At 37.9% G+C, this 71725-nt stretch overlaps 4 protein-coding genes, 1 long non-coding RNA gene, 1 other non-coding gene and 2 pseudogenes across 10 annotated transcripts; 5 read left to right on the forward strand and 3 right to left on the reverse strand.

Annotated features, from left to right (window-relative positions):
* Positions 1-2332: 2332 nt before the first annotated feature.
* LOC148293916 (protein FAR1-RELATED SEQUENCE 5-like) lies at positions 2333-4173 on the reverse strand (annotated as a pseudogene).
* A 3664-nt stretch (positions 4174-7837) lies between these two features.
* Positions 7838-15727, forward strand: LOC110762041 (uncharacterized protein At2g29880-like). 3 transcript variants are annotated; one of them, XM_088255754.1, is made up of 3 exons: positions 7838-8180; positions 14544-14913; positions 15016-15727. In XM_088255754.1, exons 2-3 carry the CDS (start codon positions 14554-14556, stop codon positions 15334-15336), a joined length of 681 nt encoding a protein of 226 aa, XP_088111880.1. In that variant the 5' UTR covers positions 7838-8180; positions 14544-14553; the 3' UTR covers positions 15337-15727. The 3 variants fall into 3 exon arrangements, 2 of the variants coding, with proteins under 2 accessions (XP_088111880.1, XP_088111881.1); XM_088255755.1 differs by having other exon boundaries at positions 14547-14913; XR_015836817.1 differs by lacking the exons at positions 14544-14913; positions 15016-15727 and adding exons at positions 8935-8998; positions 9936-10184 and having other exon boundaries at positions 7855-8180.
* A 288-nt stretch (positions 15728-16015) lies between these two features.
* On the forward strand, positions 16016-17694 carry LOC110762029 (uncharacterized; annotated as a pseudogene).
* A 17517-nt stretch (positions 17695-35211) lies between these two features.
* LOC148293917 (small nucleolar RNA R71) lies at positions 35212-35318 on the forward strand. Its single transcript, XR_015836858.1, has one exon. It is a non-coding gene; the product is annotated as a small nucleolar RNA R71 (small nucleolar RNA).
* A 2935-nt stretch (positions 35319-38253) lies between these two features.
* LOC110769160 (Polynucleotide adenylyltransferase family protein) lies at positions 38254-44714 on the forward strand. 3 transcript variants are annotated; one of them, XM_021973089.2, is made up of 16 exons: positions 38254-38478; positions 38738-39159; positions 39273-39403; positions 39477-39594; positions 40016-40071; positions 40194-40243; positions 40343-40441; positions 40576-40685; positions 40846-40973; positions 42091-42157; positions 42334-42417; positions 42560-42622; positions 42751-42895; positions 43021-43188; positions 44030-44127; positions 44209-44714. In XM_021973089.2, exons 2-16 carry the CDS (start codon positions 38863-38865, stop codon positions 44311-44313), a joined length of 1719 nt encoding a protein of 572 aa, XP_021828781.1. In that variant the 5' UTR covers positions 38254-38478; positions 38738-38862; the 3' UTR covers positions 44314-44714. The 3 variants fall into 3 exon arrangements, with proteins under 3 accessions (XP_021828781.1, XP_021828782.1, XP_021828783.1); XM_021973090.2 differs by having other exon boundaries at positions 38773-39159; XM_021973091.2 differs by having other exon boundaries at positions 38255-38478; positions 38920-39159.
* Positions 44715-44813: 99 nt separating this feature from the next.
* On the reverse strand, positions 44814-46166 carry LOC110769161 (uncharacterized). The gene is made up of 3 exons (XR_002528541.2): positions 45891-46166; positions 45761-45818; positions 44814-45222 (listed from the first exon to the last, which is right to left on the reverse strand). It is a non-coding gene; the product is annotated as an uncharacterized LOC110769161 (long non-coding RNA).
* A 3056-nt stretch (positions 46167-49222) lies between these two features.
* Positions 49223-50822, forward strand: LOC110769167 (uncharacterized). The gene has a single exon (XM_021973099.2). The coding sequence runs from the start codon at positions 50207-50209 to the stop codon at positions 50603-50605; it is 399 nt and encodes a 132-aa protein (XP_021828791.1). The 5' UTR covers positions 49223-50206; the 3' UTR covers positions 50606-50822.
* Positions 50823-54368: 3546 nt separating this feature from the next.
* Positions 54369-56716, reverse strand: LOC110753074 (uncharacterized). The gene is made up of 2 exons (XM_088254648.1): positions 54582-56716; positions 54369-54495 (listed from the first exon to the last, which is right to left on the reverse strand). The coding sequence occupies exons 1-2, from the start codon at positions 56714-56716 to the stop codon at positions 54369-54371; spliced, it is 2262 nt and encodes a 753-aa protein (XP_088110774.1).
* Positions 56717-71725: the final 15009 nt, after the last annotated feature.

Below are 71725 nucleotides of genomic sequence, written 5' to 3' on the forward strand. Positions count from 1 at the left end.
GTCAATCCCAAGATTATGTTGTTGAAAGTGTTTGGAATGGAAGTGATATTTATAGGGAGAAGGAAAGGGGAAATCTGAATTGAATATGACTTATGCCTACAGCACTTGTAATTGAAATTCAGTTTCTTGGCTGCTGCACTTCCCAACAGAAACAATAGCTCATGCATAGCTCATCATGACCAAGCATCAATTAGGTCATGCTTAGGTCAGAATGACGAACAACTTCTTGGGCTTACAAAATGGACTTCTCTTAACCAACTGATGACTTTGAGCCCACCATCTTCAAGTTCAGAATGTCTTCTTTCCAACCACATGTAATTTGGCCCAATCCAAGCTCGGATGAAGAAGATAGGTCCGAAATGAATTTCTAACTCAGTCTCCAGTTTTTGCACGTTTTTGCACCATTTTGCTTCAAATGCCTCAAATGGTACTTAGAGCTCAATGAACTGAATGACAAACACAGAATAGATTAAAAGCACAAGTTTTACTTAAAAACATAACCAAACAATAGGGTAGAGTGCTACAAAATGACATAAAATTATGCATTGATCACGAAGCTCAAATACCAGATTGTTACGTGTCATAGCTTGAGTAACTGAATGAAAAACCAATAAAGATTGATCTAGGGCTGGAGTCTTCTTCTTCTATCTTCCTACTTGAAACTAATAATTTATAGACAAACAAAGAACTAGATGAGCAATGATATTGGTTGCTTCGAAGGAACCTAATAACCTCCAAGTTAGACAACCTAATAGTATGGGATAATATCTAATATCTCATTAATGAAAAGCCACTGAAATTTATACAAACAAAGACTCTAACTGAAAGCATAGAAAAAGGGAAACTTTCCCACGACGCCACTACTATGGAAGTGGATTAACTTGACTCCTACAACTACTCAACAACTAAAGTCTAGGGACATGAAAACTCCAACAATTATACAGCAACTAATAAAAATGTATGTAACCACTTCCACTAACTCATGAACACACTTTGGAGAGAGCACGTGACACCATGTTTTTGTCTGTCCCGCCATGTTCATGCCTTGATTTTTTGACACTTGGCATCCCACTTAACTCTACTTTAATATAGTTATTCTTACTCTAACTCTGTTATCTGTTAATAAAAATAAAATAACTAAATATCTCAAATTCTTACCAGTAAAGACGTACATCTTCTTTGACAAAAGACTGTCTTTTGTATGGGAGAAGATGCCTCAAATCCAACTTGCTATTAAATAAAAATCCATCAACAAACAATTCTGATGGAGACTGTCTTGTTGCAATAGCCGACCCAAGGATGGAATAGGAGGTTTAAGTTCACTAGATCAGCGAACAAAATAGCAGACTCGCTTGTGGCAACAGTCGACGCAAGGATGGAACCGGAGCTTTGGGTTCATCGTCCTCCATCTTTCCTTACCCATGGGCTTAACAAGGATGGACTTTCATGTCCACCACACGAGATGTAATTGTTAGTTGGTTTAGAGCTTGATGTTGGAAAGTTGGTATCGCGTCTCTAATTATGTTTGTCTCTAAACCAAATTGGGCACTCTTTTCCTATGAGTGGTTGGAGTATGACACCTTTTATTTTCCAATTGTTATCTTTCCTTTTTGCTCTAGATTTAGACTTTTCATCATATGTATCTTTACTCTTGGCTTCCTGCCTTTAATGAAATCACATATATTATCGAAACTGTATGATGGTTGAAGTGTACATAAGAAGTTCGAAAAAATGTCAAGCTAGTTTTCAATTCACAAGAAGCACTATAGTATCACAAATCTTTTTGGCTCATTTAACACCAAAATTTCAAAACTAGGGATGGCAATTTCCCCCTTGGGTAAGGGTCTTCGGGGGTATTTGAACCTAATGGATTGGGTATGAACGATAGAAAATGGGTATGGAGAATTTTTCGGGTATGGTGTTCTAGGAGGGGCAGGAATGATATATTAATCTCCAACCCAAACCTGCCTCGTTTAGAATAAATATTATATTTTATGTAAATATGTTATTAAAGTGATTATGCCAACCAAGTTTTATATTTCCTATCACACGACTTATATTAACCTCCAACCAATATGGAAACATTCTTATATTGTCTTATAAGTTATAAGTATACATTTTTATTGGTTTTTTCTTTGATAATGGTGCGTGTCAGGGAACCCGTTCTTCAACGAAGGGGGGACGGGGAATCCTCAATATGAATATTGTGGGTATGAAGTTAGGGATAGAGGAAAAATGTTTAAAACCAATCCAGTACGATATCAACCAATGCACACTCTCATGTACTTTCCAATACCATATCAACCTCACAATTTCATATGATTTTTTTATATTATGTTGCCCTTGTTGCCAGTTGAGTATGCAAGCGACATAAGTCTCTATAGCACCTTCCTACTTCTGCCTTTGGGTCATTTTCACTTGTAATATTGAAAATAATTTTTGCAATCCTAGCCTTGACATTTTTGTCCATCTATTTAGGATGTATTGAGTCTGAATCCTTTGGATATTTTGTTGCAGAGAGAACCTTTAAAGCATGAGTACACAAGATTCTTGCAAACTCAAACTTCTTACAACTATACCAAAAAAATTAAATCATCAATAGAGTTGTATGTAACTGTGTGATGGAAATGCTTCCCACAAGCCATGAGTCCGTATTCGCTCACTATTCCAATCTCACCAAAGAAGTTCGAGGCACAATCATAAGCTTTACATAATTCATTTTGAACCAGAGTGAACCCTTTCGGGGTGTAAACACTTGATGCATGCTTCAAGATTTCCAGGGGAAATGACAATGCATGAGAACTTTGACTTACTTTAAAGTCAACCTTTAGCTCTTCATAACGACGATCCTCAACCAATCTTTGGAAATGTTGGAAAAAAATGCAACAAATCATGTTTTTAACTAACATACCTCTTTAGAGAACAATTTATGCTTTCGCTACGTTGTGTAGTGGTAATATATGCACACAATGTTTCTCACCCATAAACTAATGCCCATTTCTTCCTTATACAAAATAATCGACTTAATGAGTCATTTCTTTGGAGATTATATTTGTCAATCATGTTCTTCCATGCATTCAAAAAGTCCTCTTCATCCTCATAATCATAAACGCAGCTGCTAAAGTCTTTGGCAACTTCATTTCTCTTGTTCCATGCTTGGTTGCGTTTTGATAAATATGGCATATGCACATATGATGACATGATTCTGGCCGTTTTGTAGCTAATGCATTAGCCATTGCAATATCTTGGTAAGTAAGAATGGTACATAGCTTTGGCAAAAATGTCAAACAACCACGTGAAAGTGGACATTGTCTCATCATATAACAATGCAACACCAAATATAACCCTTTTCTTATGATTATTGACACCAAAAAACATAGCAAGGTCGTCCCTCTTTGTTTTTTCTATAGGCAGTATTAAAACATACCACATCACCAAAATAATCATATTCTACCATCATCCTTCCATCAGCCCAAAAAATATTAGTTATGAGATCATCTTCATCCACTTTCATAGTGTAAACAAATTGGGATCATTCCATTGAATTTTTTGTAAATACTCTAACACTCCACTACTATAACCCAACTTCATTTCTCTTGTTCACTTGGAACACAAATAATTTTTATAATCATGAGGAATAAACCCAAGATTTTGACGACCACCAAAGTGTTTACTAAAAAAATTCAACAGTTGCTTTTAGAGCAATTCCCAAACTATTAGCCATATTAGCTTCAGCTATTTGGGCAAGACTCATCTTTTTGTGGGATCTGTACAAGTGTGCCTTACGAGGAGTTGAAGTCTCATGTGTATGTTCAAGAAAAAATTCAATCACACGATACTTACCAAATAAACAACAATTAACCTTCATCCTTGCTTGACAACCAAATCTTGTCTCGTCATGATGACATTTCACATTAACATAACGTTTGTCATTCTCACGCTTGCCTTTAGATGAGCAAAAAAAAGCCTCTCTCTCACAGTGCCATCTTTGACTGTACGTGATTTACCTTTTCTAACTCTAAAACCAACATGATATGCATAATTTTTATAAAACTTATATGCTTCATCTTCATATTCGAACTCCATGCCAATAGTTTGAATTAATTCTTTTCAAATTCTAGAATGCTCCGAAAATACTTGTTCATTATCTTTTGTATCTTCAAGCTTCTTCATTACAATCCTCTTTCAGTTTCGAAATCTAGCATTTGACATTAGGGGCGGGCCTACATGGAGTGCAGGATGGGTTGTTGCCTAGCCCAAAGTTTTCCATAAATAAATAAATAAATTTTCCTGGCAACCTATATTATCCGCCCAACCCAAAAAGAGAAAAAGAAAACCCTTCCAGCCAGCCATGATGCGTCGCTTCAGATCTCCTTGTCCTTGCAATTTTGTCTTCTTCTTCTTTGTGTGCTCAACAATCATTGGTGAAGAGGAAAGTGGAAGCTGACTGGTGGGGAGCAACAAAGGTCAACTTTATCGCCATCTCCTATGTAATTTTTGTCTCCATCTTTGATTCAATGTTGTTTAGAATTTTGCTGTTGTTAATAACAAAAATTTTTAGGCTTAATTACACCAATGCCCCATGAAACTTTCCAAACTCAAAATGACAAACTTTCATTCCTTGATTAAGGTTTGATGACTCACTTTGCCCCTACCGTCAACTCCATCCAAAAGTCTATTAACTTTGATGATGTGACAAGGTTGTTTTTGTAATTTCATACGCATGGGTCATTATTCATCAATCTTGGTGATGTGGCAAGGTGGAACCCATCTCCACATAAATAAAAATATAATTAAATATTCTAAGATTAAGCCTTTTTTTATTACAAATATTTTTTTAATATTTTAATACAAATTTTGAAAAAACCCATGCAACCATCCCTCCCCTCCGTCTCCCCTACCACCCAGCTCCACCCCGACGTTCCCACCTCATATCCCTGACGCAGAGACATTGAAATAAACCCAGAAAAAGAAACCTGATACTTTGTCCAACATTCCCACCTCCTATGCCTTCACAATGTCATCATTACAGCCACTGTAGGCAAAGACAATTTGTAGACGCTTCGTGTCAACCAATCAATAATCAATCTTTAAAAAATCAAGAATTTAGGCTTCATGCAAGCAAACGACCTTCACCACCCACCACTCCCAGATCTCCCTATAGAACTAAAGATACAATCTTGAAATAGTAGATGAAAAATAACCAAAAAAATTGCTTGGTTAGATTATAAATGGAATTGGAAGAAGCAAGCAAATGACTAATGAAGAAGAAGACGAAGAAGAGTGTTTTTTTTTAAGACTTTGAGAGTTTGTTTATGTTGAATTCAATTGCTGCATTTTCACAAACAACACCAAGGCAACAACCAATAATCAACCCTACCCACAACAATGGATCCTTACTTCGAACAAAGACTCAGAGATGAAGTCATCTACCTCCACTCTTTCTCACACCAGACCGCACCCCCTTACCCCCCCCCCCCCCCCCCCCCCCAACCAACATCATCTAACTCTAACCCTAACCCTACAATCAACAACCAACAACCCCAACCCCAATTCATATCCCAATCCCAATTCTAGGCCCACCAAAGCCTCAAGTATGAAGAGAAACAAAAAGACAAGAAATGAAATAGAAAGGCCCAACAAGAAGAAGCCCTCGCAACTTGACTGGTGAGGCCGAGGAGGGCCAATGAGATCTGGCTGGGAGAATTGGGGCTACTAGGGGAGTGGTTGGGGGCTAGGTAGGGTTTTTTTTATTTTCAATTTATTTTACTTTATTTATTATGTCATATAATTGATATTTCAAATGCTTTAAATTATTTAAAGGCAGATATTTTTTTATTATTTTTTTGTCCATGCTAGAGGTGGGTTTCACCTTGCCACATCATCAAGATTGTTGGGTAATGGCTCATGTGTACGAAATTACAAAAACACCCATGCCACGTCATCAAAGTTAACGGACTTTTGAATGAAATTAACAGTAGGGGCAAAGTGGGTCACCAAACCTCAATCAAGGGATGAAAATGGGCCATTTTGAGTTTGGGGGGTTGGGAGTGGGATTTGACCAAAGTTTCAGGTGCCATTTGTGTAATTAAGCCAATTTTTTATTTGTTTAAACTTTGAAGTTCTCACACTCAAGATTGCTACATACAAGAGAAAACCAGAGGGAGCATTTACACAAGTCAGAACTTTTTCTTTGTCTCTTATTTTTTTTATACTTCAGTTTTCACATATTTGCTATATGAGATGTTTGATTTTTTTGTTAGTATGTTTAACTAAAGGTCCTTCTATATATTGTTTATAGATTATCTTTTATTATTTTGGATCACAATCGGAACCTTAAGAGACCAAAGAATTTGTTGTCTTTTCTTTTAAGAAAAAGAATGATGGGTCATCATCTAGTTCAATGCCTTTTAGTGCTTTTTTATCTACTCCAATTTGTGATGAGCAAAATCTTCTTGAGTCTCCCATTGTCAAGCCTCCCATTGTTGAGCCTCAAGTTGAAATAGTTAATTATCAAAGAGTCTATGATGATCACGATTTTAATATCAATTATCTTGAGCGTGATCCAAGATTAAGCCGTCTATTATGCAAGTATCCAGTGAATGAACAAGATAATGTGCGAAGAGCCTATCCATTTAGGACCATGTCAACTAGAGTTAGAAGATTATCCAAGCCATTTAGAAGGGCGTGCCTTACATTTATTTAATAAAAAGTGGTTTGGCCAATTCACTTGGCTTGAGTATTCAGTTGCTAAGATTATGGTGGCATTTTGTTTTCCTTGCTTCCTTTTTTATATGAATTAGTCACATCCAATATTTATTGTTCACGGTTTTCAAAGTTGGAAGAGAATTGGCGGGAATAAAAGTTCATTTCAACATCATGTCAGCAAGCTAAATTCACCACATCATCTTGCTATGCAAAAGTGGAGTACTTTGAAAAACCCATCTCTTCATATTGGAATAGTGGTAGACAAGCAATCAAAGCAACAAGTGATGGGCAATCGATTGCGACTTACAACCATAATAGAGGGCATTTGGATCTAGCAAATCAAGCGTTGGCTTTTCGAGGCCACGATGAATCAGTTGACTCATCTAACCCGCACAATGTCATTGAAAGCATAAAATCTTTTACAAGAATGAATATAGAAGTTGAGAAAGTTATCCTAAGTAAAGCTCCTCAAAATGCTCAGTATTGCCCATGACATACAAAAACAAATCTTGCATATTTTTGCTATCAAAGTGAGGAAGACAATTTGTAGGGAACTTGAGAAGAGGAAATTTTGTATTATTGTTGATGAATCACTTGATTAATCCAGTAAGGAACAAATGGCTATTATTCTAATATTTGTTGATTGTGATGGATTTATTCGTGAGCGCTTTTTCAATATTGTAAGTGTTGTAGACACTAATGCCTTGACTCTTAAAAAAGAGATATGCAAAGTGCTTGATAATAATGATATTCTAGTGGAAAACATGCATGGTCAAGGGTATGATGGTGCGAGCAATATGCGTGGTTCATGGAATGGATTACAAACATTGTTTCTTCAAGATTGTCCATATGCATATTATGTGCATTACTTTGCTCATCGCTTGCAATTAGCATTAAATGGTACAGCTTGTAACATCCCGACCCAAAATATTATTACGATTGGTTTTAATTTAATTAAAATTTGGAATTTCCAATTTTGCCCTTGAAGTGGGGGCAAAAAGGGTCATTTTTATCCGGAGAGAGTTTGGAGCATTGGGTGGTGTTTTTAGAAAGGTTGTACTGAGCCGAGTCCGTAGACACGCGGTAGGCTCGATTCGGACTTGAAACGAAGAAGTTACGATCGAAAAATCATTGAGGATTTAATTGATAATTTTCAGAAATTAATTTGGAATAAAAATCAGTTTTCCAGAATTAATCTCTCATTTCTCTCTCTCTCTCCTCGCGACAGACTCCCCCTCCCCTTCGTTTTTCTTCAGCCGCATCTCTCTCACTCTTCGAATCTCCGGCCACCGGCCACGGCAGCGCACGAGACCGGACTCGATCGAACCGCCACCTCCTCCTCTCTCTTCCCCGGCCAGCACCGCACCTGGAGTCGTCGACAGCCGCCGGAAATCGCAGAAAACAGGCCGGAAAATCGTGGAACTTCAACACCTTCGTTCTCCTTCGTTTCTCAACCAAATTGGACGAGTGAGGTATGAAAATTCATCTATTTTTCGTGCTCTAGCTGCCTGTTGGTTAGGTTTCCAGAAATTTTGAGAGTTTATAACTCAAATTTCGAATTGAAGAAAACTGGCAGTTTCGGCAACCATTTTGGGCCACTTCCGGCCATTTTCTGGCCTTCACCTAAGAAGAAAAGTGGTTTCAAATTAGGTGTATTACCTAGGTTAGGAGTTTAGAGCCAAAATACTAAGTTTTTCCGGTCACCGGAATTGTGATCAAGCCACCCACGCGCGGCAGCGCGTGGGGCGGCGCGTGGGCAGTCCGGCAGAGGTCATACTTCATCCTAGAATGATCCTTGTGTTGTCACGAGCGCGTAGGAGTTTACGGATCTCAATTTGGATATCGTTTGGGCCTCGAACGAATTTTACCTAATCTGTGATTTTTGGGTTCGATGTGTTTGGCCCGTTGGATCAAACCCAATTTAACGTATGTTGTTCCAGGTATTCCTAGGATCGCATAGGAATTCACGGATTGTGAATCGGAGCCCCGGATATTCCGGTTCAATAATTTAAAGTTTATGATTTACGATAACCGTTCGATCGTGAGTTTTGACCGTCCGGTTGACCGAGTGTCTTCCGAGACTTTTTCAGCGTTTGAAACTCTTAGGTGGACCCTAGGAGTGTCTCGTTCCTCGTGCGTACTAGAAACCCGGGAAAATTAGGATTTTATTTTAAAGTCTTATTTTGAAGAGTTGGATTTTTATATCGTGTTCCTATTCTGAAATAGGTAATCCGACTCCGCCATCACAGCAGGCAGGACCCTCTCAGGGTCACGCAGCGTGGGACTACTTGTGAGTGGACTTTGTTTTCAAATAAATAGTATGGATTTATCTTGGAAATTGCATGTATAAGAATTTAAGGATTTACTGACAGTTAATTTGTGCTTTAAAGTGAAACTAATATGTTCGTAAGTATTTGGTATATTTTCTGGGTTTTGATATTCTAAGTATCTTGAGTATATATAAATTGATATATGTGATTTGTTATCTATCTTTGAGGGCTATGTGTGGGAAGTACGGGGTTGTTTTATGAGTTGTGGAAAGATGTGGTATAGATTGTCAGTTTGAAGTGCTATAAGCACTACCCCGTGTACCTCCCCCTTGGATTTGTGAATGGATTATGGAAATGTGATACTTGGAAATATCGGAACCCGGGGCATACCTTAACGGGGTGTCGCTGTAGACCCTTAATTGGGTAGTCTGCGCGCGTAGGACTGTTTACAGGCGTACGGGTCTTGATTCTTCGTCCGTACGTGCTGGCTGAGAGTTAGTCCCCCAGTTGGACGGCTTGTCCTTAGCCACATAGTCCGTTTGAGGGCTGATAATTGTGAGCTAGTCAACAATCCCCTGCTGGATTGTTTCCCCGGTACAATTAGGTGTGTCTTATATATATATATATATATATATATAGTGTATCTCTCATATTCTAGTATTATGCAATTGTTCTTATTTTTGAGCGAGGATACTTCCCCGCTCGTCGTGCCGGTGGGCACGGGTTTCGAGAGTTTGATTTGAGTTTTGTAAGGAAAGGTTTGGGTGGGTTGATTTGCAAGTTTCACTGAATTTCGGATTTAGCTCGGGTTGAGCAAACTATATATGTATGAATATGATGGTTTTTAATGTATTGATTTCATGCATGGTTTTCTAACAGTGGGGTTATACTACTTTGGTTTAAATTGAACTAAACGTTGTTTTGTCCACTCACAATTTTCTGTTTTGCGCCCCACAGCCAGTAGTTGACTGGAACGAGCCGCAGTGCCGTGTCTTGTGCTCCTGTTTTCACGAGCTTCAGCACTTGAGCCTTCTCAGGGCCTCTGTGCTATGTAAAATCGTTAAACTTCCTTCCCACTTTTATTTTCTTTGAATTCTGTTAGATGCTCTGTTATTGCCCAGTTAGAATTTTGGTATTTTGAGGCCGGAGGCCACAGTTTGTAAACGCTATGTATTGTGTAATGCATGCTGGCTGTTGGGTTATAAATATCTGTGTTTTTGACAGGTTGAAATTTTTGGGTTATGTCCTGTTTACAGGGGAGACTCTGCCAAAATTTTGGTAGAAAGTCTCGGGTTTTAGTACATGGGCCCGGCATCTGCGGAATGCCGGATATTTAGGCGGGATCCGACCCGGGTTCCGAGGAAACCCGGGGCGGGTCCTGTCACAGCTAAAGAGTGAAAGTTGTATGGAATTGTTTTTTTTTATTGTTGAATAACATTGTGAATTTTGTTAATGCTTCTGTTAAGCGTCGTAACGAGTTAAACTTAATTTGAAAAGCTGAACTCAAAAAGTTGTTGGATTCTAGGGACCTTGAGACAGGTAGAGAACTTAATCAAGCTTATACTTTGAAACGAGCTGGAGCCACTATTACAAGTTTGATGAGTTTATTTAAAGAGACTAAAGTACTTCTTCAGGAAATAAGTGATCATAGGCCTAACCAACAATTTCGTGGTGATGTAGAAAGTAACTATATTGCTATGATATCTTTTGAGTTTGTGTTTTCATTGGTTTTGATGGATAAGATTACGGGATTGACCAATTTTCTTTGTCAAGCATTTTAGACTAAAACTCATGACATTGTAAGTGCTTTAAATTTGGTTGTAAACATAAAAACGCAACTTCAAGATATGAGGGTACATGGCTGGGATTATTTATTGAGGAGTGTGGTATCATTTTGTGAACTATATGGTGTTGATATTCCTGATATGGGTGCTCGTTATATGATGGGTTCACGTAGTTCTTGTCAACAAAAAGATTTTATTACAGTTGAGCATTACTATTGCACTTATGTATTTAATGATGTTATAGATTGCATGTTGAGTGAGTTAAATTACAGATTTCCAAAGCAAACAATTGAACTTCATATTCTTAGCTCAACATTGGATCCTCTTAGAGCATGTCCTACCCAAAGGGCTAAGGCAAGGGCTAAGGCAAGGCAAGGGCTGTTACTATTCACATGAATAGTGGCAGCCTTACCTTTTTTGGTTCCACCCCAAAAGGCTAGGGCAAGGGTAAATAGTATTCATTGTACTTTATTTCCCTTTTTTTTTTTTATACTTTAAACCATTAATTTTGGTTGCCACGTGTCCATCATTTTTCAGAAAAGATTTTCGGATGAGATTTTCGGTTGACACGTGTCTTATTTCAGATAAAATTTTCGGATATTTATTTTTAAAAAAATTATAATCTCAGATTTCAGATAAAATTTGCACCCTCTAAAATTGTGCCACGTGTCCCATGTCAAATAAGATTTTATTTTGTGTGTGGTGTGTTTGGAATTATGCTTTGTTTTGTGTGTTGTTTGGAATAAAATAAGGTTTATTTTTAATTAAACTTTGTTTGCATTTGCAAAAGGCTAGGGCAAGGGCAAGAAAAAAAAAAGAATATGCAACAAAATATAAACAATTTAGAAATGCATGAAATGAAATGATTATGCAAGAAAAAAATAAATATGGAAGAAAATATAAACAACTTACAAATGTAAGAAAAAAAAAATGATTGCATTTTACAAATATTGGAAGGAGAAGAGTTTGTATGAGGATTTGGTGTGGAAAGTGAATAAAATTGTTGTGTATTTATAGGGAAAATATCCATAATTTTTTAGAATTTTTTTCGATTTTTTTGAATTTTTTTTTGCTCACTGACATCAGCGCCTTCAGGCTGAAGCCCAGGCAAGATCTGCCCTTGGGCTTGCCCGGGCTGGTGGGACCCCGGGCTTGCCCGGGCTGATTTTCTTGCGCTGGAGGTCCATTTTGAGCTGGGGGGCCCTGTTGCCCTGGCAAAATGGGCTGCGGTAGACATGCTCTTAAGTCCTTCAAGTCATTCAATATTGAGCATATATGTAAACTTGTTGAGAAATTCTATCATATTGATTTCCTTCCAAATGAGTTGAAATCTTTAGAAATAGAGTTGAAGTATTTTCAAAATTTTATAGATTGTTTTCCTTACTTTAAGGAAATGACCACTCTTCCTCAGTTATGTCAAAATTGGTGGAAACAACTTTGGCAGAAAACTATTGTTTGATTAATAGGTTGATTCAGTTGGTGTTGACTCTTCATGTTTCTACAACAACAACGGAACGAGCTTTTTCATATATGAGAATTATCAAGAATCGACTTCGAAACACAATAGCTAATGAATTATTAAGAATCGACTTCAATAATGTATCGACAATTGAGGAATTTAAGATTTCTCCTCGTAGGGTAAACTTTTAGACTTAACTAGTGTAGTTTTATTTTGAGAGTAAGACTCATTATGTCTCCCCTCACTAGGTGTATCTTTTATGTTTATTAATGAAATTTACTCGTACCGTTGAGTTTTTAATGTACGTTTTGCCCGGTCGACTTTCGAATCCTAGATCCACCACTGTTTGACATGATTGTATTCCCAATTCCGCAAAAATTGAAATATGATATATCAAATTTAGTGAGTATGCAGGGATTTGATAGTGACGTATTCAAAAAGCGAAGATAGGAAAAGACTTAAAAAAGATGCAGCAAAGTTTGTTTCATTGTTCGGAGAATATCATTTCATGGAGACTCCATGTTCTTCTTTTTGGTCAAAGACGCAGTATGTTTTCGGAAATATGAAAAGACTCTGCACTTATAAGAATTTGACATATTTTATTATTTTATTTTTATTAAGAGATAATAGAGTTAGAGTAGGAATAACTCTGTTAAAGTATAGTTAAGTGGGATGCTAGGTATCAAAAAATAATAATAAAGTAATATATTTATATTATAATGAAAAAAAAAACAGGAAACAACTCTTCTCTCTCGCGCTTCCCGACCCACCCCAACCATCATCAGCTCATTGTCTCCAACCCACCTACCCCCCACCACCGTAACTCTCTCTCCTTCAGAACAAGAATGTATTGATTTATGGGTCGCTACTTTTTGTTTTTAGTTTAGCAATCTTTAACCTATCAACAAGTCAAATTCGAGCCATTAATATTAATTCAACCCATCAATATTCAAGACCCAAATGCAATTGCAACAACCTAAGCTTCAAGACCCAAATATGATATGAACCCCATTAATGTAAAAATGGAATTCAACCATAACTTCCGTATTCCATACCTCCAGACCAAGTGAATAGAAATCTTGTAAAATCAAAATGTCACAAAATCCTTTGAGTTTTGTAAGTATGCACTCAACTCAGATCTGGGTATTAGAAGTCCACAGGGAGAGCGGAAGAGCAATAAGTAATCCAGAGTGGCCTATGAAAGAGGAGCAGAGGAGGTTATCGTCAAGGGTGAATTTGACACCAAAGATGGTGCGGATGGTTTCACAGAGAGAGAGAGAGAGAGAGAGAGAGATGGAGGGGGCAAGGTCAAAAGTTGTTTGACCAAAAAAATGTTGGTTTTGCAAAGCATTGCAAACATGATTGAATTGAAATTAGTTCCACATTAAAAAACTAGAGTTCCTTGGAGGTCTTTATAAGACTTAGGAGAGTGTATTCAATTAGGATTTTAAAAGACTATTTTGGGATAAATAAGTCTTGTGGTATTCAATTAAGACTTTTAAATAATCTAAACAAGTCTTGTGGTATTCAATCAAGACTATTAGGATTTTTTAAAGAGGGAGTCCAAATCTAGTGGTATTCAATCAAGACTTTAAACAAGTAACAAAAAGTCTTTTGGTATTCAAAAACTTGCTAATTTCGAAGGATTTTTTTTAAATAGGGAATTGGTGTGACTTTTTAGTGGGAGGTATAAATACCAAACCCTATAAATAGGGAATTGGTGTGACTTTTCACGTGAGATTTTTATTTTTTTTTTGTCTGCTAGAGAAGACAAACAGCTCTTCGTGAACAAGGTATTGCTTCCTTCTCGTGCTATGTCTTCTTGCGTTTATTGTCTGTATATTTGTTAATGCCATGTTTGTATATGATCAGTGGCCCTTCGTGGGTTTGTTGCTACCTTTTCCATGCTTCGTGGGTCTGTGTCTTCACAACAATTGCTACTACCTATTGCATGAACAAAACAGGCCTGGTCCAACTAATATATATAGTAGTTTGTATTTCTTCAATGACTTCAATAATAAAATAGACTCAAGAATGACCAGACCAACATATGCTTATTATTGTAGTAGCTAGTTGAAATCCATATGCTTATTGTTGTTGTAGTTAAGCTTCTGCTCGTACTGTCTGTACAGGCCCCTGTTTCCCATAGAAAAAAATTGAAAACAACAGTTTTCGTTTAGGAATATAACACCCGACATACACATGGACAATTAGAAAGAAAATAGAAAATAAACATGAGTAAAATTCTTTTCTTTTCTTTTCTTGTTTGGTATGATATGTATTCTTGTGAAATAACTAATAAATTTCTTACATATGTTGTAGTAGTAATTTAATGGGGGATTCACAACAAGGAAATAACAAAGGAAAGGGCAAAGAGAAAGAGAACTATGAATCTTGGACCATAGAGGATACCAATGAGTTGTTGCACCTCTTGGTGGATGCTATCAATAGTGGATTGCGTGATGCTAATGGGTCACTTAGCAAGCAAAATGTAGAAAGAGTGATACTTCCTCGTCTTAATGCGAAAATTAGGTTCCCAAAAACTTATAATAATTACTTGAGCCGAATGAAGTGGTTTAAGAAGCAATATAACAAGATGTCTATGCTTATGCGTAACAACTCTGCCTTTGGGTGGGACCCAATTGCAAAGACGTTCACTGCTAGTGATGAAGTATGGAAAGATTACTTGAAGGTGAGCTTAGTTCATAATCTTTTAAATATATTAATAGCTTACTAGTTTAGTACAATATATTATTTGCAATATATTAGTAATGAATAATTTGTTCTTTGCTAGTCCCACCCAAGTCACAGTAAACTTCGAGAAAAGAGTGTTGTTGATTATGAGGATTTGAAGATTGTCGTTGGGGGTGGAACTGCTACTGGGAATGGCTCCATTGCATTGGGCGCTGATGATACCGATGCAACAACTTATGGGGAAGAAAATAGAGATTTCGGGATGGAAGACTTTTCATATGATCCTAACAATGATGCGTTCATAGCACCAAATCACTATGAACCATCATACCAGCCTCCATCACCCCACCAATGTAGTCCACCATCTCATTCCCCTTTAGGTTCAAAGGTTCCCACCGAAAAACCACGCTGCAATAAGTGAAGTAGATCTGAGTATGAAGGGAGTTCTAGCTTAGTTGGGACCAACAATCAAGCCAAAGTTCTAGAAAATCTTTCTATTGGCATTGAGACTATTTCTGCCAATTTTGAAAAAATATATAACCTAATGGAGAAAAGAGAAAGATAAAGAGACAGAGAGAGGGATATTTGGGATGCTATAAAAGAGATACCAAATTTGGATGACGATACTCATTACATGGCGGGTGAAATGCTTAGTAATAAAGCAAAGAAGGACTTGTTCTTGAAGATGTCATTGGAAGAGCGCTCATCTTGGATAAAATTCAAGTTAGGATGATTTTAGTATTTTGATCATCTTGGGTTTTGTTGAACTATATTTTTGTTTGTGCTATTTTGCTTCAACTTTGGTTGAACTATTTTGGTACTTTGATTGAACTATTTGGGTTATAATTTGGTTGAACTATTGTTATTGTAATTTGGTTAAACTATTTTGACAGCTTTTACTTTTTTATTTGGTTAAACTATTTTGACAGCAGCTTCACATACATATTATATTGATGGTAATTTTTTTTATTTGGTTAAACTATTTTGACAGCAGGCTCATTGTACTAAACATTGATAGCTTTTACTTTTTTATGCAATTATTATACTGTAATGTTCATATCCACGGTACTATTTTCTGAAGCCATAGAGGAACCGAACATTTTTTTTATATACTCTTTTTACTGTTTTTTAGTCTCGTATATTTTTTTATATACGTATAATGTCACAAACGAACATGTATGAAGGTAATGACATAGAGGAAGAAGAAATTGATGACAAAGATAAGGATGATGAAGAAATAAATGAAGAATTTTATGAAGCCATTTACAGTTCAGTGATGGCAATTTATGCGGTAATGCATGTGCTAAATCAGTTTCTGAATATGATGCGTGGTGAATATATTGAACGTCCATTAACTCGATGGCGAATTACTAGCATTGGATATGACTATATACATCAAGCATTAAACGATGATCCTGCAATCTTCCGACAAGTATATAAAATGTATCCAGATGTATTCCGGAAGTTATGCACAATTCTTAGAGAAAAAACACTTTTGGAGGAGACAAGATTTATTTGTGTCGAAGAAATGCTTGCAGCGTTCCTACAAATAGTTGGCCAAAATACTCGATATTGTGTAATTCGTAATACATTTGGCCGATCACAATTCGCTGCTAGTGAAAATTTTCAAAAGATTTTGAAGGTCTTGAATTCAATAACATCTGATTTGATGGCTAAACCAAGATCGGCTGTGCTCTCTAAAATAAGGGAAAGCACAAGGTTTTACCCTTATTTCAAGGTATGTGATAATTATCTAATTATAATAATATTGTTATTATAATATGTATTTTTCATAATATCGTTATGAGTAATGCTATTTAGACACACAACATTGACCACCTTAGCTGACCACCTTATGTGGCAACTGATGTGTCATGCCATGTCAATTAATGAATGTTGCCATGAGTCCACTTATTAGGAACGCTAAGGTTTTTTAATTTATTTTTTAATTGACATGGCTACATTCATTAATTGAGTTGGCATGACACATCAATTGCCACATAAGGTGGTCAGCTAAAGTGGTTAATGGTGTGTGTCTAAATAGCAGCACTCTATGGTTATTGTGATATATGAATAATTTTAGGATTGCATCAGAGCTATTGATAGTACACATATTCCGGCAATGGTGGGAGGGTTCAGCTCATGATTCAAAGCTACTAAATGATACTTTATCAAGGAGGAATGGACTTAAAGTGGCCCAAGGTAAGTACTTATTTTTTAAATGATAAATATGTTTTTTTTATTTTAACTTTTCATACTAATTTTATATGTATTGTATATATAATTAGGTAAATATTTTCTAGTGGATTGTGGATTTCCTAATCGGCGCCAATTTTTAGCTCCATTTCGAGGTGTGCGATATCATCTCCAAGATTTTGTAGGTCATGGTAATGACTCTCAAAGTGAAAATGAATTGTTCAATCTTCGCCATGCGTCATTGAGGAATGTGATCGAGAGGATATTTGACATTTTAAAATCGCGATTCACAATTTTGAAGTCAGGGCCTCCATTTCCATTTAAGACACAAGCAGAGCTCGTGTTAGCATGTGTAGCACTACATAACTTTCTTCGCAAAGAGTGTCGTTTTGATGAATTTCCAATTGAACCAATAGACGAATCTTCATCTTCAGTATTACCAGTTAATGAAGAAGATAATTTGGAACCTATTGTTCAAACCCAAGAGCAGCAACGAGAAAATGCTAATGCATGGAGGGCTACCATAGCTTTAGATATGTGGAGAAATGCTACTTAGGAGGACATGAAGCTACATCAAATTGGATATTAAAAGATTGGGAAAATTTTATTGGCTTTTACTTTAACTTGTTAAAATTGTCTTTCTTTGTTATCTTTTTCATTGACTCTTGTAACTTTGAATGTTTGCTTTTATTTATTGTTCCATTCCATTTGATCCCGTTTCTATTATCGCTGATGCAAGTGCCCACAACTTTAAGCAATTGACTTTCATTGGCTTTTTAATTATGGCTACATTCCATTGTTTGAACCAAGTGTCCGCAGCCTAGTAACCTTGCTCATCATCCGACTGTGTCAGGACTCACCAGTTTGATAAAGATGTCATTGTTTTCCTTCTTGTTTGAAAGCTGCTGCATGGACTTCAATGCAAGCAGAGCCTTCCTCTTCCCTTCAAGCACCTTCTCATACTCTTCTAAAGTCATCTCCTATAATAAAGTGAAACAATGACATCGTTTTATGTAAGGATGAGCAGAAAATCCAATCTCATTAGTTAGCATCATACAAATAAAAAATCCTTGTGGTACTTCCAAAACTTATAAATTCTTATGATAAATCTTTAAAATCCAAACATAAAAAATCCTGAATATAAAAACCTTTTAAAAAAATCTTATAAGTCATTATATTCCTAAATAGTCTTTTAAAATCCACTAAACTTATTTATCCATAAATAGTCTTTTAAAATCTCAATTGAATACACCCCCTTACTCTTGGAAATAGAATAGTTTGGATTGGGCTATGCAAGTGGCCCAATTGAGTGGCTTGTGGATTTGGCCTTTGGATCAATGCCTAATTAGTTGGGTCAATGGTTAATTAATATATTTAAATAATCAAAAGATGGGCCTTGGGGCTCTTGGGTTCTGTGATTTAAATTAAACCCGATTAGTTAATTAATGTCGAGTTAATTAAGTAATTATTTGAATTATTTTTAAAATTCTAATATCAAATATGTTGTAAAGAATGTGGTGGAGCCCACATAAAGAAATGAAGAAAAGAATGAAAGAATTTGTCTGCCATATTCCCTTGCAGCCAACCGCACATCATAGGTGCTTCAGCCTACTTAAAGGCTTTATCTCTCCATTGCTATGCAGAGAGAAAAAACAAGAAGTGATAAAACACTCAATTGAGAGAAGAAAAGAAAGTGAGGAATCTGAGAGTTAGAGAGTTCTATTTGAGAGAAAATTTTATCAGTGTAAAACCATAAGAGCAAATTCAATTCCACTCCCAATATTTAGTGGTACTTTCATACTCTCACTATTTTTATAACACGTTATCAGCATGATAGTCTCTCTTCTTTACCTCTAAATTTTCCCAGCTAAACGCTATGTGGTTATTTCTTTGTCTCCTCTCTGTCATATGTCTACTCTCACTTTACTACTACGACGACATGCAAACTTTCTTTTTTGTATTCTCACAATTTTTATGTTGTTTAATTCATGCTTGTTTAATTTTTTTTTCGTACTGTAATTTGGATTGGTGTGGTTTTATCCCTCATTCTATTATTTTATGGTGGCGTAATTTCATTGCTCATCACATTGTAACACACATTATCGTAATAAATATGGTGGTGTGATTTTAAAGCCTATCTTATTATATCTTGAATAATGGCACAGTTATATTGCCCACAATATATAATATGTAATATACTTCATATATATTAGGTGGTGGTTTTATCCCCACATTTACTTTATTGAAAGCATGGAGTAGAATTAGTACCCATACCAGCACATTTACTTTATTATTTAAAGTATGGTGCGGAATAAACGTCCATACAGCAAGCAATTTACTTTATAAATTTATTTTACTGCAAATTTACTTTTATTTAAGGTATGGTGCGAGTTTATCGTCCATACTAGATATTTATTTACAAACAATTTATAGCACTTTATTTTTATGAAAGAACTCATCAGTTAATATACATGAACAATGGGGGCCTGAAGTTCCTCAAACAATTTAAGACCTGAAGTTCCTGTTAACAAATGGCTTAATTTCTCAGATCCCGAACATGAAGTTTCGGGTAAATATGCAAGATATTTTTGGCCTAAAGTTCAAAAATAAAATATTATTGAGAACCTGAAGTTCAAACAAAGTGCAAACAGATTATTGCAAATTCTTATACATTTCATTTTCTTTTGAAGATGGCAAACTTAGCAAAGCTGAAATCTGCTGCCTTGGACATATCTGGGAACAACTATCTATCATGGGTCCTAGATGCCAAGATCAATCTGCGTGCCAATAGCCTTGGAAAAACCATTGTGGATGGAAGTGATGCATTCCCAGAAGAAAATGCAAAGGCCATGATTTTTATTTGCTGTCACATCCATGAAGCGCTGAAAAGTGAATACGTGGCGGTTGATGACCCACTTGTTTTGTGGAAAGCTTTATGCAATAGGTATAATCACCAAAAGACGATGATCCACCCGAGAGCCAGATATGAGTGGACACACTTGAGATTCCAAAATTTCAAGTCAGTGTCTAAGTACAACTCTGCGATGCACAGAATCACCTTCCTGATGAAGTTATGTGGTAAAAATATCTCTGAGGAGGATATGCTTGGAAAAACTCTCAGTACCTTTCATGCATCAAATGTGCTCTTGCAGCAGCAATATAGGCATATTGGTTTTACGAAGTACTCAGAGCTGATATCCTGCCTTTTATTGGCCGAGCATAATAATGAGCTTTTATTGAAAAATCACCAATCTCGCCCAACGGGCTCAGCACCATTCCCTGAAGTGAATGTTGCATCTCAGGAAGTGAATGTCACCTTCTCTCGTGGCAGTACCCACAGACATGGGTGAGAAGGCAAGCGTGGCCGCTGGCAAGGAAATAGAAAAGATCATGGTATCCATTCATATGGCTTGGGTCTAAGGAGCAATCCAGCCATGAGCAGAAAAAATGTATCCCGAAATAAGGGGAAAGCTCAGACAAGCCATGCACCTAGAAATGTTGAGGGGGCTTGTCACAGATGTGGCGTAAAGGGACATTGGGCACGTACCTGTCATACGCCAAAGCATTTGGTGGATCTTTATCAATCTTCACATAAGGAAAACAAAGTGGAGACAAATTACATTGATCATGTTGATCCGATGGATATACCAAATCCGCTCACTTGAAATATCACGTCAGTTGGACTTGATGCATCTGGACGTTTCCGATTTTATTGTTGAAAGGAGGAATGAAGTTTACGGAAACGAATTAGACTAAATCCCCTTATGTACCATTTCCATTATCTAAAGTATTGCTTTTAAGTTTAATTTCAATTCAATAAAAGTGGCAGTGTTTTTCCTTTACAATGAATAATTGTTTATTAATTCAGCTTATTTTATTTATTTGAAGGCATAGATATAAATTATGGATGCTCCCAAAACAAGAACACTAGCAAAGATATTTGTCTTGCAGACAGTGCGACTACTCATATGATCCTTCGAGATCGAAAGTATTTCTCAAACTTAATGCTTGCAAAAGCAAAGGTAACAACCATATCAGGTCCTGCAGATCTAATTGAAGGCTCAGGAACAACCCAATTTATGTTACCAAATGGAACAATACTGTCCATTCAGGATGCTTTATATTCATTTAACTCAAGAAGGAATCTATTGAGTTTTAAAGATAAACGTTTGAATGGCTGCCACATTGAAATAAAAAATGAGGAAAATGTAGAATATCTTTGCATTACCTCAATTAATACCCAGAAGCGTATACTAGAGAAGGTTTGTGCGCTCTCATCGTGGTTGTATTATACAACCATACGGACAATTGAGGCACATAATGTCGTGGACTAGAAGTTCATTGACTCAAATGCATTTAAGCTTTGGCATGACCGGTTGGGTAATCCTAGATCCACCATAATGTGTAGGATCATTACCAATTCTAAAGGACATCCCTTATTGACAAAACACATTATGTTGTCAAGTGATAGCTCTTGCCAAGCTTGTTCACAAGAGAAGTTGGTTATCAAACCATCTCAACCAAGGGTTGATATCATTTTTACAGAGAATCCAAGGGGACATTTGTAGGCCTATTGATCCTCCCTGTGGACTATTTCGGTACTTTATGGTTTTGGTTGATTCATCTACCTGATGGTCACATGTTTGCCTTTTGTCCACTCGAAATATGACATTTGCTAGGCTCTTGGCTCAAATAATTAAATTACGAGCCTAATTCCCAGATTATCCCATTAAGTCAATTCAACTCAATAATGCTAGTGAATTTACATCTCAGACTTTTGGTGACTATTGCATGTCACTAGGCATTAACATTGAAAATCTTGTTCCTCATGTTCATACTCAAAATGGTTTGGCTGAAGCTTTGATTAAGAGTCTGCAATTGATAGCTCGCACTTTGCTCATGAAGACAAAGTTGCCAGTTTCTGCTTGGGGATATGTCATTTTACATGCATCATCGTTGGCGCGATTGAGGTCCATTGCCAATAATCAGTATTCTCCAGTATAACTCGTGTTTGGTAATCAACCAAACCTTTTACATTTAAGAGTTTTTGGTTGTGCAGTTCATGTGCCCATTGCACCACCGTAATGTACCAAGATGGGTCCTCAATGCAGATTATGAATTTTTGTTGGCTTTGATTCAACATCTATCATTCGATATCTGGAGTCTCTGATGGGTGATATCTTTATCGCACAGTTTGCAGATTGTCATTTTGATGAGACTATTTTCCCACCATTAGGGGGAGAAAAACCGTTCTTGAAGAACAAGAAGGCAAACTCGCTCCTCAAGAACAACGTGAATTATAGTGGGATGTACCCACTTTGTCTCATCTCGATCCTCGTACCGCTCAATGTGAAAGCGAAGTGAGGAGGATCGTTCATCTTCAAAGTATTGCCAATCAAATGCTAGATGCATTTAATGATGCAACAAAAGTGACCAAATCACATATCCCAGCTGCAAATGCACATGCAAGGATTGATGTCCATAATGGACAAAACAATGTGCCAGCAAATGATTCATCTGTTGCACGCCTGAAGCGTGGCAAACCATAAGGCTCAAAGGATTTAGTCCCTTGAAAGAGGAAGTTGATGACCAAAATGAATCCAAATGAAATAAATGGAGAACCCACAGTTCATAATTCAAATGCCCCCGAAGAGGCACAAGTATTTCCTGAAAAGGAAAATGTCCTTGGTGAGACAAATGCCCCTTAAGTGGTAGTGGTACCTGAAAGTCTAGAAATCTACATAAATTATACATCCACTAATGAATTGTGGAATAGAAATGAGATGATCATTAATGATATATTTGCATTCTCAGTGGCTACTGAGATCATAAAAGATGATGATATTGAGTCGCACTCTATTGATGAATGCACTCAGAGACAAGATTGGCCTAAGTGGAAAGATACAATCCATACATAATTAAATTGTTTTGAAAAAATGAATGTTTTTGGACTTGTTGTTCCAACTCCTCCCAATGTGAACACTGTATATTACAAGTGGGTATTTACAAGAAAGCGCAATGAGAAAAATGAGATTGCAAGGTATAAAGCGCGACTCGTTGCGCAATGGTTTTCACAAAGGCCTGAATTTGATTATGAGAAAACATACTCTCTAGTGATGGGCGCAATAACATGCCGTTACTTAATAAGTTTGGCGGTTTTAGAAAAACTTGATATGAGACTTATGGATGTCATTATCGCATATCTGTATGGAGAATTGGATACAGATATATACATAAAGGTCCTAAAAGGACTTAAGCTGCTTGAAGCAGCTAGGAATAAACCACGAGGCATGTTCTCAATTAAATTGAGACGATCATTGTATGGGGTAAAACAATCTGAGCGAATGTGGTACAATCGTCTCAGTAACTATTTACTTAAGGAATGATACATAAATGATCATATTTGCCCATGTGTGTTTATTAAGAAATCAAAGTCTAGATTTGCGATAGTGGCAGTGTATTTCGATGACATGAATCTAATTGGAACTTTTGAAGAGCTCCAAAAGACTGCTGATTATCTCAAACGCGAATTTGAGATGAAAGACCTTGGAAAGAAAAAATATTGTGTCAGCTTACAAGTTAAGCACAGTGCTAGTGGGATTTTGGTCCATCAATCAACTTATATTGAAAAAGTATTTAAGCGATTTAGCATGGATAAGGATCATCCACTTAGCACTCCAATGGTCGTTTCGTCGCTTGACACTAAGAAAGATCCATATCGTCCAAAAGGGGATAATGAAATGGTCCTTGGTCCAGAAGTACCATACCTTAGTGCAATAGGTGCTTTATTGTACTCAGCACAATATACCAAACCAGACATAGCATTTTCAGTAAATTTGTTAGCAAGATACAACTCTACTCCAAAAAACCTACACTGGACTGACATCAAACATATTCTACAATATCTTCGTGGGACAACAGACACGGGCTTATTCTATTCCAGTGAATCGACCAATGCCCTGAGTATTGTTGGATATGTTGAGTAAGATGCCTCTCTGATCCACATCAAGGACGCTCACAAACTGGGTATGTGTTTACATTTGGAGGAACTACAATCTCATGGCGCTCAACGAAACAAACGTTGGAAGCTACATCTTCCAATCACTTAAAAATACTTGCCCTCCATAAAGCCAGTTGTGAATGTGTTTGGTTAAGGTCGATGATCCATCACATCCGAAGCACATATTTATCCTCGGCAACAAACACTCCAACTATCCTGAATGAGGGTGATAGGACCAAGCACATATTATCAAAGGTTTTCTACACACATGAGCTTCAGAAGAGTCAAGAAATTAAAGTTAGACAAATCCATTCAAGCGATAACCTAGCAGACTCTTGACCAAATCTTTGCCAAAATGTACATTTCAAAAGCTAGTGCATGGTATTGGATTATGTTAACTTTGCAAGCAATCGAATTGAAGCATGCAAAATTAAGGGGAGCATTCAAGAGTCCTCTAACACAAGACATATGCGCATTGTACTCTTTTTTCTTCGAATAGGTTTTTTCCCACTGGGTTTTTCCTAGCAAGGTTTTAACGAGGCAACATGAGCACATTCAACAATGTTCTAATGTCTCAAATAAAGTTGTACTCTTTTCCCTTCGCTTAGTTTTTTTCCCACTGGGTTTTTCCAAACAAAGTTTTAATAAGGCAACCAATCAAGGGACGTGTGGTCTCTAAGGGGGAGTGTTGTAAAGAATGTGGTGGAGCCCACATAAAGAAAAGAAGAAAAGAATGAAGGAATTTGTCTGTCATCTTCCCTTGTAGCTAACCACACATCACGGGTGCTTCAGCCTATTTAAAGGCTTCATCTCTCCATTGCTATGGAGAGAGAAAAAACGAGAAATGATAACACACTCAACTGAGAGAAGAAAAGAAAGTGAGGAATATGAGAGTTAGAGAGTTATATATGAGAAAATTCTATTAGTGTAAAACCACGAGCAAATACAATTCCACTCCCAATATTCAGTGGTACTTTCATATTATGACTATTTTTATAACAAGATAATGTTTTTGTATGATTGGGTTTGTCGTTATCTATTAGCCACTCTGTATAAACATGAGCCCTGGTTTTGTTTTAAAACATCAAATTCGCAAAGAACATTCATATCATCATTGCTGTATAGCCTGAGAGATAAACACACAGATTTTGCTAGAAATCAAAGCCCTAGTGCTAGAACTTTGATTTTGATAGTTGTAGCTAAGTGGAGCAGACGCCTGCAGAACTACAAGCATTGAGTAGGGGTGAAATTCTGTTTTAAGGACATTGCAATTCTGCAAGTCTCTATATGCAAGAACCGTCAGTTTTTATTTTACTGCTTTGTTTACTTTCGTTATTTTATTTGTTGTTTAATTTAATTGTTAAATTAAATTATTAAGTGTAATACTGATTGTTGTTCTTCCAATAAAAAATATATTCAAAAGATGTTGCAGAAGCTACTAGGTATGGTTTTACTGTTGTGGATAGGCCAAAAGGATTCTTGGTCTTGGTTGTGGCTTCACACATGAAGGGAGAGAGAAGAGTTGTTTTTATTTTATAAATATGTTATTTTATTATTTTTAACTTTAAATATTGTAAAAGAATTTAGTCTTATTCTAATTAATTTTTGCTTATGTGGAGTCCATGTCAACAAAATGTGGGTCCTACAAATGCCACATCATTAAAGTTGATAGAGTTACAAATAAAGATAATGGTAGAGGCAAATTGGAACACCAAACCTTAGTGAAGGGGGTAAAGTGGCCCACTTTGACTTTCAGGGGGCCATGTAGGATTTGACCATAGTTTCAAGGGGCACTATAATAAATAAGCCTTTTGAAAATTAGATTTTACAATTTTTTAAAATAAAAACAAAATATGTTTTCTATTTGTATTTTTATTTTTTGTTTTTATAAAACAAAGTGAAAATTAAAATTAGGGTCAACTACATAAAAGTATCCAATCTTTAGGGGTCGTTTCAAATTAGTAACTAACCTTTTAAATTTTTCACGGCCGTACCCGACCTTACATAAAACATACAAAATAGTCTCTTCGTTAGTGAGACTGTTAGAGAAGATGTTAAGTGATGACGTGGTGGCTTTGATATGCCTTTTTTTGCTAAGGTGCACTCCACATAGACTAAAATAGCCACGTGGTATCCACCTCAGCCAAAAAGCCACGTCGGAGCAACTACATTATTACTTAACGCTCCATTAACGATCTAACTAACAGAGTGACTAATTTGTTTATTTTACGTGATGTCAGATACGCTCGTGAAAATTTTAAAAGGTTGGGAATTAATTTGAAACAGCCCCTTAAGGTGGGGTACTGTTGTTAATATTATGTTAACTCGCAATTGTACGGGGCAATTAGTAGTATAGCAAGACAAGTACGAGGTCGTACCCACGAAGACTGAGAAGTTAAAACTAGTTATGTACTTAGATTACCAAATTCAAGAAAGTAGGAGGTTATGTCTAAAACAGAATTTAAAACAAGAGTGGTTGTGATTGTTGAACAAAAGAAGCAAAATGAAATTGCAAACAAAAACAAGTAAACAAATGTAACAAAGAGTGGTTTTAAGAGTTGGAAAACAGATTTTGAGACTAGGGCATTCGAATCACCATAACAATTCAATTCTGGGTTATAAAGATTCAAGTAACAAGTCTAATTCAGATTCAAAGATTGATTCTAGCTAAAGTATGATTAGGCCATGGTGTTTGGTCCTAACCTTGTGTTCCTAATTCCCTAATTTGATCATTTGTTGTCTAACCTAAAATTAAGCATTAGGAACCCATTAAGCATAGAAGAACATTTTAAACAACCAAGTATGTATCTAATCCCTGTTGTCGAATGTCCATACATACTCTTCCTATTCATAGTTCAATTCGAATTAAAGCATGGTGTATACTCTTAATTCAAACCAAGATAGTTAACAAACAAGTTCTAATGGTGATCAATCATTCAAACAAGCATGTTAACTTATAAGCATAATGAATAAGAACATGAATCATGAATCAAACTTGAATGGAAAAGAGACTTGAACAGAAATGAGAAAACATAATGAATACAATAAGAGTAGAAAAACCCTTTTTCTGAAGTTCTTGTGGTGTCCAAGGCTTCTCCAAGTGCTTCTCCACTTCTAATGCTTCTCCAAGAGCTTCCCCACTTCTAGAAAGATGTATGAAGGATATGGAGGTGATTTGGGATGAGTTTGAGTGAGTGGTGATGGCTAAGGAAGATGAAATTCGTAGGGAAATGAAAGAGAGGTTTGCTGGAGTTGTTTTGGTGATTGTTGGAGTGTTTGGGATTTTGAGAGTGTTTGAGGATGGTTGGAGTGAATTGTGGGGGTTGTGAATTTCAGGATTTGTTGTCTTGAATGTGGAATGGATGTGGTATTTATAGGGAGAGGGGAGTGACAAATCTGAATTCAATATGGCTAATGCATACAACACTTGCATTATAAAAGATGAATTGGTTGATGCACTTCACTAATGCATACAACACTTGCATTATAAAATCTGAATTGGTTGATGCACTTCACCAATAGATCCCACCAGCAGCCCTAGCTCATCTTCATGTCACCATGACCAAGCTTCCAACCAGAAATGATAGCTCATACCTAGCTCACCATGACCAAGCATCCAACCAGCACATGCTGAGGTCAGCATAACCAGCAACTTCAAGGGCTTACAACTTGGGCTTCTCTTAATCAAATTAGGACTTTAAGCACTCGATATTGAAGTTCAGAATGTCTTCTTTCCAGCCATATATCATTTGGGCCAATCCAAGGTCGGAGGAGGAAGTTAAGGCCAAAACAAATTTCTAACGCATTTTGCGCGCTGATAAAATCCATCCTGAGCATGGCTCTGTGTTTGCTAGGTAACAGACTCCATATTTATCCAATGGGGCCGAATTTTGGATATGTTATAGTACACACCCATTGGAACAACTTTCATGAAGAATGCTGCCTCATCCGAGCTGTGTAGGTTGCTGAAACAAAGCTTGCAATATGACCTACGGAACTGGACTGGCAGGGGGCTGTAGCCAAAATGAGTTTGTCTTTTAAGCTCTTCTTCCATTCATCCAAATTAGGCCTTAACATGCTTGAATTGCATGAATTATGCTCTCTTGCTCTATTGGCCTACAAAACACACAAAGGGAGGGAAATAACTTAGAATTATAGGAACTAAGCAAAAGAAGTAAGTAAATTGGGCATGTATATGTATGAAATTATGAGCTTAACACACCCCCAAACTTAGATTTTGCTAGTCCTCGAGCAAAACAAAAGAGAAACAAAGATAAAAATAAAACAAGAAGTTAACTAGACCACTTTCGTAGGTAACTCGATTGCATTGAGCGTATGCAACAAGCCTTTAAACCTCTAGGCATCCCTAGTAGGAGGAGTTGTGTCTCCTGAGGGTTTAACAGATACGATACCCACAAACGTTTTTCTAACTCTACAAAACAAAATGGTTAGAAAAACAACTTTGAAATCAACTAATGAAAATGAAAGAAAGTTTTAGTCATACCTCCAACACCATAGAGTTGCCAAGATAGGTCATCAATCAGTGTGTACAAGTGGAAGCTATAGCTCAAAGGCACACAGTTTCAAAGCAAGCACACTCAAACCTTGAATAGAGAACATGCTTCGACTCTAATTCTCACAGATAACACTCAATCACTCAGAACCTATGTTTTAATTCTCTCAAGAAAGCATAAGTGAGTGTATGAAATAGAAGCACAAATTTGGTTAGATCTCATGAAAGGAATTAAATACTAAGAATAGAGATACACACATACTTACCAGCACCCATGAATACATCCTCAAAGATCAGCTAGGTCTTTCACAATGTTGTAATGAAAGGCTAAGGTTTAGGGGAAATGGAAGAATTGGAAGGAAAAACAAATAACTTAAGAACATACCAAGGTTGCATGCTTCATTAATCTGCAAGGCATCATTGATTTAGATTGGCATGGCAGCAAACTTCATGGTATCTCCTGGCATAGACTTTATTTTTCACACTTAGATCAAATCGAAACACTTTCATCTTCGTTGATTTGATCTGCATCTTCATTAACTTCATTGCACAGATTCACATCATCTTTATTTAGGTACATGGCTGCAACTTCCTTGCTTCAAACTTTATCTTGGCACACCTTGGTATATTTCTAAGCTATAGGGTATGGCTACAATAGGTCAAGTATCTCAGATTGAGATACAAAGGTAGGGAAATGATGAGGGTGATAGAAGAAAAGGCTTTAAGTGTTTGGCTTCAAGAGGGTTGATGGAACACACATATAGGTAGGGTGAAAAGAAAGCACATAGAATGGTTATGCACACATAGCCTAGCATCACTTCAATGAGTTCATTCATGAATGAGAGCAAGCACATGATATCTGCAAAAGAGAATCATCCTTAGTATTCAATCAAAATGGAATAATGAGATCAATTAGAGTGAATTGAAGAAAATAAGTATGGATGAGAAATAGAACACTTTAAACCCTCTCAAGAAAGCAATTAGGCTCGATATAGCTCACTAGGGTAGTCTCCACTATTTTCTTTCAAGAATTTGAGCGTGGTACTTTAGCCACCAGAATTCTAAGAGCAAAAGCTTTGTGAAGTGCAAAATTCTAATATGAAAACCTCAAATAGCAGCTCCATAGCATTGATTGTATGACATTCTTTAAAAAAAATTAAATAAATTAAAAATAAAAAAAAAAAAAAAAAAAAAAAAAATAGTGACAAGAGAACGAAAATTGAAAACACAAATGGATAAGAAAATTGAAATTGAAAACCTTCCCCCCAGACCTGAATTGAACATTGTCCTCAATGTGAAAGCATACAAAAGATGATTGAGAACAAACAAATGATAAAGGGAAAAGTTTAGAAGAAGGTTTAGGAAAAATAAAAAATAAAAAAAATGAATATATAAGCAACTCATGGATGACCAGTTAAGGGCCTCAGAAAACACAGCCAGGGGATCCGGGAAGGTTGGAGGGGTCACAATGGTCCCGCTTAAAACCCAAACTTCTTAGACACCGAAGGTGTCGCCTAAAGAACTCCTAGACACTGTATTGACGGAAGTGCTCACTGGAGTTACCATAAGTTAGCTCATATGAAAAATTTTTTTAAATTTTTAAATTTTTTTATTTTTTTTAAATTTTTATAAAAAAAAAAACAGAAATTTAAAATAATAACAAGTAAAGAGAAAGGATTGAAATGCTCCCCCTTGATGCGATTAGGTCGATTGCTACCAAGCACCTTCTTCTTGAACACATGGGTTGCCTCCCAAGAAGCGCCTTAGTTACTGTCTTGGCAAGACATTGTGCAATCAGCTAAGTTGATGGTACGAAGGGAAGTTGATCTACCACATGGCCAGTTTGGATGCCAGCTGAAACTCCCTCATAGAATGGCTTTAAACGTTGTCCATTTACTTTGAAAGTCGAGCCATCTTTAGGGTTTTGAATCTCCACAGCTCCATAGGGAGAAACATTGACCACGGTGAATGGGCCTTGCCATCTAGACTTCAATTTTCCTGGAAAGAGACGCAAACGTGAGTTAAACAAAAGAACTGACATACCTTTGGAGAACTCTTTCCGTTGAATGTTTCTGTCATGGTAACTCTTGGTTCGTTCTTTGTAAAGCTTTGCATTCTCATAAGACTCATGTCTAATTTCTTCCAATTCATTCAGCTGAAACTTTCTTGCATGGCCTGCCTTGTCTAGATCAAAATTTAACTTCTTGATGGCCCAAAAAGCATTGTGTTCAAGCTCCATTGGCAGGTGACAAGCTTTCCCAAACACAAGACGATAAGGGCTCATTCCAATGGGAGTCTTATATGCTGTCCTATAAGCCCATAATGCATCATTGAGCTTGGCTGCCCAATCTTTCCTTGTATTGTTCACCACCTTCTCCAGGATGTGCTTAATTTCTCTATTGCTTATTTCCACTTGACCAGAAGTTTGCGGATGATATGGTGTAGAGACTCGATGGGTGATGTTGTACTTCTTCATGAGTGCTTCGAATGGCTTGTTACAGAAGTGGCTGCCTCCATCACTAATGACAGCCCTTGGAGTACCAAACCTTGTGAAAATATTATCCTTCAAGAACTTCAGCACCACCTTATAATCATTGGTTTTGGTGGCTATGGCTTCCACCCATTTAGACACATAATCAACAGCAACAAGTATGTAAGTATAACCAAAGGAAGATGGGAATGGTCCCATGAAATCAATACCCCACACATCAAAGAGCTCCACAACAAGTATGTTATTCAATGGCATTTCATTCCTGCGACTTATGTTCCCCATCCTTTGGCACCTATCACACTTAACACAAAAATTAAATGCATCTTTAAATAGAGTGGGCCAAAAGAAACCAGATTGCAGAATTTTAAGTGCTGTTTTCTTAGCTCCAAAGTGACCTCCACAGGCCAATTCGTGGCTATGCCTAAGTATGCTTTCTTGCTCTTCTTCTGGAACACATCTTCTGATGAGTTGATCCGGGCAATGCTTGAATAAGAAAGGTTCATCCTATACATAATGTTTCACCATGGAAAAGAACTTCTTCTTATCCTGAGAAGTTAGATCATTTCTAAGAACACCACAAGCAAGATAATTAACAAAATCAGCATACCATGGCTCTTTGACTTGGGCAGCATATAGTTGTTCATCAGGGAAAGTCTCATTCAAGGGTAGCACAGCTCCTCCTTTTTCTTCAACCACAATTCTGCTCAAATGATCAGCTACCACATTCTCACATCCCTTCTTATCTCGAATCTCCAAATCGAATTCTTGCAGCAAGAGAATCCATCTAATCAAGCGTGGTTTGGCATCCTTCTTAGTGAGCAAGTATCTAAGGGCTGCATGGTCAGAATAAACAATTACTTTAGAACCAACAAGGTAAGAACGAAATTTTTCTAAAGCAAAAACCACAGCAAGCAACTCCTTCTCTGTTGTGGAGTAGTTGATTTGAGCATCATTCAAGGTCCGGCTAGCATAATGAATCACATGGGGCAGCTTGTTCTTCTTTTGACCTAAAACTGCACCAATAGCAAAGTCAGAGGCATCACACATTATTTCAAATGGTAAAGACCAATCCGGAGCTATGATAATAGGGGCTGAAGTTAGCTCCCTCTTCAAGGTAGAAAAAGCTTCCATGCAAGCTTCATTAAACTCAAAAACAGCATCCTTAGCAAGGAGATTACACAATGGCCTTGTAATGCTTGAGAAATTTTTGATGAACCTTCTATAGAATCCAGCATGACCTAGAAAGCTTCTAATTCCTTTAACAGAGGTAGGGGGTGGAAGATTTGAGATGAGGTCGATCTTGGCTTTATCCACTTCGATTCCCTTGCTTGAAATCACATGGCCTAGTACAATGCCTTGTCTCACCATGAAGTGACACTTCTCCCAATTCAAAATCAGATTTGTTTCCTGGCATCTTTTAAGCACTAGAGACAAGTGGTGAAGACAATTATCAAAAGAGGAACCAAAAACTGAAAAATCATCCATAAATACCTCAATGAATCGTTCCACCATATCTGAAAAGATTGACATCATGCATCTTTGGAAAGTTGCTGGGGCATTGCATAAACCGAATGGCATCCTTCTATAAGCAAACGTACCAAATGGGCATGTGAATGTGGTTTTCTCTTGGTCTTCCGGAGTAATGGGAATTTGATTATAACCTGAAAAACCATCAAGAAAACAATAGTAAGCATGGCCAGATAAACGTTCAAGCATTTGATCAATAAAAGGTAAGGGGAAATGATCTTTTCTAGTGGATGTGTTCAACTTCCTGTAATCAATGCAAACTCTCCAACCAGTGACAGTTCGTGTAGGAACTAGCTCATTCTTCTCATTCTTCACAACGGTGATTCCGGACTTCTTTGGAACAACTTGCACAGGGCTCACCCACTTAGAATTTGAAATTGGGTAGATGATTCCTACATCGAGTAGCTTTAAAACTTCAGCTCTAACCACCTCTTTCATGTTGGGATTTAGCCTCCTTTGGGCATCACGAGATGGTTTGCTGTCTTCTTCCATTAAAATCCGGTGCATGCACATGCTTGGACTAATTCCTTTGATGTCTACTATGGTCCACCCAATGGCTGTTTTATGCTCTTTTAGAACTTTAATTAAGCTCTCTTCTTCATGTGAGGAGAGACCTGCATCAATTATAACAGGGAGAGTTTCGTTAGCACCCAAATATGTATATTTAAGATTATTGGGAAGAGGTTTAAGTTCTAGCTTTGGTGGGATGACAATGGATGGCTCCAATTTCGTGGATGATGGTCCAAGAGGCTCGATTGGTGGCCTAAAGGATGGTGGGTATGGCGGAAACACTTCTAAGGCAGCCACCACTTCTTGGAACTCCGGTTCACAAAGATCTTCCTCTTCTTGTGTTAAGACAGCTTCTAGAGCATCATTAGACTTTCTCTGCAAAATTTTGGAAGAAACCTCATGATCCACAACATCAATTGAAAAGCAAGAATCAAGAGAGATAGAAGGTTGAGATAGAGCATTAAGCATTTTAAATTCAACAGTTTCACCCAAAACAGTCATGGAGAGAGTGCTATCTTTCACTTTGATGATTGTGTCTGCAGTGGCCATGAATGGCCTGCCTAGGAGAATGGGATCAACACGATCTCCATTTGGATTGTCTTCCATGTCCATCACTACAAAATCAGCAGGGAGAATTAGTGTATTAACTTGAACTAGAATATCTTCTACAATACCTTTTGGATATTTTATAGAATGATCAGCTAGTTCAAGTCGCATTGAAGTCTTCTTCATCCCTTCTAAGCCAAGCTCTTGATAAACTGAATATGGCAAAACATTGATGCTTGCTCCCAAGTCCAACATGGCTCTTCCAACCTTCTTGCCTCCAATGTTAATGGGAATGTCAAAGCTGCCAGGATCATCTAGTTTTGGTGGAAGCTTCCTTTGCAATACAGCACTTACATTCTGGTCGAGCTTTACTCCTTCATTTGGAGCGAAATTGAGCTTGTGAGTTTTCAAGTCCTTGATGAATTTTCCATATGCAGGAATCTGTTCAATAAGATCAAGCAAAGGAAAATTGATATTAACTTTACTCAAAATATCATAAATCTCTTTAAAAGCCTTATCTTGCTTTGCTTTCTTAAGACGCCCTGGAAATGGAATCTGTGGAACATATGGAGCGGGTGGCACGTATCTATCTTCTTGAAGATGTGGTGGCACAAATTTGTCATCCCTTTTATGCAATTGGAATTGATCGGATTTCTGAGAATCTGATTTGGCCTTAGGAGCAGATTGAGAAGTTTTGAGTTGTTCTCCTTCCGTGGCCATGGTCTCCTCCTCTTCATTTTCTACAATCACAACATCATTTGAAAGATTAGAATCATCTTTATTATCAATGATCTTACCTGATCTGAGCACATGAATGGCCTTGGCTTCTGGGTTCTTTGGATTGATCTCAGTTTGGCTTGGCCATTTCCCAGGCACTCTTTGAGTTATTTCAGCAGCTATTTGGCCTAATTGGACTTCCAATTTGGAGATGGCAGCTTGTGTAGTTTGCTGAAAATTGGATTGGTTGATTGCCATCTGCTTCACTATATCTTCCAATGATGATGATGATTGTTGTGGCCTTTGGAATGAAGGGGGATTTGCTTGATTCTGGGTATTTCTCCATGAAAAGTTTGGATGATTCCTCCAACCTGGATTATAACTTTGAGAGTATGGATCATTTCTTGGACCTTGGTTGTAGGAATTTACCAACTTAGCTTGCTCTTGCACAAATTCTGGATATCCAGCCCCAAGTGGACAAGCTGTGGTAGCATGGTCATGAGATTCACAAATGCTACACACTTCCTTCGGAGGGCTTCTTGAGTTTAATGCAAGAAGAGCATCTAGCTTTTGTTCCAGTTTTGAAATCTGCACACTAGAAGCATCATTAGAACCACTAATAACACGTTTACCTCTTGTATCCGTATGTTGGGTCTCCATTGCTATCTCCTCAAAGAGTTCGTACGTTTCTTCTGGAGTTTTGGTTTTAAAAGAACCACCTGCAAAATTGGTGACTATATTATGACTAGAAGGGGTTAGTCCTTTATAAAACATACGCATTTGAAGCTTCAATGGAATCCCATGATGAGGACATTGGTTGAGCAACCCATTGAATTTCTCCCATGCTTCACAAAACGATTCATCATCTTGCTGTGCAAATAACAAGATCTTGTCCCTAAGCATGTCGGTCTTTTGCGTGGAGAAGTATTTTTCCAGGAACTTCTTTTGAATGGCAGACCATGTAGTGAGTGAACCAGGCTTCAAAGAATTCAACCAATACTTCGCCTTATCCTTTAAAGTGTATGGAAACACTCTCATTCGAAGTTGATCTTCTGTCACACCTGTCAAGGGAAAAGAACTCACAACATTAAAAATATCCTTTATATGAGTCAATGGATCTTCATTAGGTAAACCATAAAAGGAAGGCAGCATATTAAGATGAGAAGATTTAAGCTCATAATTTCGAGCTACAGTGGGCAGCAAAATGCTTGAAGGAGATGCTGGAATTGTTGGGATATCAAGTTCTCCCATGAACTCAATGGCAGCCATCATTTCTTCTTCTTCTTGGTCTGAACTTGCTTCCGAATTTGAAAGTGAAGAACCGGGAAGTTCAGTGTGGAGAGCAAGACTTGTAAATGTAGCAAGAGCTTGCTCTTTTGCAGTTGACAACTCCCTTTCTAGACGATTCTGAATTTCAGAGGTCACTCGTCTGGGTTGCAATGATGGTCCTGCGTTCAAAGATCTAGAACGTTGGAACGAAGACCTCACTTGTTCAAGTAATGGATTTTTAGACATAAACTACCTGAAACAGAAAATTAGATTAATTAGAAACACTAAAAAGAATAGGGTAACCTTGGGCACATAACCAGGGAAGAACTTTCGTTCAGTCCCCGGCAACGGCGCCAAAATTTGTTGTTAATATTATGTTAACTCGCAATTGTACGGGGCAATTAGTAGTATAGCAAGACAAGTACGAGGTCGTACCCACGAAGACTGAGAAGTTAAAACTAGTTATGTACTTAGATTACCAAATTCAAGAAAGTAGGAGGTTATGTCTAAAACAGAATTTAAAACAAGAGTGGTTGTGATTGTTGAACAAAAGAAGCAAAATGAAATTGCAAACAAAAACAAGTAAACAAATGTAACAAAGAGTGGTTTTAAGAGTTGGAAAACAGATTTTGAGACTAGGGCATTCGAATCACCATAACAATTCAATTCTGTGTTATAAAGATTCAAGTAACAAGTCTAATTCAGATTCAAAGATTGATTCTAGCTAAAGTATGATTAGGCCATGGTGTTTGGTCCTAACCTTGTGTTCCTAATTCCCTAATTTGATCATTTGTTGTCTAACCTAAAATTAAGCATTAGGAACCCATTAAGCATAGAAGAACATTTTAAACAACCAAGTATGTATCTAATCCCTGTTGTCGAATGTCCATACATACTCTTCCTATTCATAGTTCAATTCGAATTAAAGCATGGTGTATACTCTTAATTCAAACCAAGATAGTTAACAAACAAGTTCTAATGGTGATCAATCATTCAAACAAGCATGTTAACTTATAAGCATAATGAATAAGAACATGAATCATGAATCAAACTTGAAACTCCAAACTTATAAACCCAGAATATTCATGTTAGGTTACATCGAAGCCCTAGTTATGGATTTAGCTACTCATAATGGAAAAGAGACTTGAACAGAAATGAGAAAACATAATGAATACAATAAGAGTAGAAAAACCCTTTTTCTGAAGTTCTTGTGGTGTCCAAGGCTTCTCCAAGTGCTTCTCCACTTCTAATGCTTCTCCAAGAGCTTCCCCACTTCTAGAAAGATGTATGAAGGATATGGAGGTGATTTGGGATGAGTTTGAGTGAGTGGTGATGGCTAAGGAAGATGAAATTCGTAGGGAAATGAAAGAGAGGTTTGCTGGAGTTGTTTTGGTGATTGTTGGAGTGTTTGGGATTTTGAGAGTGTTTGAGGATGGTTGGAGTGAATTGTGGGGGTTGTGAATCTCAGGATTTGTTGTCTTGAATGTGGAATGGATGTGGTATTTATAGGGAGAGGGGAGTGACAAATCTGAATTCAATATGGCTAATGCATACAACACTTGCATTATAAAAGATGAATTGGTTGATGCACTTCACTAATGCATACAACACTTGCATTATAAAATCTGAATTGGTTGATGCACTTCACCAATAGATCCCACCAGCAGCCCTAGCTCATCTTCATGTCACCATGACCAAGCTTCCAACCAGAAATGATAGCTCATACCTAGCTCACCATGACCAAGCATCCAACCAGCACATGCTGAGGTCAGCATAACCAGCAACTTCAAGGGCTTACAACTTGGGCTTCTATTAATCAAATTAGGACTTTAAGCACTCGAAATTGAAGTTCAGAATGTCTTCTTTCCAGCCATATATCATTTGGGCCAATCCAAGGTCGGAGGAGGAAGTTAAGGCCAAAACAAATTTCTAACGCATTTTGCGCGCTGATAAAATCCATCCTGAGCATGGCTCTGTGTTTGCTAGGTAACAGACTCCATATTTATCCAATGGGGCTGAATTTTGGATATGTTATAGTACACACCCATTGGAACAACTTTCATGAAGAATGCTGCCTCATCCGAGCTGTGTAGGTTGCTGAAACAAAGCTTGCAATATGACCTACGGAACTGGACTGGCAGGGGGCTGTAGCCAAAATGAGTTTGTCTTTTAAGCTCTTCTTCCATTCATCCAAATTAGGCCTTAACATGCTTGAATTGCATGAATTATGCTCTCTTGCTCTATTGGCCTACAAAACACACAAAGGGAGGGAAATAACTTAGAATTATAGGAACTAAGCAAAAGAAGTAAGTAAATTGGGCATGTATATGTATGAAATTATGAGCTTAACAGGTACTTTTATGTAGTTGACCTTGAACAAAATTTAAGATTCTCCTTGAATTGCTTGAAACCAAAGGACAAAAGTGATCAAATTGAAAATTACAAGGAGTTTAGTGGTAAAAGTGATAAACCACAAAGTGAATTTTATTTTGCCATTAAACATTAAATTAAAACACGTGCCCCTCACGTGGAGGGGCATTTGGGTTAAAAAAATGAAGAATGAGAAGGGAGAGAGAGAAGAAGACAGGTTCAATCTCAAGGTTAGAGAGGGTTAGGCTATCCTCGTGGTGTTTTCCAACGATTGAGAGCGTCGGGTTGACGCGTGAAGCGGATTCTGTCGAGTTGATGCAGCGGGTGGTCGCCGGAAGGAAGTCAGCCGGGATTTGTTGAGAGCGGAGCGGGTGTTGGGTACGGCCCTTGTGACTCCGGCCAATCTCCCGCCGCTAGTGTTGTGGTGAGTCGGTTGTGGCCTTCAACTTTGTATGTATTTTAATTGTTCCTTCGAGAGGCAAAGCATTGTGCCCACTGTTGCCGCTGCTAGCACTAAGTTTTTCTTAATCTTAAACCCCAATCTTCTTCTTTCTTACTTCTTCTAAACCTTCGTCGAAATTCTTCTTCTTATTGTTTTTATTTTTATTTTTAACCTTCAATTCTACTCCTTCTAATTCTTCTTCTTTTAATTTTATTTTTAATACTGTTTCTTTCTAATTTAGGGATTTATGGTTTGGACATTACATACTTTGTGTAGTGGAAAATATATTGGTAGAAACTTCATATAAACAAAGGAGATTCTGACTAGTTTCGGCTAAGAAAATTGGCTTGAAAGTTCATCCATAGCATGAGAGTAGCTTTCCAAACTGCTTTACTAAGCTGCGAGCCTATCTTTGTTCCCAAGCTCCGTCGAAGCTGCTATCCACATCCCAACCTCCCAATCTCCTGGTTTCCCACGAAAACCCTAGTGTTTTCTCCTTTCAGAGCAATCATGGCAGTCCAGTCTCGCCCTACCGTACAAGTGCGGGACAACATCGAACTGAATGAAACCGAAAAGAAGATATTCAATAGGCTGCTTGGAACGGTTTGCCATTTTGGCCTACAGAATCAGCTTCGTGTCGCTGGCGGATGGGTCCGTGATAAGGTTTGTACTGATTTAAGTGATGTTTGGATGGAGAGAAGTTGGTTTACTGGTAAATATTTGTTTTTTTTTTTTTTTAAATTTAGCTTTGAAAATGGTTGGTTTTGGTTTTGCAGCTTCTGGGAAAGGACTGTTATGACATTGATATCGCTTTGGACAACATGTTAGGCAGCGAATTTGTAGAAAAGGTTAGGGACTACTTGTTGCACGTTGGGGAAGAGGCACAAGGAATTGCTGTTATTCCATGGTATGTGGCTTTGCCATTGAGCATCTATGTACATCCAAGTAGAGTCCACTTAAGTGTTTTTTTGTTGTTGTAGCAATCCTGAACAATCAAAACATTTGGAAACGGCGAGGATGCGCATATGTGATACATGGATTGATTTTGTCAACTTGAGGTGTGAAGAGTATTGTGAGAATAGTCGCATTCCTACTGTGGTAAATACCTTTTTTGTCTCTGTAATCTATGTATTGTTTAGAGTTTGTTAGTCTCTTCATTTTAATTTCGTTTTGGTAGGACATTACGATTAATGATATGGTTCTGAGAGAGTGTTTGTGTGTGTAAACCCAATTATTTTGAATAGTGTTAAGGCTTGACTATGGGATGGGGGCATTTGGCATCTTTTGTGGTCTTATGAGTTAAAAACACCCATGATATTCTGTTTCATAAGGATGCCTGTATTTTAGACACCTTCATCAAGAGTAACTTTCTCATCTTGTGGAATTTCAATTTACTAAAAGTTTGAGGCAATTTTTGCCCCTTTTAGTTGGACAAAGAGTTAATTAAGCTGGTTGAATCAATTTAAGTCTAGTCTTGTTGAATTTATGATTAGTAAGTTACTTTGTTTCTATTTTACAGCAAAAATATGGCACAGCAGAGGAGGATGCATACAGAAGGGATTTAACCATTAACAGGTATGTTTTGTCCCTAAGAATCTATCCAGTAATTATTAAATCAGCTTCTCTTGCTGCAAACTTTTCATATATTTGATTGGATTAACTTGAGTTCTTAATGGACGTTTCATTTTGTCGGACAGCTTGTTTTACAACATTAATACCAGCTCAATTGAAGACTTTACCAAAAGAGGTTAGTTTTCTTTAGGTGCCTTCTTTTGTAGAAGTTTTTCTTTTAACCAAGAGTCATAATTATTACTATTTGTTTTAATGTTTCATTTGTCTTCTGCAGGAATTGCAGATCTGAAATCTGGAATAATAGTGACTCCTTTACCCCCAAAGTCCACATTTATGGATGATCCACTACGAGTTCTTCGAGCTATCCGTTTTGGTACTTGTCATTTTATTCTATTTTTCTAATTTTATAGCACAGTCTAGCTCTCTAAAGCTGATTTTTCTGATTAGTCATAGCTCATTAGTGTCTTGTTATGAAAGCTTTGGATTCATATTTGTTCTTGTGCTCAGGAGCAAGGTTTGGATTCATATTAGATGAAGAACTAAAGGAAGCAGCTTCGTGTGATGAAGTGAAAGCTGCTCTCTCAGCTAAAATTAGCAGAGAGCGCATCGGTACTGAAGTAAATTCCTTTTTTTTTTCCCTCAAGTGGTGATTGTTCTGAATATTATTTGATTTATGATAACACTGTTGTTGCTGTTTAATGCGAAAAATTATCCTGTGTCCCAGATATCCAAAGGACCTATCTGTTCATTTTTTTCCCTTTTTTCTCCTCTATTCAGATTGACCTCATGATCTCTGGAAATCAACCTGTCCAAGCTATGACCTACATTTGTGATTTGAAGTTATTTTGGGTTGTCTTCAGTCTTCACCCTAAGTATGAGCCTGCAGTATTGGAAGGATGTGACAGGTAGGTATCGTTACCCAAGGAAAAGGGGGTTTGCCAAGCATGGCTATTTCTATTATATCATACATTGGTGGGTAGGCTAAATGACAATGAAAATGAAAGGCTGATACATTGGGTCTGATAAGGAGTCTAAAAATGTACAGAGGGTTACATTTATTCTATTTCTGATGAGGACATCTTTGTCAAACCCGTTAGGGTTTACAAAAGAAAGAGATGGAAGAGGAAGTAATTTAATTTGGTCTTTAAATCTGGCAATTTTTTATTCTTGCGATTAGTTTCTAACTTGTTCTCTAAGTTTTCCAGATTTTAGTAAGATTTTTAAGTTTTCCAGATTTCAGTAGGATTTATAAGTTTCCTATTTTATTTAGGTTAGAATTTCTGTTTTAGGAAGGGATTTTTTTAATCCTATTGTCTCTAGGTTTTAGATTATTATAAATACCCTGTCTATGTAATTCATTATGGAGTTGTGATTTGAGATATTAAGAAAAGTTTACTTTCCAGAGATTGGAGACTCCTTGGTGTGAAGCCAAAACTCTTTTGGTGTGAAGCTAAGGCGTCTTTTACCACCTATTTTCTGTTTTTCCATTGTTTTCGCTTCCGCTAAACTACCTAAATACTCAATTCACCCGTGTCCTACATCAATTTCTCTTACGTGCTCTTTTATTTTTGTTGTCTTGTTTTTGGGGTTGTTGATAACTGGTGACAAGCCCCTGCTCTGCTCAGTTTGTGAAATTTAAATTGTTTTAATTTTTAGTTGGCATGTACCCATTTTAGATATGCAAATTAAACAGGCAACATACTCTGCTCAGGATCATTTGTTTGCACCTAGGCTGTCAAAGACTCTTGCTCCTCTACTATACCTTTCAGCCGCAATTTATTCTACACTTTGCTATGGCTTTTGAGTGCAAGTCAAATGTACTTTTTGACTTATGAAATACTTGGTTTACTAGTTTTAGTGCCAATTCCAATGTACTTTTTGATCTTATGTTTGAGGACTGTTATGCGAAGCATCATTTTTGATACAATTCCTAGCGTATGTTCTAATTTTTATCTTTGCCTTCCTCCATTTGTTTCTTTTCTGGCTCTCATGCTAATGGATTATCTTTCTTACCTAATGTAGGCTTTGTGTTGCATACTTGGATGCTACATGGAACCTTATTCAATTAATTGGGAACTCTACCTTTAATGTGAGTGACGAGGACCTGAAATACGATAATTTTCTTGCCTTTCCTCCATTCACTTCATTGTTTTAGTAGATATGGAATGATCATTGTTGTAATTCAAATTCTGCTTGTGTATCTTTTTTATTTTTTATTTCATGTGTGTTTTTTTGAATTACGGTTCCTCTAACATGTGAATGCAGGATGAACAAAGAAGGCTCGCTTTATATACTGCTATGTTCCTCCCACTTAGGAAGACTGTGTATAAAGATAACAAAGCAAAGAAGGTATGGGTTTGGTTATCTTATGTCATGGGAAAATATGTATGAAAATTAGCATGTCTGGGATACTATTTATTATGCAGTTGGTCAACATCACTTGATTTTCATGCTTGTATTGCAATTCTAAATTTGTGTCCTTGAATTTCAGATTCCTGTTGTGAACTACATTTTCCGGGACTCGCTTAAGCGAAAAGTCAGTGATGCTGAAACAGTACGTTTGAGTCCACTTCTCTCCCTCTATTGTACATATATTATGTGGACATACTAAGCTGGTAGTTATATCAAGACTTCTGAAATCTGCAGTTATTATAAATGTGTTCACGATTTTCTTTGTTACAGGTTATAAATGTACACTATGCTTTCGAGAAGTTTTTGCCGTTGATTTCTTATTTTGCATCAAATGAGGACGTACTACTCACTGAAGTTGATTGGGAAAGAGAATTTGTTGATGTTCCTCTTGCTTCGAAACCCCGAGTTTTGACAGGTCTTACCTTACTGTGTCCTCACCGTTTTCTCTTAGAAAATCAGCAGGGTGAAGGTTATTTTGGAATCCGTGTTATGCAAGGTGACATTGTTCTTATTGTTCAATTTGCATTTTCAACCATCCAGGATTTCTTCTACGAGAACTCAAAGATTTTTGGCGAGTTGCCTTGCTGATGTCTACGTTGGTATATCCCCGCAACATCGATTGTACCGAAGATCTTTTGAACAAGAACTTTGAACTCGAAAGGCGGAGAAGCTTGTTTAAAGCAGCTGAAGATGCCATACTTAAACTAGGTATCAGAAGTCTCTTTTAACCCCACCTTTCTGATGATATGCATTTGCTATATTTGTTAGTTGTGAAATTATTTTGCGAACTGCCAACTTTCCAATCTATTTTATTTTGCTCAGGTTACCTGATACTATGGGTCCAGTTTCATCCTGTCACTGAGGATCTCATTGTGAAACCAATGCTTTGATACTAGAAAATCTTTTGGTGTCATTAGCTGTTACATGTTCTTTATGTTTTTCATTTTCAGAATTTTGATGTAGGACAGCCTAGGGGTTTCAAATGCATAAAACAGCTACTGAAACAGACTAGCAGTTCTAAACAATAACAATTTACGGATGATTTAGAATGCCATTATGAAGCTGAGGTGAAAGTAAATAACGAAGTAATGATGAAACGAAGAAATTAAATTACTGGCAGAAAATATCATGCAGTACCAGATATTAGATAGATGGGGCAAGGTAAGAATTCACCGTAGGATTCCTTGGTACCCTAGAGGAAACTGCAGACCCTCGATTCGATCCTTGAGTAGCCTTAGATTAGCCTATGCTTACTGGAAGTTTGTGCAAACGTTGTTTAAGTTTAGGAGAATGTATTAGTAGAGTTTGTAATATGTGGTTGTGGGTTTTAGAATGACTATCTTTGGTGTTGGAGATTAAGAAGAAGAGAGAAGAATCTGGACTCACTCCAACACAGATTTCTTGGAATGACACCTCTCTTCATATCCTGTGATGGTGCTCAATGCCGAACCAGTATTTTTAGTCCAGAGTAGATTGCTATGCTAAGATTTGTTTAAACCTTGGGAAACAGCTCGGATGTCCTTTCTGATTTCTGTTTTTGGTGGATCAGGTCTCGATAAAATCTGGGATGTAAAACCGCTAGTGAATGGAAAGGATATCATGAATGTTTTGCAGCTTAAATCTGGAGGACCACTTGTCCGAGAATGGGTAAGCTATATACTTTAATTCCAGTACCAAAAAGACTCTTATGAAACTTCAAATGCTAATAATGTATTCTTTACTTGGCAGCAACAAAAGATACTTGCATGGCAGCTTGCTCGCCCCTCAGCGACTGCAGAAGAATGCCTCGAGTGGATGAGAGAAACACATTCTAAACGTTTCAGGATGGAATGATGCTCTAGCAATTGCTCTTGAGAAGTGCATTTATTATAAGAGAAATACAGCCCTCTAGCTCTCTGTAAGTAATGGTCGGACGCATTGATTGCTGAAATCAATGTCTGTAAATTGGGGTCATTGCAGCGAGTTATATCCCAGTTTGCGGTTCACCATCCTCAAGAGTTTGCACAAACACTAGACAGACGCCAATGTTCACTCTCATGTTTCTGTTAGGAATATACATTTTGCAGCAGTTAGGAACTTGACCATCTCTAACCACCTGTCAAATTTTGACATAAAATGTCATTTGCTAACCTAGGTGGTAATTTGAAGAAACAAATTTGCTACACAGAATTTTGTCAGTCTAGACCATACTTTCGAATTTTATTACCCACTAGTCAAACTTTACAATTTTATTATTGGTTATTTGTCTCCTGTTAACTTGCTAATCTAGAAGCTTACTGTGTCCAAGAACACAAGTGGAGGAACCACTCAAGATTAAGAAAAGTCAGTTATACTTTGAAATCAAACAATCTTTTAAATTTATTGAATTTTATAATTCCACTGCATTGAGTTACAAGTATTTCTTCAATGTACAAGAATAAATAGCATTGATATTTCCCTTTCTGCCTTTGGGATTACTTTCTTTCAAATTCATGCTTTGCAATCTGTTTGGTAACATGCTCTGATAGATTCTTCAAGTCCCCCAGGTCTTGCTTCAATTCATCCACCTGTATTTTTTATGGCCTCTCAGTAAAGACAAATTTATTTTCTACTGTAATTCTGATTTGCCTGTTGCATGTTGATATTGGAAAAACTTCTTAACCCAGAAAAGAAAACAAATAAGGGGGTGAAATTGATATTTTGGTCATGTATCAGTATAGAATCTCTATATCTCAGCCAGAACTGCCACTCTTTCTACGACCTCTGCAACAGAAACTAATCAATAAAACAGAATACCCAGCGGCAATAAAACAAATTGCAATTAGAACTACCAGCAAGCATACCAAATGAAAAACAGAACTACCAGCAAGCATACCAAAAACATAACCTAAAATCAGCTACTTCATACCAAATAATTTAAAAGGAAATGTATGCATACATGAAATGAATCTATGCAGCAAAACATAGCCATTTAAAGTAACCCACTCTATGCAGTAAAACAAGTGTATGTGAATGTGACAACATTTTCCAGGATACTCTAGGTAAATTGGGAAACATTAAACAGAGATTTGACATGTACATAAACCCTAAACCGCCACAATTCACCATCTACAGAAACCCCAATTCAATTTAAAACACAACACTACTTGAAATCACAGGACCCAACAAATTCAGGCTATCTGAGAGAGACAAACCACAATTTCAATTTCGAAAACCCTTGACCGAACCCCAATTTGAATTCACACAAAACCCTAATTTCAAATTTACAAAAAATCCCTAATTGGATACCGAGAAAGCTTACATAGAGTTAATTATCCCCAAGCAGCTCTGCGATTTGATAAGGCAGCACCAATTGAGAGCTGAGAGGATGGAGGTGAGAGGATGGAGGTGAGACGATGAACCTATCAGACAAGAATCAAGTGAAATCTTACCTGAATATGGAGACAGATGATGTGGCTTGAGGGTGTGAGAGCGAGCAACGAGTGGTGGCGATAGGTCGAATCAGAGGTGAGTACAATCCCTGTCTCGTTAAGCATTTTTCCTCTATTCATGCCTTCATACCTGCAATATTCAAATCGGTGATTCCCATCCCGTAATATTCAAATCGGTAATTCCCCATCCCCACCTTCATTGGGGAATGAGTTTCCCAACCCACCCCATTATGAAAAAAATTAATCAATAAAAGCTAGTCTGTTGAATAAGAAAAAAGTACTATGAGCACAACATATGTATTAATTCAATTTTTATTAACTAAAAATCTAGATTATTAAAAAAAAAAAATTAATACATGTCAAAACTACATGTTCAAGGACATGATTATCATTATAGAGGTAGTACCACCATGACACATCTTAATAATATATTTATATGAAAAATAAATTATGTATATTTTAAATGGGATGGGTTCAGGTCGAGGATTAGAATGTTCGGGTCGAGGATTAGAATACCAACCCCGCCTCTCCCCAAACACCATACCCCAAAAATTCCATGAACCTATCCCCATACCCCCTTTTTTTTTTTTTTTTTTGTATATATATATATATTTATCATTCATACTTGACCCATTAGGATCAAGGCCTTGCGAAGACCTTTACTCATGGGGAAAATTGCCATTGCCTGTGAACAGACTTGAAGAAGAAGGAAAATAGCTAAATGCTTTTGAAAGCCTAAGTTTTTTTTTTTGGCCTAGTGTTATTGAAAACCTAAGAGGTTTCAATTCAGTGTGGCACTTCCATTTTTAACATTGTAGAACTAATGCCTTTGGCCATTAGTTAGCCGACACCTATATGTATATATATATTTCATAGTTGTCATTTTAGTACGTTCTTAAAGCATCGTGATCGTCTATTTTGTTGGTCACAATTGTTAAAAATATACCCTGAAAGCCAATAATGAGATGAAACCTTTTTGAGATATTTCATATAACCCATACATATTGGTTATTCATAAGGGCAAAGAAATTAAAATGTTCTAAACAACGAGTCTTAGGATTATGATTAAAAGGATGTAATCTAAAGAAGTTAGATTCCTGAGATCATCCTAGCTAAACCTTCAAATCTTAATGTTCGTAGTCATAGGATTATCAACTGGGCATTGATAAACTGTAAAGACTATTACACACTATGTATGCTCAATTGGGAGGATGATTGGTCTCAAGTCATTCATGTGGAGACAATAAGACAATTGTGTAGGTGCTTAATAGAGAATGAGCTCACTGAAATCGATCAACTAAGAGTTCTTGGATGGAGTTTTTGCCAACATGTCAAACAAGAACTCATAGTTGCAATAATGTAGATTAGCCCTTAGACCTGAGGCAACCTAGTTGTCTTGTGGGTATGTCTCTGATCATTTGATGATACATTAATTACCAATCTCCTTTTAGGGAAGGTTCATATGTATCATTAGGGGCTTAAATTTACTCATGGAGGCATGTGAGTGTACAACAAGGGATCTCTGTCTTATGTAATGGTCTAAGAAGGAGAATACTCAAAGATGTGATTCGGGAATCTTCAATCCGAAGTAATGGATATGATTAAGGAAGACATTCCTAATCGTATTTGTATGAATCACATGAAATTGGGAAGATCACATTAGTGGGTTGACATGAAACATCCGTACCTTATTAATGAGATCAAGAGTATTGTACTAGAGAAGGACTACACTACAATTGCAACTGACTAGGTTCTCCGCCTATTATACGTCAGCTGAGGTTGTCATGGCACGTGGGTTGCTAGCTTATTAACCATGACTTGTGGAAGCCCTGAGGATTTTGTCATTGGGTCCTCACATAAGGTAGAATTAGAAATGAGTTTTAATTCACAATTGATTTGAATGGAAGATTCGAATCGCCCACAGCCATGCTGACGAGAACTTAATGGATTAGAACCATATAAGGAAATGAGCGAGATAAGTTATGAAGATGTACATATGGATCGGACCAATATAAGGGAAGGAAATTAATGTTTCTCTTTCTTCTATAGTGAGAATATCATAGATACATGAGGAACTGGGTCATATTGAGTCAACCAAGTTAACAATTCTTGTGTCATTGCGATTAGTTTATATAAGCTTATTTGAGGGACACCCTTGTAGGGCCTACTTTGTATTGTATTTCACTTTCACTCAAAGATCATCTCTATAAAAAATCACTTGAATCCGATATCATTTGATCACTCAATAGAATTATTGAAATTTTAGTACTTTCTTGAAGCACCGTATTCATTGATGTTTTGTAGGACACAAATTGGATGTCGAAACGATTTCCGATTTGTCTAATTTTTTGCAAGGATGATCTATGAATGTAGACTTAAAAAATAGATGGTTTGGATTGTTGAAAAAAAAGGATGATATATATCTGTGTGTGTGTTTCTCAATCATATGCATATTGTTTCACACTTGTTCTTTCTAGGAGATCAAGGGACCGATTTCTAGTGTCTTTAACAATCTTGCACAATAATTAAGCTAATCAAAGGGTAACAAATCCTATATTGCAGTAGTTGATGTCATACTAATTCATTCTTTCCCTTATTCTCGACTTTCCTAATTTATAAGTCATTAATAGTTTAATTTTTTTTTTGACAAGTGATATTCTAAATTAAACTAATTTAGGGGATGAGATTTAAACTTCAGTGCAAATGATCGGGTTGAGTGCCTTGACCAACTGACCTTACCCACATATACATTAAGTATTTTAATAATTGTTGAAATTAACAGTGAAATTGAACCAAGTTAAAATTTAAAACGAAATTATGGGAATTATAGTAAAGATTGTAATTGATTGAATTATAGTATAGTGGCTCTCACCTATTGTCATGCATTTTGTAAACCAAAAGGACAAACTTAGCAATCCAAAAAGGACGAACTTAGCAATCCTACTGTACTTCAAGATTCATTCATTGTTAGTTAGTTAGAAAAAAGAAAAGCGAAATCAGTTATTGTAACATCTTAAAGGACAACCTTCTTTCTCATTCTCATGCGGAGGATGAAGACCCTTCTTTGAAGTTCTTCTCGATTAAGAAAAAGTACATTCTCAACTATTTGGTGAAGTTGACTCATTCATCATATATAGCCGTTACATGTAATCATAATTGAAATAATAATTTATTAAAAAAATAGATCTATGTATTTCCCAAATAAATAAATAAATAGAATTAATATCCAAATATATAACTAAAAATCGATATCTTCCTGGAAAAAAAAAAAAACTAAAAATCGATATCTAGAATTAATATCATAAACTCACATGTTATTTAGGACTTTGCATGGTGTGTTAAGATAGGATAATTTGGTTTAATAATTAGTTGGTACGGTGAGATTTCCTTAATCCCTCATCCAACGTAAGCATGATGCAGTGAGTGGAGTAGGCTCAAATTTCAAGTTTGCATTTTTCTGATTGACCATATCAGACCCCAAAAGGTGGAAGTAGACTCCGAAGAGGGAGAAATCCTAGAGAGGTGACGTGCGGTGGAGTCACATACAGGCCTGCAGTGGCCGTGACCCCTTTAAGCTCTCTATGAAAAAGCCAATAACTCTTAAACACCTGCTGCAATATCAGTTGAAATATATAAGGCTATAAAACCTCATAATTACAGTATTGGCCCCCTGAAAGACAAGCTTCTAGCTCCGCCACTGGGTGATGATGGAAGGCGAGGGAGGAGAAGGCAGAGAGGCGGGGTCAGGCGCAGTAGAAGGTGCAGCCTTAGGTGGAGCGCTCAATGGAGAAGGAGAATAAGTTAGTTCATTGGCAAAGAACAGGGTAGTCTGCCCATCATCTGATAGTCTTTTTTCAATCAATATATGTTCTTGTGATTGCTTTGCAATAACACCGATTGGTGACTGTCACACACTCACGTACGTTGAAGTTTGTAAGTATAAACTTTGGAGAATTCATGTAATTACTCTTGCTGGAAAATCGATCAACCTTACTCAAACTGGTTTTTCTGACTTGGCTTCTTGGATTGAATTTAGTAATTCCAATACAATAAGCCAGTAAAAACCAGCCAATACAAGTTACAACAACCGCGTTCTGGCCAAAAGTCCGTACGTAACACGGTTTATTTTCTAACACAAAATCTGCACCGTCCAAGCTCTCCATCAAATCCGCGTCAAAATCCAACGGCCATTTATTTACCAAACCCTCCACGGTCAAAAATTACTCCAATAAAATGCCCTCCCTCTTCTCACCTAAACCCATCCTTCGCTTGGTAGTTTGCTTCTTAAACCCTCCTCACTTTTCTCTCCGTCTACAATGGCTCGATCCAGCGCTGTCGTTTTGATGCTAATGGCTGTCCTCTTGGTGGCCTCAACAAGGGCACAATCCCCTGCATCTTCCCCAGCCAAGTCCCCTGCACTCTCTGCCAAACAAGCCTCTGCTCCTTCTCCTTTGAGCACTCCACCGGCTGCCTCACCTTCTCCTTTGAGCGTTTCACATTCTCCTTCGGGCACTCCACCCTCGGCTGCTCCTTCTACATCTCCCGTCGCAGACTCTCCACCTTCTCCCCCATCGTCTTCCCCTGCCGCCTCTCCCTCTTCTTCGGTCTCGGGATCCCCCTCGGAAGCTCCTGCACCGAACGGCGCCGTTTCGAATAGGTTCTCCGTCCCGGGATTTGTGGCCGTTGGTGTTTTCGCTGCCTCCTTGCTTATGTAAAGAGGGGAATCTCAGACCATCTGTGGCATGGAAGTTTTTTATATCCATGAGAACTGCGGGGGCTTTATGGGGTTTTAATCATTTGTGTTATTGGGGATATAAAGAGACATATTTGTCTGTCATTTCATTGGTTATGGTCATGTGAAATTGCAATATAATTTTTTTTCTCTTTAGATTAAACAATATCTAATTTTGTATTTGCATATATATTTTTACATGAATGTATTAACCTAAAAAAAATAATTCTAAATTACTCTAATTTACGTGGAAAAAAGACATCGAACTCAGACTGCAAGATGGGACTTTCCTTAACCCACATATATATGAGTAGGCAAAAGTTGGCCTATTGGCTTTGCACCAGCTATTACCAACTCTGTCATTGGGTATATGTCTACGAAATTCTCAAGAAATTAAGTTCAGTTCTCATTCATCCAAAAATCTTCATGCTCAAGATTGGATGAATTTAAAAAAAACAAAGAGAGAACTTGTGCAATTGATGCCAAATTCTTCATTGACAAGAAGATGAGATTTGGGTACCAAAACAAAGTTGGCTGAGGATTAGTTTTTGTTATTTTTTTTTTTTCTCTTCTAAATAAAAAAGATGCAAACGAAATGAAGAGATTATTGTTAAAGATGTTGATGAAAAATGCATAGAATGTCAAAGATAAAAAATAGAATTTTGAGAGAAAAAAAGATGCATGTCTCTTCTCCCTCATACTCTAATGTAACCTTCTATCTCTCTCCCTATGTAAATCCCTCTAACTCATTGAGTTAGAGTTATTCTTTCAAGAGTTAAATGTAATTATAGAAGTAGGATAGCATTAGGAGAAGAATGAAGAAGAAGGAGAACCTGAAGGCTTAATGATTAGGTCCAACGCCCATCAACCTTGTATGTATAAACGTCAACGTGTAATTAAAACGAATCAATCACCTATCTAGACCTAGATCCAACACATTAGTTCATGTTGGATCACACTAGAGTTCATAATCATCCCAAGAGCCTAAGGCTACTATTTAACCAACAAGGATTGCAAAAGAACTTGTAGTAATAATGAATACTTCCACATTTTTAAATAAAAGTGTTTTATGAAAAATGATTTGTTCTTTCAAAATAAATAGTGGGAGTATCACATGCTACTAAAGTATGTTCGAATAATAGTAATTCTAGGACCAATGTTCCTATTTAATACAATGATTAAATGCAGACAAAGAAACTCCCTCAAAAACAAAACTAATTCTAACTTTTAAAGACTTTTTGTAAGTAAGTGATTTTTATAGAGTTGACAGATTCTTAATGACTTTTACATACTTTATAAAGTTAAGTAATGTGTTTTTATGTACTTTTATCATAGAGTTTTACATACTTTTATCTACTTTTTAAAAATATTTATTTATCAATGGTATTTATCTTTTTAATATTTATCATAGAGTAGTATAACAAAAAAAGAAATTGCTTCTAATATTTATGTTTTGTATGGTGAATTAACTAGTCCGCATATGGAACAAGTAGCCAAAAAAAAAAAAAATTGGATACAATTGTGTAAAAGGAAAGAAATATTTTTCCATGTCTAAGAACTTTTCATCTGAGAACAATGTCAAGTATGGAGAAAATAAGGTTGCTGCTATTGCATGCAACTCAAATATAAGGTGTGCCATCAATATTATGGATTTAATTAGTTTAGTTTGAAGAGCTGGGTCTTGGGGAAGAAGGGACAGATTATCCGATTACTGGAACGAAGTTGAGATCCTTAAGACCTTCTAGAAGCATACTCTATTTGGGTGGGAGATATACCAGTAAAGTGGCATGGTGATATAGAGCCAAGCCAAATAACAACACTAGAATGTGGGGTTAGCTGTAAACCCCAGGATGCTAAGAGCTAAATTGCTGTTGGGGAATGTGGGTTTGTAACAAAATCATCTGTTCCTATAGATAGGCCTTAAAAATTGCAAATAGAGGCAAACAAAATTTATGGAAGAAACCAATGTAGTCCCACCATAGCTCTTAGTACGTAGCAATTGTTTCAAGCATTGAAAAGAAAAAAACAAGCAAGAAACGGCTCATCATCATAACAATTTCCAAGACAGATAATGGAAGCCAAAAACAAAATCAAATTGGCAGTGTAGTAGGCCATCTCTTGATAGTACACATACCAAAGAGGAAGGGGGTCTAGAGACCCAAACATGGTGGCACACCCTCACAATGGCCAAAGCTGCAGCATGATCAAATTCATTGATAAAGTCTTGGGTAAATTAGCAAAACTTTTGGTGTTAAGAATTAGGCTTAAAAGTATTGAAAAGTCATTCATTTAACAAAGTTTTCAAAAGTCATTAATGTTTTGGATACCAAAACTTGTAAAGACTTTTTTAAATCACAATTGAATACAACTAAACTTTTAAAGACTATTTAAAAGTCATAGTTGAATACCTCCAGACTTTTAAACTCATTAAAAGTCTTTAAAAGTTAGAATTGAATACACAGCCCTAAGTCATTACTTTGGAAAGCAAGGCCTCCCACCATAGGTAACTCACTGCTAGAGGGCTTTAATCATTACGGTGTCACCGGGACATTGGGACTCATGTAAGTGACTGGTGCTTGATTGAGTTCACAAAAACATATTCCATGTTTGTGGGAAAAGGCAATGACAGGTATAATCCAATAATCAGATATGATGAGGATATGCTTTAGTTACCCCTTTACACAAGGTATGGTGGGTACGACTTAAATTATGAATGGTGTCACCAAGACATTGGGGCATCATTTCTTAGAGGCCAAAGATGATGGGAAATCACATTAACAATGTGAATAGGTAACTGTGTAGTCTCTCCTTGTCAGAAAGGATCACTACAAGAAAAAACCATTTTGCCGACCACCATCTTTGGTCGCTAAAAGGTTAAGGTTCGTCGCCAAAATGTTTTGGTGACGAACTTATTTCGTCGCCTTGTTGGTCGCCTAAGGCTCTTCGCTGAAAGTATCAGGCGATGAAACTTTGTTTTCGTCGCCAAACTATTTACGCGACCAAATTATTTCGTCGCCTAACAGTAATTAATTGGTCGCCTATAAAGAAGGGTTCCCGCGAAAATGCCAAAATTTGCCGCAAACTGAGGAAGGATTGGGCGACCAATTAAATTGGTTCGTCGCCAACTTCTTTTGGCGACGACATTAGTTCGTCGCTATGTTGGTCGCCTAAGGATCTTGGCTAAAAGTATCAGGCGATGAAACATTGTTTCCGTCGCCAAAATCTTTAGGCGACCAAATAATTTGGTCGCCTAACAGTAATTAGTTGGTCGCGTATGCAGAAGGGTTCCCACGAAAATGCCAAAATTTGCCGCGAACTGAGGAAGGAGTGGGCGACCAATTAAATTGGTTCGTCGCCTATAGGTTCTAGTGACTACCGGATTTGGTCGCTAAAGCTTACTTAGTTGGTCGCTAAAATGTTTATTTTAAGTGTGTTTAATTATTATATTTGCCTTTGTTTTGTGATAATATTAACCTTTTGTTCATTAACATATTGTAATTTCCAAAAAACAATAAATTTAGGTAAATAGATGAATAGAAAATGACACGAATTAAAATTTCTCCCATTCAAAAGTACACAAGCATACTCGTCATTCAAGTACACATAACATATCCAAAAATAGTATACATAAACAAGTGAAGAACACTCCACTGAAAGACTGGAGGCCAAGCTCCATATATCTTGTCCTTGGTAAACCCAAGTTACATTATTTCTCCACTCTAAGACTAGAGACCAAGCCTGTACTATTATGTCTCTACATTACGTAAGTACATTGAACAAAAAGTTAGTGCTTCATTAGCAATGTATCCCTCAATAATTGAACCCTCTGGACGAGCTCTATTGCATACATAGCCCTTTAACTTCCCCAACATCCTGTGAATTATTTCATATTAGTATCTACAAATACATGTCAAAGTGAATCAATTAAAAAATACGACTACTTGATGAATAATATTTACCTCTCTATTGGGTACATCCATCGATACCCTATTGGTCCCCCAAGTTTTGCCTCACGTGGTAAATGATAAGCCAAATGAACCATGACATCAAAGAACGCTGGCGGAAAGATTTTCTCAAGCTTGCAGAGAATTAAAACAATGTCAACCTCTAACCTGTCCAGATCTACAACATTCAACGTCTTTGCACAAATTTGTTGGAAAAAACTTGACAATTCTACAAGTGGTGCACATACTTCTTTTCTTAGGTATGGTCGGATTCCAACAGGTAAAATTCGTTGCAATAGAACGTGACAATCATGAGTCTTCAAACCTGAGATCTTCCCATTTTTGACATTTCGTGATATATTGGCTGCATACCCATCTGGAAATTTAATAAATTTTAAGAATTCACAAAACGCTCGACGATCAGCTGGTTCTAATGTATATTCTGCAAGATACTTCTTTATCTTTCCATTTTCATCTTTATCTAAATGCAGATTCGTTCTTATATTCATGTCTTTCAAATCCAAGCGTGCATTGGGTGTGTCTTTTGTTTCTCCTTCTATGTTCAACAATGTCCCAACAATGTTATCGCATATATTCTTCTCAATATGCATTACATCCAAGTTATGTCTGATTTTCAGCTTGGACCAATACTCTAATTCGAAGAAAATGCTCTTATTTGTCCAATTTAACTCCATAGGTGTCCGCTTTCTCTTTCTGTCCAAATTATCAGGGTGTTTACCAACCTTACGCTGCATAAGTTGGTTCAACTGAAGCAAAATGTCTTCACCAGAGAATTCTCTAGGGGGATCCCTCATCTCAATGCTTCCATCAAAATTTTGACAATCTTTACGCCATGAGTGATTCTTTTTTAAGTAGCGACGGTGCCCCATATAACAAATTTTATTTCTCAACTTCGTAGACGTTGTATCCTCAAGGCATACCGGACATGCCTTATAACCTTTTGTACTCCAACAAGATAAATTTCCATAAGCAGGAAAGTCGTTGATTGTCCATATTACAGCTGCACGCATGTTAAATATAGTATTAGAAAGCTTATCATAAGTTTGGACACCTTGTTCCCACAACTCCTTTAGCTCATCAATTAACGGACGCAAATACACATCAAGTTCCTTGCCTGGTGCTTTAGGGCCTGGAATAAGCAAACTCAGTATCGAATATTGTTCTTTCATACACATCCAAGGTGGTAGATTGTATGGAACCACCATCACAGGCCACATACTATAAGATGTGCTCATATTCCCGAATGGGTTAAACCCGTCCGTTGCAAGCCCTAACCTAATATTTCGTGGATCTTCAGCAAACTGAGGGTACATCTTGTCAAACTCCTTCCATGCAATGGAATCGGCTGGATGCCTCATAATACCTTCCTCATCAACCTTTTTATCCTTATGCCACCTCATGTGACCAGCTGTATGATTTGACATAAACAATCTTTGTAATCTTGGCTTCAGAGGAATGTAGCGCAACACTTTTTGGGGTACCTTGCTTTTCTTTTTACTAGTACTAGGCTTATACCTCGGCTCATCACACACTGGACATTTATCTTTCCCTTCATGCTCTTTGTAAAACAAAGCACAATCATACACACATGCATCGATTTTTTCATGGCCCAAACCCAAATCTTTCAACATCTTATTAGCAGCATAGAACGATGGAGGAATGTTATGAGGTTTAGGAGAAATATCACTAAGTATTTCTAACATTGTATCAAATGACTTGTTACTCCAATGATTAAGTACCTTTGCATGCATGAATTGTACCATTGCTGTCAAAACTGATGCATTGCAACCAGGAAACAATTCTCGCTCAGCTTCAGCTACCAATTTCTCATACTTATCAGTTTCAACCCAATGCATATTGGTCATATCATCCCCCACATCTTCAGTACCTCCCAACATGTCATCTTCCTCTACCAAATCTTCATCTATGTCAATATCTCGAGGGAAAGCATCATTTAAAATATTAAATGTATAATCATCGAGTCGAGGTGCCTCTTGAGTAGTTGTAGGAGGTGAATCTTGTCTTTGTATCCCAAATTGTTCCCCATGATATATCCATGTGTGATAAACCACTGACATGCCATACCTCCATAAGTGTGCTTTGACAATTGGAAGAGAATGACGATTCATATTTTGGCACTTCATGCACGGACATGGAGTCTCATTTTTCTCATTCATATGATGACTTGCAACTTCCATAAATGACTCAATACCAGCCTTATATACTGATTGCTTAACCTGTTTTTATTATTTACCCAGTCCCTGTTCATCTTGCACTATATACACACCAAAAAGTTTCAATTGTAAAATGATATATAACAAAATTTTTAGGACAATGCCTAACTTCAAGCATTTCAATAGTTTCATGGCAGATCACTAATCAAACTATTATACATATACATAGTTGCAAACAATTTCAAGTAGATAATGGTAAGAAGATTTTGAAGCAAATATACCTCTTAAGCAAAAAAAGAGAATGTTAACAATCCATACCTCTTAAGAAAATGTAGCCTTTTAAGCAAGTATTTCAAACTGAAACCAAAACATAAAACGAACTCTGTTAGACACCATAAAGTTAGAAAAACCAGCAAATTTAGAAACCCAAAAAAAATAATGAAATCGAACAAGTTCATCTTTTTCCAAACACTAACACAAGTACGACCAAACTCCACCCCCCCCCCCCAAAAAAAATGAGAGAAGTAGAGTTGTTTTCTAACACCAACCAGTGATGTTATCTTTGCCTCTATTTCTCTGTTTCGAAGACCTCTGGTTTTTGGGGTGAAACCAAAAAAAGGTTGCTAGTGTCGTTCCAGACAAATTGGCCACAGAGAAACCACACTAAAAGAAGGAGGAAGAAGAAAATTGGCGGAGAGCAGAGCCGGTTCATTTATTTGAGCTATCAGATGAGAGGAAAAAGAAGAAGAAAAAAAAAAGAAAAAAGAAAAAAGAGGAGAGAAACAGAGAGGAGAGAAGGAAATAAGGAGAAGAATACACCGGAAGCTTGGGAGCTACAGCCACAAAAATATACTAGAAGCTTGGGAGTTGCAGCCCGCAGGAGACATGGAGTAATGGGGCTTACAAAAGGAATGTGATTTTCCTTATTTTAATCCTTATGTCAGCCATGAAATATGTTTTTTACAAATCTTTTTTGTCTGGTCTTGTTCCTTGGGTGATTAGACAAAAAACAATGTAATATGATTGGCTAAGTTGTGGGCTAATATTTATTTGTAGTGCATTTGTTAACACATTTAAGGATAGGATGAAAATCAGCACTAGGCTATGGCCCAGCCAAGCCCCTCTTTAGTTCCGCCCTTGACTCCAGACATGGCCACAGACGGCTAGAGAGAACAAAATCCAATAAGAAAACAGCAAAGATAAAGATAAAGATCCACTCAAACGAGCAACACACTCAAACAAGAAGGGACTGTAACAAGCAACACACTCAAACGAGTTGAAGCACAAAATCCAACAAGAAAACTGCAAAGATAAAGATCCGCACGCAAGCTCTATAACTCCAGGAAGAGCAGAGAATAACCAAAACGACCAGGCCGATGGGCAGCCCACGGGGGCGAGTAGATCTAAACAGGAGCACCAAAATCAAAGCCAACACCGAGCAGACTGCCGATGGAGCACCAGAAAACCACAAACCCACCAAGATCAGCCAACAGATGCTGTAGAAAAGAGGGCAAGGAGAGATTTGGGCCAGAACCAAAATAGAAAGCAAAGCAAAGGGAAGTGCGTGAGAAAAGGAAAAAAACCCCAACAGGGGGAGAGAGAGAGAGGAGGGGGGGGGGGGGGGGGGGGGTTTGTAAGGAAGGAATGGGATGGGAAACGCAACGGGAAGTGACGAGTTGGGAAGGAGTTTTTTCTTTTCTTATTATTATTATGTTTTTAAAGTTATAGTCTCAATAAAAAAAAAAACTCAAATCACTAAAACGACGTAGTTTTTCAATACTTTAAAATCATAGGATCCCTCATCGTGACCAAAATATGTGGGTCGCCAAAGCCCATGAAATTATTAAGCGCGAATTTTACTTTGGAGGCCAACTTAGCGACCAAATATTTCCGTCACTTTGCAGTTCACATTTTCGCGCGCGCGCCATTAAGAAAATGGCGACCAACTACGCATTTGGTCGTGAAATTTTCACCTAGCCACCAAAACAGTTCGTCGCCCATGAATAATATTTGGACGCTAATTGGTTGACTGAAATTTTACAATATGACTCCATCTGACGAAACCTTTGGCGACCAAATTACATTATTTCGTCGCCTAGGAGTGTCTTTTGGCGACCAAATCTAGTTTGTCGCCAAAAATTTGGTCGCAAAATGGATTTTTTCTTGTAGTGGATTGTCAAAATTTCAGACGTGTTGAGGTGATCCTCATGACAGGGAGCCTCCCATTCCCACTAAGAACTACAACGGAGGTTCTTGGATTCCGCTTGTGGAATTTTCCAAAAATAGTGGGAGGTATCATTTGATTCTAAGACCTGAATCAATGATATTTGAAATTAATCTCACTTAAGTTTATTTGTGTTATGTAGCTACTGCTTACACCAAAATATATGACATAAACCGCCTTGATGAGATCAGCTAGTTCTTCCCAGAATGGTGCAGCAAGCTTCAGGTCGAACACCGTGCGTGTCCAACACCTAGTAGGTGTCAGGCACGAATGACCAAAATATTCTTGCCCTAATCCAGAAACTACTTTAGGGTTTGACTTTTACCGAAAAACTGGCAGAGTCTCCCTTGAAAAAGGCTCAAAACCCAAAAATCTACCTGCACAGCAAACTCAAATAATTTCCTAAGTGTTCAGCATATGCAACTTACAAAACTGATCATAACATAACAAACCAAACATAAACTTGCGGCTACACCTAGGTTAGCCTAGGTTGCCTAAGTACCCTTAATGAGGGATCAAGGCACATGTAGTTCTTTCTACCCTGAATCACAATTAAGATAGTGCAGAAATATTCAAAATGAAACCAACAAAGAAATTCTGGAATCATACTTTATCTTGGTCTCCACAAGCTATATAATTGAATATCATGCCATTAGATGATGTACCTAACTGTTCAATTAGTTTATCATTGTACATCCAAATACTTTCATAACCAAACTTTTTACCTGAAAGCCATACCTGCATTCATCCACATAGTACATATATTTTGTAATCACCCACCAAGGGGTATATGGGAACACCATTAAATCCGAAGGCAACAGGGGAAGGGGAAACTAGCTAACCGCCTGTGTAGACAAGTTGGGTAGGTGGCTAAGGATCCTGGCCAACCCTGTGTAGACAAGTTAGGTAGTGAATAATATCATGTTAACTGTACCACACGTTGGTACTGCACTAATCTCCACATAGATGTACCTCAAACATAATCCATCAATTTCAATAATATACAGTCAATTTCAAGTACTGATATATCCTCGCATAACTCGAGAGACACGAGGTCAGTCTGAGACGCATTCCTCGCAGAACTGAGGGGACCCATGGTCGGCATGAGACGCATTCCTCGTAGAACTCAAGAAAATACACTCAACCTGAGAATGCAAATCCTCGCACCACAGGGTTCGGGCGTCCTCGATACTCGTGGGGCAATGTCATACGTGCGTAGACAAATCCATCAATTCCCCTCGCAGGACTCATGGAGATATACTCAGCTTGAGAACACAAAATAATCTGAAGGCAACCATATGTCCTAAGACATTCCGATAGCAACTATATGTCTGAAGACATCAATACCTCCGAAGGGAACCAGGATGTCCATAGACTGTTAGGGTCACGGTGGTGGTTGAATAAGCTCCTATCTTTCAGGAGCTAGTAGTTCATTTATGTTAGGAGTTGATTTGGTCAAGTATGACCAAGTCACACTTGTTTAGTGGCCACAGTCTTCGGGATGTGGAGACGTGATTTGTTTTTAATTTGTTTTTCAGTTGTAATGGCTATTTAAGCCAAAGATGTTCTGTTAATGAAATATCGATCATTCACGATCTTTACGGTTTTGTAGAGCTAGGTCTTTGCTATTTCAACAATTGGTATCAGAGCTCTTAACGGGGCCTGACTGTGAGTACAAGAGTGAAACGAGAGATTGAGAGTTCTCTTGAAATGGCAGAAGGAAGCAGCACCTATGTGCCTAAGTTTGTGGGGCACTATGATCATTGGGCTGAGCTGATGGAGAATCTGCTTCGTTCCAAGGAGTATTGGAACGTTGTAAATCGCGGCGTCATGGTGGATGTCGCAGGGGAAGCACGGTCTTTCTCCTCAGTGGTGGCAGAAAAAACTCAACCTATCGATGCTCAACGGAAGGAAGCAAACAAACTGAAGGACTTGAAGGCAAAAAACCTTCTCTATCAAGCAATCGAACGAGATGTGCTTGAGACCATTCTTGACAGAAGTTCTTCAAAGGCAATCTAGGACTCCATGAAGCAAAAGTTTCAAGGTTCAACACGGGTTAAGAGGGCACAACTGCAGTCGTTACGTTGTGATTTTGAAGTTCTTCGCATGAAGGAAGGAGAATCGGTGAATGTCTACTTTGCTCGTGTTTTATCCATAGCCAATAAAATGAAGGCTCATGGAGAGAATATGAGTGAAACAATGATCACGGAAAAGATTCTTCGATCGATGATTTCTAAGTTCAACTACGTAGTATGTTCGATTGAGGAGTCCAACAACATGACTACGATGACCATCGACGAACTTCAAAGCAGCCTTCTTGTGCATGAGCAAAGAATGAAGAGTCAAGGTGAAGAAGAGCAAGTTCTCAAGGTCACCCATGAAGACAGAACAGGAAGAGGAAGGGGACGAGGAGCTGGAAGAGGTGGACGTGGTAGAGGAAGACAGAGCTTCAACAAAGCCACGGTAGAGTGCTACAAATGCCATAAGCTAGGGCATTTTCAAAATGAGTGCCCTAATTGGGAGAAGGGTGCCAATTATGCTGAGTTGGATGAGGAGGAAGAGCTTCTACTGATGGCTTACGTTGGGAACAAGAATGCGAAGGGAGAAGGTGTTTGGTTCCTCGACTCAGGATGTTCTAATCACATGTCAGGAAACAAGGATTGGTTCATGGAGATGGATGAGCAGTTTAGACACTCAGTGAAGTTAGGCAACGGTGCAAGGATGATGGTGATGGGAAAAGGGTGCATTAAGCTTGAGACTGAAGGCTTAACTCAAGTGGTAAGAGATGTATTTTACATCCCTGAGCTCAAGAATAATTTATTGAGCATAGGTCAACTTCAAGAGCGAGGACTTGCTATTGTCATGAAAGATAGGGCTTGTAAAATATGTCATCCTACGAGAGGCCTTATTATGCAAACTCTAATGGCAGCTAATAGGATGTTTGTTTTACTAGCCACTGTGAGCACTCCGCCTTCACAATGTTTAATAGCAAGTGAGGATGACTTATTAGACCTGTGGCATCGTCGTTATGGTCATGTGAACAACAAAAGCCTCAAAGCCTTGGAGAGCAAACAACTTGTCAAAGGACTTCCTCGATTCAAAGTCGCAAACAAAGCATGCACGGTGTGTCATCGTGGAAAACAACATCGAGCAGCTATTCCTAAGAAGAGTCAGTGGAGGGCTTCAAGGAGACTTCAGTTAGTTCATGCCGATTTGTGTGGTCCGATTACTCCAACTTCAAACAGCCTCAAAAGGTACTTGTTGTGCTTCATTGATGATTTCAGTAGAAAAGCTTGGATTTATTTCTTAGCCGAGAAGAGTGAAACGTTTTCTATGTTCAAAGTATTTAAAAATCTTGTTGAAAAAGACTTAGGGTGTAATATATGTTGTTTGAGAACGGATAGGGGTGGTGAGTTCACTTCCAAGGAGTTCAATGTGTTTTGTGTTGATCATGGCATTAAGAGGCAACTTACTGCTGCCTATATTCCTCAACAGAACGGAGTGGCAGAACGTAAGAATCGAACTGTATTAAACATGGTTCGATGCTTGCTTTCAGAGAAGGAGATGCCTAAATTCTTTTGGCCAGAAGCAGTTCGATGGGGATTGCATGTGTTGAATAGGAGTCTAACTGTGGCTGTGAAAGGAAAGACTCCTGAAGAGTGTTGGAGTGGAAAAAACCCAATGTTGAGTACTTTAGGATTTTCGGTTGTATTGCTCACGTGCATATTCCTGACAAGAACAGAGTAAAGTTAGATGAAAAGAGTCATAGATGTGTGTTTCTCGGTGTCAGTGAAGAGTCTAAAGCCTACCGGCTTTATGATCCTACGGCTAAAAAGGTGATTGTTAGTAGGGATGTTGTGTTTGAGGAGGATGAGAGCTGGAATTGGGGGAGGAACGATAAAGACGTGAGATGTGACGTTTTTATTTGGGTAGATAGTGATGATGGGGAAATCAGTGACTACAATGAGAAAGAAGAAGAAAGTGAAGATGAGGAAGAACATGTAGAAGGAGTTGGTCCGGGTACAGAAGAGTTGGCTGATCCGGGTACAAAAGAGTTGGCTGGTGAAGATGATGTTGCTACACCAGGGGAGAGAGTTAGGAGAGCACCTCGATGGATGGAAGACTATGTTAGTGGAGCTGGTCTTTCTGACGAGTCAAACTTGGCTTGTTTTATGGTACTTGTTGATCCAATTTGTTTTGATGAAGCAGTGAAACAGAAGAAATGGAGGAAAGCGATGGATTTGGAAATGGAAGCTATAGAAAAGAACAAGACATGGGATCTTGTAAGTCTGCCGAAAGGGTTGAAAAAAATTGGTGTCAAATGGGTTTTTAAAACGAAGTTGAATGAAAAGGGAGAAGTAGATAAATGCAATGCACGTTTGGTAGTAAAAGGTTATGCTCAGAGGTATGGGATCGATTACAGCGAGGTTTTTGCACCTGTGGCTCGTTGGGACACCATAAGATTGATCTTGGCTCTAGCTGCGCAGAAAGGTTGGACTGTTTTCCAGCTAGACGTCAAGAGCGCGTTTCTTCATGGGGAATTGAAGGAGGCAGTATACATGGAGCAGCCAGAAGGCTATGTTCGTAAAGGAAAAGAGCATAAAGTGTTGAAGCTTAAGAAAGCTCTCTACGGCTTGAAACAGGCTCCAAGAGCCTGGTATAGCAGAATTGAAGGATTCTTCATGAAGGAGGGGTTTGAGAAATGCAGTCATGAGCACACATTGTTCCTTAAACATGAAGTAGGAGGTAAATTCTTAATTATTAGCCTCTATGTGGATGATTTAATTTATACAGGGAATGATGTGGAGCTATGTGAAAAGTTTAAGAAGTCAATGAAGCTAGAGTTTGACATGAGTGATTTAGGAAAGATGAAGTACTTTCTAGGAGTTGAGGTTCAGCAAAGTTGTGAAGGGATACATTTGTGCCAAAGGAAATATGCTGGGGAAGTTTTGGAAAGGTTTGGAATGGGAGGCTACAATCCCGTGAAAAACCCCATCGTGTCGGGCACGAAACTGGTGAAAGAAGGTGGAGAAGCCACCGTGAATTCAACCTTGTACAAGTAGCTGATTGGTAGCTTGATGTACCTATCAGTCACTAGGCCAGACATTGTATTTGTTGTTTGCATGTTAAGCAAGTTCATGGCAGATCCGAAAGAATCTCATATGGCAGCAGCAAAGCGGGTTCTTAGGTATGTGAAGGGGACTGTCAACTTAGGAGTGTTTTATGGAAGGGGTACTGAGAACTTGGGAGTGATTTATGAGAAAAGTTCTGAAGATGATCTTAAGGCTTATACCGACAGTGATTATGCCGGTGATACAGAAGATAGAAGAAGCACTTCTGGATATGTGTTTCTTCTAAGTGGTGGTGCAGTTGCATGGAGCTCGAGAAAGCAACCAGTGGTGACCCTTTCCACCATCGAAGCAGAATATGTAGCTGCTGTGGCGTGTGCTTGCCACAGTATCTGGATGAAAAGAGTGCTCAATAGTCTTGGTTTCTCTTCATGTAAATGTGTTAAGATCTTCTGTGATAATAGTTCAACTATCAAGCTATCAAAAACTCCAGTTCTCCACGGAAGAACCAAACACATCGATGTAAGGTTCCATTTCTTACGTGATCTGGTCAAGGAAGGTGCTGTGGAGTTAGTTCATTGTGGTACTAGTGACCAGGTGGCAGACATCATGAGAAAGCCTTTGAAGTTAGAGTCGTTTCTGAAGCTGCGTGATCTGCTGGGAGTTCAAAGCATGAAGTATGTAAACTGACTTGCTTTCAGCAAGCGCAGTTTAAGGGAGGATATGTTAGGGTCACGGTGGTGGTTGAATAAGCTCCTATCTTTCAGGAGCTAGTAGTTCATTTATGTTAGGAGTTGATTTGGTCAAGTATGACCAAGTCACACTTATTTAGTGGCCACAGTCTTCGGGATGTGGAGACGTGATTTGTTTTTAATTTGTTTTTCAGTTGTAATGGCTATTTAAGCCAAAGATGTTCTGTTAATGAAATATCGATCATTCATGATCTTTACGGTTTTGTAGAGCTAGGTCTTTGATATTTCATCATAGACTTCAATATTTCCAAAGGCAACCAGGATGTCCGTAGACATCAATATTTCCGAAGGCAACCAATCCAATTATTAATCCATTTAACACATATATATCATGCTTGGAAGGTAAAAGCGAAAGAACAATAATTCATAAACAGTTAATAAAACTCTCAAAGCAAAATACCAACTTAAAATCAAACAACTAAGCCCCAAGCACCTCCCAACCAATTGGTCCTGGTTGGACCTACGAGGCCCACCATCTAGGTCAATTAGGTCCACGGGGCCCATAACCTCTAATTCTCGATCCGAAAGTTCCTATAGGTCCAACAAAGTTTACTAAACAAGTCCTAAAGTTTGATCTCGATCAAACGGTCGGATCTAAGCCAATCACACGATCAGACGACGATCGTTTCACCTAAACTTAGAATCACTGACTCGAAGTATCCGGGACTCCGATTCTCGATCAATGAGTTCCTATATGCTTTTAGAGGTACAGAGAACAACATATTTGAAATTGGAACCGATCGAATGGTCCGAACCTATCGAACCTGGATATTGCATAATAGGTGCAATATCCATTCGACTGTCAAACGATAATCAAATCCAAATCCAAGCATACCGTCGTGCTCAGGATGACAAGAGTAACGATTTAGAACTCAATGGGCCGCCACACCGTGGCCCATGCGCCGCCACCCACCGCAGGCAGCTCATGGGTGTCTTGAGAAATTTCCGGCAATGGAAATTTCTCGAAACACCCTACAACACCTATACCAATATGTTCAAACTAACAAAAGGAGCATTTTTGGTTCTTGGACCATGGCCAAAAACTACTCGGAACTACCCAAAAACACGATCAAACTGCAGTCCAATTTGAGGGTTAAGAATCGATCTCCCAAAACTCAAAATCAATCCACAATACCTATACCAATAGCTAGAGCACATGGAAAGGATGAAGATTCATACATGGATCGACGAAATTGGTTGCCGGAATAGCTGGAAAAGGCGACTGAAAGCTTAGACAGTCGATTTCACGACGATTTAAAAACCGTCTACACGACGGTGGATTCCCGTCGTCTATTGTGATTTTTGTAGTAGTGTTACTTAAGTAGTTAACACAACCATTATAACTAAATTGTACTAATTCTAACCGTTAGAAAAATTCTATGTATGAGGTCCAAACACTGAGAAAGCAACAAATGCAATAATATTATGACGATGACTTGGTTACAAAGGTGTGGTTGTCACCTAGCTAGTAACAAAAGTGGTTATGAATGAATGGTATATTTTATTGATCATAACAATTACAGAATCTCAGTATTATATACACGTTGCTATGCTCCTAATAAGGTAGATACAAACAATTGCATTTATGATTGATGTAGAGAATCAAATCTTGATAAGCTATTATTGGAAGGATAGCAAGACATAAGTCATGGTTGACTTTGGTAGAGGATTGCAGATGAAGAGGAAGTAATTGATGTTGATGATGAGGTGATTTCCTTTAATGAAGGACATTCCCTTTTATTCCTTCGCAAGATAATGTTTCCATCAAAGACACTGATCTTGGATTGTAAGAGCTGAAACTATGCTGATCAACAGTAGAAACATGAGAAACCTGGAGAACGCCATGAGTTACATGATCTAGATAAAACGGAAAATCAATATCAATATGTTTCATGCGAGAGTGTAGGAATGGATTGGCACAATAAAATGTGGCTCCAATATTATCACAAGAAATGACTGGTGGTGTTGGAAGGGAGACACCAAGTTCTTGTAACAAGGATTGAACCCATTCTAATTCAGCAGTGGTGGATGAAATGGCTCGATATTCCACCATGGTGGAAGAACGGGCAACAGAGCGTTCCTTGTGAGAGCTCCAAGAAATGAGGTTGCCACGTAGGCAATAGTAGACTTGCAGTCATCACGATTGTCGACCCAATCCACATAAAGGAAAGCATAGAAATGTTGAGAGGGTCGCCGAGAGAGATGAAGTCCAAAATATAAGGTGCCCTTCAAGTAACGAAGTAAACGCTTTAGTGCTTGCCAATGAGACTTCGAAGGCTGATGCATGAGCTAAGAGAGTTTGTTGAAAACATAAGAAATTTATGGGCGTGTGAGATTAAGATCTTGAAGACCTCCAATCATTTGATGAAACCGAGAAGAATTAATAGGTGAAGAGCCGTCATGGAGCATAAGGGGATCATATGTGGATAAGGGAGTGCTGACCTCCTTTGCACCGTCCATTTTGGCTTTGATCAAAATATCACGTATATACTGGTATTGGCAGAGAAAGACAACAACAATGGCGGGAACAACTTTAACAACAAGGAAGTAGTGAAGAGACTCCAAGTCTTTCACAGAGAAAGTAAAGTACATCATTGCCTAATTTAGAAATAAAACGGGAGGCATCAAAAGCAGCGTTGGTGAAGCCATGAAAGAGCAAGAAGGAGCTCAATTTGGTGTACCACGCCAGAGGCGTCTACTTAAGGTGGTAGAGAGCCTTCCGAACTCTACAAGCATGAGAGGGAAGGTTGGGGTCAACAACACCTGGAGGTCATGATATTTAAACATTCTCACTGATCGTGCCATGGAGAAAGGCATTATTGACGTTCAACCGATGGATGGACCAACCATTAGACACGACGAGATGCAAAGCAAGATGAATTGTTGTCGGCTTGACAACCAGACTAAAGGTATCCGAATCTAAACACTAGGGCATTGATGAAAGCCCTTTGCAACCAAATGTGCCTTGTACCAGGCAATAGTGCCATCAGGGTGTTGTTTGATACAAAACACCCACTTACAACCAATAAGATTGTGAATAGGATAAGGTGGCACAAGCTCCATTAAATTAGTGCATTAAACTCATCGGACATGGTAGCTTGCCAAAGTGGATCTTTAATGGAGGGGAAAACTCATGCCGATTCAACTAAGGTGGGAATGGGATGTTTGGGAGCAGCTATAACATAACGGAGGTTGTGTTGCAGATACTGGCTTTTGCATGCGTCACCATATGGTGATAAAGGACCACAGTTGGGGCATCAAAGGAAGCAGGGGATGGATTAGGCTAGGTGAGGGGCTACTGATCACGGATGGAAAATGTAACAATCGACATAGTGGAATTTCTTGTGTAAGTAGTATAGAGGGGACTTGGTTGGGAAGGCTGTGAGACATGTTCTACTGGGGCCATATTGGATATGCGCTCAATTTGATCAAGAGATGGTGTAATGGGTGGGTCGTCTGTTGGAGGAGGGATGAAATTTGTGTGGGCAGCGCTATAATTAATTGGACGGGGTGGTGGAACATGAGGGACATCAATGGTGGTGGGTGGGAATTGTGCATGGGAGAGGTACTACTCTGAGGATGAATATGCAACAACAAACGATTCAGATAGTGTTGTCAGCATGGAGGTGGTGGTCAGGGGTGACAACATAGTGGCATAATGGATTGGGAGATGAGTAACTGGTGGAGTAAGAGCAAACCACGAGGTGGGAGTAGCCGAGAAGACATGAGAATTTGAATTTTTCACAGCAACAAGAAGAAAGGCAGACTCATCAAATTGGACATGACGAGAACTAAAAAGTTTATTGGAGGAAAGATCTAAGCATAGGTAGGCACTTTGATTTGCGTAGTAACCAAGAAAAACACATGGTTGTGAACGAGGAAGTAACTTGTTGGAATTGTAAGGTCGTAACCATGGAAAGCACAAGAACCCAAAGGTGTGAAGACAAGAGTAATTTGGTTGTTGACGAAAGATATCGATGTATGTGGAGTCATTGTGAAAAACGGGAATTGGCATTCGATTTATGAGGTAGATGACAATTTTGAAGGCATAGGACCAATATTGGAGGGGTACGGAGGCTTGATGAAGAAGGTTGAGACCAGTTTCGACAACATGACGATGTCGCCATTCGACAATACCATTGTGTTGAGGTGTATGTGGCAGCATAATAAGATATGTGATGCCATTGGAAGAGAGAAATTGGAGTTTGACAAATTCCACTTCATCATTAGCGTATAAGGAAATAATTTTCAGAGAGCTTTAAAGGTCATAAAGGTAGAAAACTTAAATGATTTCCTTTTGAGAAGGTAGAGCCATATGTATTTGGTAAAGTGATCAACAAAATTAACATAATAAGAAAAACTATCAATAGAGGAATACAAAACAGGGCCCCAAACATCACTCTAAATAAGTTCTAATGGACCCTTAGTCTAAAGAGAAGAAATATGAAATGGGAGCCGATGGCTCTTATTGCATTGACATGAATGACAAATAGACTTAGACAGGTTGGAATACACAAGAATAGAAGAGGAATAAAGGACTTGTTGAAGAGTTTTATGATTGGCATGATCAAGATGACGGTGCCACAAGTTCGGAGAAACCACCACACCCACTATGGCATGAGGTTAACGGAGGGATTGGGAAGACCACTCATACACATCATCCTTCCTCGGGCCTCGAAGAAGTACCATACTCGTGTTTAGATCCTTGACAAGAAAAGAAACATGAAAAAGTTCAATATATGTGTTATTTTTCTTATTAAATTTTGAGATAGAAATAATATATTTGGTCGTGGATGGAATAGATAGAACATTAGATAAGTGAAAGGATTTGGAGGATGGGGAAGGAAGAAAAGATGAATGAACATGAGTAATACCCAAACCGGAACCATTATCAACAGGCCCATCATAATAAGAGACACCAGGGAGATTGGCAGAATCAGAGGTAACATGATGGGATGCACCAGAATCAAGTAACCAAGCTGGGTAAGAGGAAGAGCGGCCATGGGTAGTGGGATTCATCACCGGCAGATTTTGAGAGCCAAATTGAACGTGAAGAAAACGTTTGGCACTATAACCTTGCGTACCACACCATTGACAGTAGCCGTGGTATCCTGTCCTGGAGGTGTTGTTGGATCGGCAACCATTATCATTTGGGAGAAGATGAAAAAGAGCAGGAGGAACAATTGGAGGTGTATTGCCGAGAGCTGTGAGTGACATTGGCAGTTATTACAGGGGCTGCAAAAGTGGTATCATCTCGTTTAAGACCAGCTTCATGTGCGACCAATTTATCATGGAGATTTTCGTAAGAGATTGAGGTGTTAAGTGAACGGACGTAAGCAACTTTTCCTTAAATTTAGGGCCAATACCATTGAGAATATAAAGGAGCAGATCATCATTGGAAAGACGAACATTGATGATGGAAAGCTCGTTGGCAATCACTTTCATTTCGAGATATGGCAAAGTCTTTTGTGCCACCCATTATATGTGTTTATGCTCTTTTTGGGAAGGTTAACTTAGATAGATGTGGAATGGTGGATGATGTGTGAAGACGTGGGCCTTCAGCATGTGTATGTGCCTTCGGCAGGTTATTGCCTTCGGCAGTTAATGACATTCAACATAAGCAAAGTAAATAAGCGTGCAGAAGATGAGATATACGTGGTTCACCCGAATGTTGGGCTACATCCACGGAGAAGGATGTTCTCATTATGATAATGTTTGTTTACATTTGTACAAGGGAATTAGACCTAAAGATAAAGGGAAGAAGGCCAAAGGCCTAAGGTACAAAGCCCAAGAGTCTAAGGCCCAAGGGTCAAGACCCAAAAGTCAAGACCAAAGGATCCAAAGATCAAGCCCCCTTTAAGTGGAGAGTGGTCTTCTTTTATTGGTGAGGGGGAGTCTCCACCTCTTGTCTTCTTCCAATGTGGGACTCTTGACATTGCCCCTAGTTGTGTCTTATCGTATGGCTTCTTTGGCTAAGGTGATGACCTCTCATAGTATGGCCCGTGGCTAATCTTGCCTAGCTAGTTGCTCGGTTAGTCACGGTATCAACAATATGTTTCAGTTTTGTTTTGAATTTGCTGGTGTTTGCAATGCTCATAACATGGTCAAATTCTTTGATATTGAATTGAAACATACCATTAACAAGAGTTCCACTACCAACTGAAATTGTATTCCTTAAATTAGAAAATCCAATATCCTTGACCACTACCTCAAACTTTGCTTTAACAAGCCTAGATATTGATACTAGATTCCTTCTCAACTATGTCTGGAAACTTAAAAAGTGTGGTTTGGTCTCGCGCAAGCTCATAGACCTTGGTATGAAAACTTGTATCACTACATGATAGCCCTTGGCTTCACCTCCTCCACTACTAATTTATATCTTTTCATTTAAGTTGTTCCATATCTTACCTTCCTATGATGATGATATCCACATCACTGGTTCTGACGCTCACTGTCACTCTCACATTCAACAACAGTCAGAAATTTGTTATCATAAATCTAGGCTCATTTCCCTACTTTCTCGACATTCAAGCTCATTGCAATACAAACGGTTTGTTCATATGTCAAACCAAGTATATTCAAGACATTCTCACCAAAGAAACTATGATCGATGCAAAACATTGCTCATCTCCCACTTCCACAACCAAATTGGACATCATTTCTGGTGATGTATTAGACGACCCTACTCATTATTGATCGCTAGTTGGTGCCCTTCACTACCTTATTTGGACTCGACTAGATATCTTTTCCTCTATCAATCAAGTTAGCCAACATACGCAAACTCCACAAACTTTTCACCTCACTGCTATCAAAAGGATCCTTCGATATCTCAAAGGAACACCTGATCATGATTTCCCAAAGGCTCTACATCTCTCATAGCTTTCTTCGATGTTGATTAGGTCAGTTGCCCCATTGATCG

This window comes from Prunus avium, chromosome 6, assembly GCF_965620075.1.
Source record: "Prunus avium chromosome 6, drPruAviu1.hap1.1, whole genome shotgun sequence".
NCBI lineage: Eukaryota > Viridiplantae > Streptophyta > Magnoliopsida > Rosales > Rosaceae > Prunus > Prunus avium.

Excerpts from the sequence above, each read along its gene's own strand:
- LOC110769160 (XM_021973089.2), top strand. The coding sequence starts at position 38,863 with ATGAGAGTAGCTTTCCAAACTGCTTTACTAAGCTGCGAGCCTATCTTT. Across the intron at positions 39,160-39,272 it reads GCGGATGGGTCCGTGATAAG|CTTCTGGGAAAGGACTGTTA; the intron begins GTTTGTACTGAT and ends TTGGTTTTGCAG. Across the intron at positions 44,128-44,208 it reads GACCACTTGTCCGAGAATGG|CAACAAAAGATACTTGCATG; the intron begins GTAAGCTATATA and ends TTTACTTGGCAG.
- LOC110753074 (XM_088254648.1), bottom strand. The coding sequence starts at position 56,716 with ATGAATCGTCATTCTCTTCCAATTGTCAAAGCACACTTATGGAGGTAT. Across the intron at positions 54,496-54,581 it reads TGGATGTACCCAATAGAGAG|GATGTTGGGGAAGTTAAAGG; the intron begins GTAAATATTATT and ends AATAATTCACAG.
- LOC110762041 (XM_088255754.1), top strand. The coding sequence starts at position 14,554 with ATGGGGGATTCACAACAAGGAAATAACAAAGGAAAGGGCAAAGAGAAA. Across the intron at positions 14,914-15,015 it reads TATGGAAAGATTACTTGAAG|TCCCACCCAAGTCACAGTAA; the intron begins GTGAGCTTAGTT and ends GTTCTTTGCTAG.
- LOC110769167 (XM_021973099.2), top strand. The coding sequence starts at position 50,207 with ATGGCTCGATCCAGCGCTGTCGTTTTGATGCTAATGGCTGTCCTCTTG.